Source organism: Bubalus kerabau, chromosome 6, assembly GCF_029407905.1.
Source record: "Bubalus kerabau isolate K-KA32 ecotype Philippines breed swamp buffalo chromosome 6, PCC_UOA_SB_1v2, whole genome shotgun sequence".
NCBI lineage: Eukaryota > Metazoa > Chordata > Mammalia > Artiodactyla > Bovidae > Bubalus > Bubalus kerabau.
The window spans coordinates 12,165,705-12,237,793 of NC_073629.1; the positions used below are offsets into that span (position 1 = coordinate 12,165,705).

The window sequence follows — 72,089 nt, forward strand, 5'->3', positions numbered from 1 at the left end:
GCTGCTTTTAATATTTGTTCTTTGTGTTTGATCTTTGTTAATTTGATTAATATGTGTCTTGGGGTGTTTTGCCTTGGGTTTATCCTGTCTGGGACTCTCTGGGTTTCTTGGACTTGAGTGATTATTTCCTTCCCTATTTTAGGGAGGTTTTCAACTATTATCTCCTCAAGTATTTTCTCATGGTCTTTCTTTTTGTCTTCTTCTTCTGGGCCCCCTATGATTCGAATGTTGTAGCATTTAATATTGTCCTGGAGGTCTCTGAGATTGTTTTCATTTCTTTTAATTTGTTTTTCTTTTTTCCTCTCTGATTCATTTATTTATAATATTCTATCTTCTAATTCACTAATCCTATCTTCTGCCTTGTTATTCTACTATTTGTTGCCTCCAGAGTGTTTTTAATTTCATTGCATTATTCATTATATATTGACTCTTTTTTATTTCTTCTAGGTCCTTGTTAAACCTTTCTTGCATCTTCTCAATCCTTGTCTCCAGGCTATTTATCTGTGATTCCATTTTGATTTCGAGATTTTGGATCAATTTCATTATCATTATTCGGAATTCTTTATCAGGTAGATTCCCTATCTCTTCCTCTTTTGTTTGGTTTGGTGGGCCTTTATCCTGTTCCTTTATCTGCTGGGCATTCCTTTGTCTCTTCATCTTGTTTAAATTGCTGAGTTTGGGGTGTCCTTTCTGTATTCTGGCAGTTTGTGGAGTTCTCTTTATTGTGGCGTTTCCTCACTGTGTGTGGGTTTGTACAGGTGGCTTGTCAAGGTTTCTTGTTTAGGGAAGCTTGTGTTGGTGTTCTGGTGGGTGGAGCTGTATTTCTTCTCTCTGGAGTGCAATGAAGTGTCCAATAATGAGTTATGAGATGTCTATGGTTTTAGGGTGACTTTGGGCAGCCTGTATCTTGGAGCTCAGGGCTGTGTTTCTTTGTTGCTGGAGAATTTGCTTGATATGTCTTGCCCTAGGACTTGTTGGCTCTTGTGTAGTGCTTGGTTTCAGTGTAGGTATGGAGGCATTTGATGAGCTCCTGTCAATGTTTCCTGGAGTCAGGGCTTGGACTTAAGCCTCCTACTTCCAGTTATCGGTCTTATTTTACAGTCATTTCAAAACTTCTCCTTGTATACAGCACCATTGATAAAACATCTACGTTGAAGATGAAAAGTTTCTCCACCATAAGGGTCACCCAGAGAGGTTCACAGCGTTACATGGAGAAGAGAAGAGGGAGGAGGGATTTAGAGGTGACCCGAATGAGATGAGGTGGAATCAATAGAGGAGAGAGTGGGCTAGCCAGTAATCACTTCCTTATGTGCACTCCACAACTGGACTGCTCAGAGAGGTTCATGGAGTTATACAGAGAAGAGAAGAAGGAGGAAGGAGACAGAGGTGGCCAGGAGGATAAAAGGGGGGAATGAAAAGGAGGGAGACAGATCCAGCCAGTAATCAGTTCCCTAAGTGTTCTCCACCGTCTGGAACACACAGAAATTCACAGAGTTGGGTAGAGTAGAGAGGGGTTAGGGAGGAGACACAGGCGACCTGGTGGAGAAAAAGGAGAGTCCAAAGGGAGAGAGAGCAGTCAAGCCAGTAATCTCGCTCCCTAGTGAAAAGTGGGTCCTGAAGATTGGGTTCTTAAAGGTACAAAATTGGTAACAAATACATAAAAGCAAATATTAAAAATCTAGAGTAGAGTTTGGAATTTCAAAAATACAATGTTAAAAAAAATAAGAAGGAAAAGAAAGAGAGAAAAAAACAAACAAACAAAGTCACAAAAATTATAAAGAAAATATAGGTACAAAATTGATAACAAATACCAAAAACCATAAATTAAAAATCTAGAGTAGAGTTTGGAATTTCAGATATACAATGTTATATAAAAAAGAGAAAGAAAGAGAGAACAAAAAATTCACAAAAATTACAAAAAAAAAAAAAAAATAGGTGCAAAATTGATAACAAATACCAAAAAGCTAAAATTAAAAATCTAGAGTAGAGTTTGGAATTTCAAAAATACAGTGTTAAAGAAAAGAATAAAAAAAAAAGTAAGATTATAAAATATATATATATATGAAGTTTGCTTTAAAAAATATAGGTTTTTTTTTTTTTTTTTTTTGCTAAGTAATAGTAGGTTATAAAAGTGAAAATTAAAGGAATAATAGAGGACTTTAAATTCTTTAAAAAATTTAAAAAAGAAAGAAAGAAAGAATGATCATAAAAATAGTAAAAATATATCTAGGACTTTCTCTAGTTTTGTTGTGGGTATTGTGGGTTCAGTTCATTTTCGGCTAGTTCCTTGGTCCGACTTATATTTCTCAAGATCTATAGGCCCCTTCTTATGAAGTCGGTACTAACCACAGGGTTTTAATCTATTGCCTGTAGCTTCCAAGGTGGTTCCCTCTATTATAGCTTCTTCTGTTTGCTGGTCTCTTCAGTGTCTGGTTTCCACCCTGACACAAAGGGGACGGTGGAGAACACTTTTTTTTTTTTTTTTTTTTTAAGGCTCACTTGTTCAGTCCCGCTGTGGGGAAGGAGGGATGCTGCAAACAAATAACACTGGTGTGTGCTTGCAGTGCCTCAGCCACACTGGGTCTGCCCCCACTCACGGTGCGTGTAGCCTCCCTGCCCACACTACTCAGGCTCTAGGTTGCTCCACCGGGAACCATCCGTGTCCGGCCCTGGGCTGCTTGCACCTCCCAGGTCTAAGCCACTCAGGTTCAGGCACTCAGGTAGTCCTCAGAGGCACAGACTCGGTTGGGCCTGCATTTTGTGCCCTTCCCGGGTCCCAGCAGCTCAGGTGATGAGGTGTTTGGCGAGCGCGATTGCTGCGACTTATTGCCTCCCTGCTGCTCGGTTATCTATGTGTACAACCGGCGCACCTTCTCAGGCGGATGTTGACCGTCCAGACCCCCAAGAAGTTTTAGTTAGCAAAGAAGCCTGCTTACAGTTTTATAGATAATGTCTCTCTGGGGCTGCGAATGGCCCCTTCCGGCTCTGGCTGCCTGTCACCGGAGGGGGATGGTCTGCAGCCAGTTATCTCCATTCAGTCCTTTGTTCCGTGCGCGGGCCTGGCGGTGTCTTAGGTTAGGGCTGGCTTTTCACGTGGTAGATATCCCACAGTCTGGTTTGCTAGCCCAAATTATTTCGCTCAGATAGCGCTTGGCTTATTCAGGTCAGATCCTTACTCTAAGCGATGCAGCCTGCGCTGCGCCTCCCCGCCCAGCCCCTGCTTGCTAGTGGCCTGTGCAGGCGTCTGTGCTGCTTCTCCGCTGGGAGAGTTACCGTAGGGCTCCTAATCTGCAGGTTTTAATTGTTTATTTATTTTTCCTCCCTGTTATGTTGCCCTCTGTGCTTCCAGGCTCGGCACAGATTTGGCAGTGAGGAGGTTTCCTGGTGTTTGGAAACTTCTCTCTTTTTAAGACTCCCTTCCCGGGACGGAGCTCCATCCCTCCCTCTTTTGTCTCTTTTTTTGTCTTTTATATTTTTTCCTACCTCCTTTTGAAGAGTTGGGTTGCTTTTCTGGGTGCCTGATGTCCTCTGCTGGCATTCAGAAGTTGTTTTGTGGAATTTACTCAGTGTTTAAATGTTCTTTTGATGAATTTGTGGGGGAGAAAGTGTTCTCCCCGTCCTACTCCTCTGCCATCTTAGCTCCTCCCCCAGGGTTTTTTATTTTTAACTAAAAAATTTTACTAGCTTTTTACTTTGATTGCCTTCGATTTTCTATTTAAATAACCACATTTTTTGGTGAATGGTTTTACTAATTTTCTAACATGATTGCCTTTTATTTGTTTTCCTTACTCTATTGCATTGGCTAGTACTCTCAGTAAAACACTGAACTGAAGGTACAAAAGTAGACATCCTTGATTTATTCTGAGTTGAGAAATCACTTAAATTATGTGTTTAATGGCCCAGGAAGTGTTCTGCCTATGCAAATAGGCTTTGAAAGAAAAATAATGTTTTGTTGTCTGCGATGTTTTATAAATATGAATTATATGATGTTTGGTATTATTGTTTAGGCCATATAACTGTTATTAACATATTTTCTACTTTTTTATATCAATTACAGAAAAAACACATTTGAAATCTTTATCTGCAATTTTGGAATTGTCTGCTTTTTTTTTTTTTTTTTTTTTCTGTCATCACTTTTTCCTTCCTGGAATTTGAATCTTTCTTATAAGTATGCATATTCATTTTAACCATTAGAATTTTTACTCACTTTTTCATCACTAAAAAGTGGTCAACCTTTACTTCTGTAGTATTCTTAATGCTGAAATACACTTTGTCTGATGTTAAAATATCCCCTTGGCTTTCTAATTATTAGAATTTTTATGCTTTTTCTCTGAACTATTACAATTATATGAACATTTATATTTCAAATGGTTTTCTTGAAGAAAACATATAATTGAAACCTTACTTTTTTAATCAAAGTCTGCTCATCTCTTTTTTAATTGATGTGTTTAGATAATTAATAATTGACACATTTTATTTAGTTTTTGAGTTTAAGTGTATCATCCTGCATTCTGATATCTAGTTGTTCCATTAGATCTTTGTTCCATGTGTTCTCTTTTTCTTGACTTTCATTTGGTTAACAGAATGTTTTTAGTATTCTATTTCATCTTTTAAATTTTTTCCTTAGCAATATCTTTGTTTAATTTTTTTCCCCTAAAATATGTAGTTTATCATAGCAAATCTTCAAAACATAATGTAAAGTCAGTACACTTTACATATATAAGATTCCTTTTACAACACTCTACATTCATTTCTCCTTTTGAGTTGTATGCTATTTTTTGTATATTGTAAACATTATAACTCTCATATTATATTGCCATTTTGTATTTCATTTTATTCTTTACATATTTGGCTGGCATTAAAAAACTTTATATTAAAAAATAGCTTTTATATTTACTGAAATGTTTGCCATTTCCAGAACTTTGCATTACTTCAAGTAGAACCCAGGTTTTTGGTTGCCAACCATTTTATTTCAATTTTAAGAAAGCCCTTTAGAATCCTCATTGATAAATTCTGATGACTAAAAATTATCTTATCTTTTGCTTTCTTTTTTTTTAATATATTATTTTTTTATTGAAGTATAGCTGATCTACAAAGTTGTGTTAGTTTCAGGTGTACAGCAAATTGATTCAGGTGTACAGCAAATACACACATTTATTCTTTTTCAGATTCTTTTCCATATAGTTTATTACAGAATATTTAGTAGAGCTCCCTGTACCATACAGTAGGTCCTTATTGATTATCTGTTTTATATACAGCAGTGTATGTATATTAATGCCAAGCTCCTCCACTGCCCCACCTACCCCCTGCATTTCCCTTTGGTAACCATAAGTTTGTTTTTGAAATCTGTGAGTCTGTTTTGTAAATAAGTTCATTTGTATCATTTTTTTTTCAGTTAGATTCCACACATGAGTGATATCATATGATAATTGTCTTTCTCTTTCTGATTTACTTTACTTAGTATGATAATCTCTAGGCCCATCCATGTTGCTGCAAATGTCATTATTTCATTATTTTTTTATGGCCAAGATGTATTCCATTGTAGGGCTTTCCAGGTGGCTCAGTGGTAAAGAATCCACCTACAAGCAGGAGACGTAAGTTTGATCCCTGGGCCGGAAAGATCTCCTGAAGAAGCAAATGGCAACCCACTCCAGTATTCTTGCCTAGGAAATCCCATGGACAGAGGAACCTGGTGGGCTATAGTCCACGGGATAGCAAAGAGTCAGATACAAACTAGCAACTAAACAACAACAGTATTCCACTGTGTATATGCATACCACATTTTTGATATGCACTCATCTGTTGATGGACATTTAGGTTGCTTCCATGTTTTGGCTATTGTAAATAGGTCATATTGCTATGAACTTTGGGGTTCATGCATCTTTTTGAATTAGTTTTTGTCTTTTCTAAATATATGCCCAAGAGTGGGATTGCTAGAACATATGGTAACTCTTTATTCAGTTTGTTTTTTTTTTCTTTTTTTTAAGGAATCTCCATAATGCCTGCACCTATTTACATTACCACCAATGTAGGAGAGTTCCCTTTTCTCCACACGCTCTCTTACATTTATTATTTGTAGACTTTTTGATGATGGTCATTCTGACTGCTATGAGTTGATACCTTATCGTAGTTTTAATTTACATGTCTCTAATAAATAGAAATGTTGGGGATTTTTTCATGTGCCTATTGGCCATTTTGGAGAAGGCAATGGTACCGCACTCCAGTACTCTTGCCTGGAAAATCCCATGGACGGAGGAGCCTGGTAGGCTGCAGTCCATGGGGTCACTAGGAGTCAGACACGACTGAGCGACTTCACTTTCACTTTTCACTTTCATGCATTGGAGAAGGGAATGGCAACCCACTCCAGTGTTCTTGCCTGGAGAATCCCAGGGACGAGGGAGCCTGTTGGGCTGCCGTCTATGGGGTTGCACAGAGTCGGGCATGACTGAAGTGACTTAGCATTGCATAGCATTGGCCATTTGCAGGTCTCCTTTGGAGAAATGTCTGTTTAGGTCTTCATTTATTTTTTGATTGGGTTGCTTTTTATTTGTTTGTTTGTTTTGTATTTGATATTGAGCTATGTGAACTGTTTGTATTTTTTAGAAATTAAGCCCTTGTTAGTTGCATCATTTGCAAATATTTTCTCACAGTTTATAGTTTGTCTTTTCACTTGCTTATAGTTCTTTGCTCTGTGTAGCTTTTAAGCTTAATTAGGTCCCATTTGTTTATTTTTCTTTTTATTATTTTCATTACTGTAAGGAAGTCAATCAAAAAAGATATTGCTGCAGTTTATATCAAAGAGTGTTCTGTTTATATTTTCCTCTAGGAGCTTTACTGTATTTAGTTTATAGCTAAATCTTTAATCCATTTTGAGTTTATTTTGTATATGGTATTAGATAATGTTCTAATTTTATTTCTTTAAATGTAGTTATCCAGTTTTCCCAGCACCACCTATTGAAGAGACTGTCTTCTTTTCATTGTATATTCTTGCCTTCTTTATCAAAGATTAATTGACCTTAGATGTGTATGCTTATCCCTGGACTCTCCATTCTGTTACATTGATCCATATTTGTTTTTGTGATATTGACCAGTATTATTTGGTCATTGTTCTTCTTACTGACCTGCTGATGTTGTTGCTCAGTCACTAAGTCATGTCTGACTCTTTGTGATCTTATGAACTATAGCACACCATGTTTCTCTGTCCATAACTATCTCCCTGAGTTTGCACAAACTCATGTGCATTGAATCAGTGATGCCATCCAACCATCTCACCCTCTGTCACCCACTTCTCTTGTCATCAACTTTTCCCCAACATCACGGTCTTTTCCAATGTGTCAGCTCTTTCCATCAGGTGGCCAAAGTACTGGAGCTTCAGCTTCAGCATCATTCCTTCCAATGGATATTCAGGGTGGATTTCCTTTAGGATTGACTGGTTTGATCTCCTTGCTATCCAAGAGAATGTCGAGTCTTCTCTAGCATCACAGTTTGAAAGAGTCAATTCTTTGGCATTTAGCCTTCTTAATGGTCCAACCCTCACATCCATAGATGAATACTGGAAAAATAAAATCTTTGACTGTAAAGACCTTTGTCAGCAAAGTGATGTCTCTGCTTTTTTAAATTCTGTCTTAAAATAGAGAGCACAGAGATCCACACACCTATGGGTACCTTATTTTTAACAGAGGAAGCAAGAACATACATTGGGACAATTGTAGCCTCTTCAATAATTGGTGCTAGGGAAACTAGACAGCTACATGTAAAAGAATGAAATTAGAAAACTTTCTAACACCATACACAAAGATAAATTCAAAATGGATTAAATACCTAAGTGACTTTAAGACCAGAAACTACAAAACTCTTAAAGGAAAACATAGTCATAGTACTCAGTGACAAAAAAAAATCAAAGGAAGATCCTCTATGTCCCATCTCCTAGAGCAGTGGAAATAAAAACAAAAATAAAAAAGTGGGACCTAATTAAACTTAAACACTTTTGCATAGCAAAGGAAACTATAAACGAGATGAAAAGACAACCCTAAGAATGGGAGAAAATAATAGCAAATGAAACAACTAACACAGGAATAGTTTCCAAAATAAATAAGCAGCTCATAAAACTCAATACCAGAAAAGCAAACAGCCCAATCAAAAAGTGGGAAAAAGACTCAAACAGACATTTCTCCAAAGAAGACATACAGATGGCTAACAAACAAAAGAAAAAAGGCTCATCATCGCTCCTGATTCAGTTCAGTTCAGTTAGTTGCTCAGTCGTGTCCGACTCTTTGCAGCCCCATGAATCGCAGCACGCCAGGCCTCCCTGTCCATCACCATCTCCCGGAGTTCACTCAAACTCATGTCTATCGAGTCAGTGATGCCATCCAGCCATCTCATCCTCTGTCGTCCCCTTCTCCTCCTGCCCCCAATCCCTCCCAGCATCTGAGTCCTTTCCAATGAGTCAACTCTTCACATGAGGTGGTCAAGTATTGGTATTTCATCTTTAGCATCATTGCTTCCAAAGAAATCCCAGGGCTGATCTCCTTCAGAATGGACTGGTTGGATCGCCTTGCAGTCCAAGGGACTCTCAAGAGTCTTCTCCAACACTACAGTTCAAAGGCATCAATTCTTCAGTGCTCAACTTTCTTCACAGTCCAACTCTCACATCCATACATGATTACTGGAAAAACCATAGCCTTCACTAGACGGACCTTTGTTGGTAAAGTAATGTCTCTGCTTTTGAATATGCTATCTAGGTTGGTCATAACTTTCCTTCAATGAGCAAGTGTCTTAATTTCATGGGGGCAGTCACCATCTGCAGTGATTTTGGAGCCCAGAAAAATAAAGTCTGACACTGTTTCCACTGTTTCCCCATCTATTTCCCATGAACTGATGGGACAAGATGCCATGATCTTCGTTTTCTGAATGTTGAGCTTTAAACCAACTTTTTCACTCTCCTCTTTCACTTTCATCAAGAGGTTTTTGAGTTCCTCTTCACTTTCTGCCATAAGGGTGGTGTCATCTGCATATCTGAGGTTATTGAGAGTTCTCCCAGCAATCTTGATTGCAGCTTGTGCTTCTTCCAGCCCAGCGTTTCTCATGATGTACTCTGCATAGAAGTTAAATAAGCAGGTTGACAATATACAGCCTTGACGTTCTCCTTTTCCTATTTGGAACTAGTCTGTTGTTCCATGTCCAGTTCTAACTGTTGCTTCCTGACCTGCATACAGATTTCGCGAGAGGCAGGTCAAGTGGTCTGGTATTCCCATCTCTTTCAAAATTTTCCACAGTTTATTGTGATCCACACAGTCAAAGGCTTTGGCATAGTCAATAAAGCAGAAATAGATGTTTTTCTGGAACTCTCTTGCTTTTTCCATGATCCAGCGGATGTTGGCAATTTGATCTCTGGTTCCTCTGTCTTTTCTAAAACCAGCTTGAACATCAGGAAGTTCACGGTTCACATATTGCTGAAGCCTGGCTTGGAGAATTTTGAGCATTACTTTACTAGCGTGTGAGATGAGTGTAATTGTGCAGTAGTTTGAGCATTCTTTGGCATTGCCTTTCTTTGGGATTGGAAAGAAAACTGACCTTTTTCCAGTCCTGTGGCCACTGCTGAGTTTCCCAATTTGCTGGCATATTGAGTACAGCACTTCCACAGCATCATCTTTCAGGATTTGAAATAGCTCAACTGAAATTCCCTCAGCTCCACTAGCTTTGTTCACAATGATGATTTCTAAGGCCCACTTGACTTCACATTCCAGGATATCTAGCTCTAGGTGAGTGATCACACTATCGTGATTATCTTGGTCGTGAAGATCTTTTTTGTACAGTTCTTCTGTGTATTCTTGCCACCTCTTCTTGATATCTTCTGCTTCTGTTAGGTCCATACCATTTCTGTCCTTTATCACCCATCTTTGCATGAAATGTTCCCTTGGTATCTCTAATTTTCTTGACGAGATCTCTACTCTTTCCCATTCTGTTGTTTTCCTCTATTTCTTTGCATTGATCGCTGAGGAAGGCTTTCTTATCTCTTCCTGCTATTCTTTGGAACTCTGCATTCAGATGCTTGTATCTTTCCTTTTCTCCTTTGCTTTTCACTTCTCTTCTTTTCACAGCTATTTTTAAGCTCATGATTAGAGAAATATAAATCAATACTACAATGAGATATCACCTCACACCATCAAAAAGTCTACATACAATAAATCCTGGAAAGGATGTGGAGAAAAGGGAACCATCTTCCCACTATTGGTAGGGATATAAATTGATACAGTCACTATGGCAGATGACATGGAGATTCCTTAAATAAAGTTAGGAATAAGGCCACCATATGGTACATCATGAGAATACTGGGCTGGAAGAAGCACAAGCTGGAATCAAGATTGTCGGGAGAACTCTCAATAACCTCAGATGTGCAGATGACACCAACCCTTATGGCAGAAAGTGATGAGGAACTAAAGAGCTTCTTGATGAAAGTGAAAGAGGAGAGTGAAAAAGTTGGCTTAAAGCTCAATATTCAGAAAACGAAGATCATGGCATCTTGTCCCATCACTTCATGGGAAATAGATGGGGAAACAGTGGAAACAGTGTCAGACTTTATTTTTCTGGGCTCCAAAATCACTGCAGATGGTGATTGCAGCCATGAAATTAAAAGACGCTTACTCCTTAGAAGGAAAGTTATGACCAACTTAGATGGCATATTGCAAAGCAGAGACATTACTTTGCCAACAAAGGTCCGTCTAATCAAGGCTATGGTTTTTCCAGTCTTCATGTATGGATGTGAGAGTTGGACTATGAAGAAAGCTAAGAACTGAAGAAGTGATGCTTTTGAACTGTGGTGTTGTAGAAGACTCTTGAGAGTCCCTTGAACTGCAAGGAGATCCAATCAGTCCATTCTGAAGGAGATCAGTCCTGAATGTTCATTGGAAGGACTAATGTTGAAGCTCAAACTCCAATACTATGGCTACTTGATACCAAGAGCTGACTCATTTGAAAAGACCCTGATTTGGGGAAAGATTGAGGGCAGGAGGAAAAGGGGACGACAGAGGATGAGATGGCTGGATGGCATCACCGGCTCAATGGACATGAGTTTGGGTAAACTCTGGGAGTTGTTGATGGACAGGGAGGCCTGGCATGCTACGGTTCATGGGGTCACAAAGAGTTGGACACAACTGAGCGACTGAACTGAACTGATGACCCAGCAATCCCACTCCTAGGCACATACCCTGAGGAATCCAAAAATGAAAAAAAAAAAAAAAAACACACATGTACCCCAATGCTCACTGCAGCACAATTTACAATAGCTAGAACATGGAAGCAACCTAGATGTCCATCGACAGATGGATGGATAAAGAAGTTGAGGTTCATATATACAATGGAATATTAGTCAAATGCATTTGAATCAGGTCTAATAAGGTAGATGAACCTACAGCCTATTATACAGAGTAAAGTAAATCAGAAAGAGAAAATCATACACTAATGCATATATATGGAATCTAGAAAGATGGTACTGATGAATACATTGGCAGGGCAGCAATGGAGAAACAGACATAGAGAACAGACATGGACACGGAGGGGGGGGGGGAGGAAGGAGAGGGTGAAATGAAAGGAGAGAATAACATGGAAACTTACATTACCATATGTAAAATATAAAGCCAATAGGAATTTGCTGTATGACTCAGGGAACTCAAACAGGGGCTCAATAACAACCTAAAGGGGTGGCATAGGGTGGGAGATGGCAGGGAGGTTCAAGAGGGAAGGGACATATGTATACCTATGACAGATTCAACTTGATATTTTGCAGAAAACAGCAAAATTTTGTGAAGCAATTTTCCTTCAATCAAAAAATAAATTACTTAAACAAACAAACACTTTCTAAGTGTGGCATAGCTATTTTCCCAAGGAGCAAGCATCTGTTAATTTTGTGGATGCAGTCACCATCCACATTTATTTTGGAGCCCAAGAAAATGAAATCTGACACTGTTTCCAAATTTTCCCCATTTATTTGCCATAAAGTGATAAGACCTTTTATTGTTTTTTATATATTCTGAATACAAGAAATCCTCGGTCTGATGTGTGTTGCTAATATTCTCTCCAAATATGTAATTGGTCATTTCATATTCTCTCTTTTTTTTTTTTTTGGATTCATTTTATTTATTTATTTATTTATTGGTCTGTTCATCAAGCTTTTTATATTTTTTATAAAATGTGGGATATCCAAAAAAATAAAAATAAAAAAATAAGGAACAAAAAATAAGTTTAGACCCAATCATTTCATATTCTTAATCAGTTCAGTTCAGTTCAGCCACTCAGTCGTGTCCAGCTCTTTGCGACCCCATGAATCGCAGCACACCAGGCCTCCCTGTCCATCATCAACTCCCTGAGTTCATTCAGACGCACGTCCATCGAGTCAGTGATGCCATCCAGCCATCTCATTCACTGTCGTCCCCTTCTCTTCCTGCCCCCAATTCCTCCCAGCATCTGAGTCTTTTCCAATGAGTCAACTCTTCACATGAGGTGGCCAAAGTACTGGAGTTTCAGCTTTAGCATCAGTCCTTACAAAGAACACCCAGGACTGATCTTTTTTAAGATGGACTTGTTGGATCTCCTAGCAGTCCAAGGGACTCTCAAGAGTATTCTCCAACACCACAGTTCAAAAACATCAATTCTTCGGTACTCAGCTTTCTTTGCAGTCCAACTCTCACATCCATACATGACTACTGGAAACACCATAGCCTTGACTAGATGGAACTTTGTCAGCAAACTAACGTCTCTGCTTGTGACTATTCTATCTAGGCTGGTATAACTTTCCTTCAAGGAATAAGAGTCTTTTAATTTCATAGCTGCAATTACCATCTTCAGTGATTTAGGATCCCAAAAGAATAAAGCCTGACACTGTTTTCCCATCTATTTCCCATGAAGTGATGGGACCAGATGCCATGATCTTCGTTTTCTGAATGTTGAGCTTTAAACCAACTTTTTCACTCTCCTCTTTCACTTTCATCAAGAGGCTTTTTAGTTCCTCTTCACTTTCTGCCATAAGGGTGGTGTCATCTGCATATCTGAGGTTATTGAGAGTTCTCCCAGCAATCTCGATTCCAGCTTGTGCTTCTTCCAGCCCAGCGTTTCTCATGATGTACTCTGCAAAGAAGTTAAATAAGCAGGGTGACAATATACAGCCTTGACATACACCTTTTCCTATTTGGAACCAATCTGTTGTCCATATCCAGTTCTAGCTGTTGCTTCCTGATCTGCATACAGGTTTCTCAAGAGGCAGGTCAAGTGGTCTGGTATTCCCATCTCTTTCAAAATTTTCCACAGTTTATTGTGATCCACACAGTCAAAGGCTTTGGCATAGTCAATAAAGCAGAAATAGATGTTTTTCTGGAACTCTCTTGCTTTTTCCATGATCCAGCGGATGTTGGCAATTTGATCTCTGGTTCCTCTGTCTTTTCTATAACCAACTTGAACATCTGGACGTTCACAGTTCACGTATTGCTGAAGCCTGGCTTGGAGAATTTTGAGCATTACTTTACTAGCGTGTGAGATGAGTGCAAATTGTGCAGTAGTTTGAGCATTCTTTGGCATTGCCTTTCTTTGGGATTGGAAAGAAAACTGACCTTTTTCCAGTCCTGTGGTCACTGCTGAGTTTCCCAATTTGCTGGCATATTGAGTGCAGCACTTTCACAGCATCATCTTTCAGGATATGGAATAGCTCAACTGGAATGCCATCACCTCCACTAGCTTTGTTCGTAGTGATGCTTTCTAAGGCCCTCTTGACTTCACATTCCAGGATGTCTGGCTCTAGGTGAGTGATCACACCATCGTGATTATCTGGGTCATGAAGATCTTTTTTGTACAGTTCTTCTGTGTATTCTTGCCACCTCTTCTTAATATCTTCTGCTCCTGTTAGGTCCATACCATTTCTGTCCTTTATCCAGCCTATCTTTGCATGAAATGTTCCCTTGGTATCTCTAATTTTCCTGAAGAGATCTCTAGTCTTTCCCATTCTCTTGTTTTCCTCTATCTCTTTGCATTGATCGCTGAGGAAGGCTTTCTTATCTCTCCTTGCTATTCTTTGGAACTCTGCATTCAGATGCTTATATCTTTCCTTTTCTCCTTTGCTTTTTGCTTCTCTTCTTTTCACAGCTATTTGTAAGGCCTCCTCAGACATCTGTTTTGCTTCTTTGCATTTCTTTTCCACGGGGATGGTCTTGATCCCTGTCTCCTGTACAATGTCATGAACCTCCGTCCATAGTTCATCAGGAACTCTGTCTATCAGGTCTAGTCCCTTAAATCTATTTCTCACTTCCACTGTATAATCATAAGGGATTTGATCAAACATATCTGAATGTTCTAGTGGTTTTCCCTACTTTCTTCGATTTAAGTCTGAATTTGGCAATAAGGAGCTCATGATCTGAGCCACAGTCAGCTCCCAGTCTTGTTTTTGCCGACTGTATAGAGCTTCTCTATCTTTGGCTGCAAAGAATATAATCAATCTGATTTTGGAGTTGACCATCTATCTGGTGATGTCCATGTGTAGAGTCTTCTCTTATGTTGTTGGAAGAGGGTATTTGCTACTACCAGTGTGTTCTCTTGACAAAACACTATTAGCTTTTGCCCTGCTTCATTCCATATTCCAAGGCCAAATTTGCCTGTTACTCCAGGTGTTTCTTGACTTCCTACTTTTGCATTCCAGTCCCCTTAATGAAAAGGACATCTTTTGGGGGTATTAGTTCTAAAAGGTCTTGTAGGTCTTCATAGAACTGTTCAACTTCAGCTTCTTTAGAATTACTGGTTGGGGTGGCGGCCAAGAGCGGGGAGGCCCCCCAAGGGGGGGGGGCAAGCTACCCCATGTCTGAGGCCAGGGGCAGCAGCTGCGGGGAGCTACCCCACGTCCAAGGAGCGGTGGCCACACTGGCACGGGAGGGCTGAGAGGAGCTCTCCACGTTCAAGGTCAGGAGGGGCAGCGGTGAAGAGATACCCCTCCTCCAAGGTAAGAAGCAGCGTCTGTGCTTTGCTGGAGCAGCCGTGAAGAGATAGCCCACGTCCAGGGTAAGAGAAACCCAAGTAAGATGGAAGGTGTTGCAAGAGGGCCTCAAAGGGCAGACACACTGAAACCATAATCACAGAAAACTAGTCAATCTAATCACATGGGCCACAGCCTTGTCTAAATTAATGAAACTAAGCCATGCCATGTGGGGCCACCCAAGACAGACGGGTCATGGTGGAGAGGTCTGACAGAATGTGATCCTCTGGCGAAGGGAATGGCAAACCACTTCAGTATTCTTGCCTTGAGAACCCCATGAACAGTATGAAAAGGCAAAATGATAGGATACTGAAAGAGGAACTCCCCAGGTCAGTAGGTGCCCCATATACTACTGGAGATCAATGGAGAAATAACTCCAGAAATAATGAAGGGATGGAGCCAAAGCAAAAACAATACCCAGTTGTGGATGTGACTGGTGATAGAAGCAAGGTCCGATGCTATAAAGAGCAATATTGCATAGGAACCTAGAATGTTAGGTCCATGAATCAAGGCAAATTGGAAGTGGTCAAACAGGAGATGGCAAGAGTGAACGTCTACATTCTAGGAATCAGCGAACTAAAATGGACTGGAATGGGTGAATTTAACTCAGATGACCATTATATCTACTACTGTGGGCAGGAATCCCTTAGAAGAAATGGAGTAGACATCATGGTCAACAAAAGAGTCCGAAATGCAGTACTTGGATGCAATCTTACAAACAACAGAATGATCTCTGTTTGTTTCCAAGGCAAACCATTATCAATACCAATATCACAGTAATCCAAGTCTATGCCCCGTATTCTTAATGGTGTCCTTCAAAAAGTAAAATATGTTACTGTTAATATTTTGATAAAATCTTATCTATTTTTATTTTTCTGTTTTGGTTTGCACTTCTGTGTTCTTTCTAAGAAAACTTGGCTACATTAGCATCACAAACAATTTCTCTTAGAAGTTTCATTATTTTAATGTTTATACTTAGGTATATAATCCCTTCTGAGTTAATTTCCTATATGAAAAGTTCTACATTTATTTCTTTACATGAGTATATCTATTTTCTGGCACTACTCAATGAAAAGATTTTTCTTTCTTCTTTGAATTGTCTCACACCTTTGTTGAAAATCAGTTGACTACATCTATGTATATTGAGACTTACTTTTAAGTTTTGTTAAAACAGTTAGATAGTGGCATTTACTGATATCTAGCTTATCCTTATGACTAAGACATGTTTTTTGCTTCTTTTTTTGACCATCCCAAGTTTTCTCTGATGTTTTCTGAATCTTGCTAGTTGGATCTCAAACATCTCCCAACTGCAAGTGAGTTATAGGAACTGTGTAACTTAGACTCCTCATAGGTCATTGTTTAATCTTGTAGAGTTTCATATTATGCCTAAGCATTTCAGTATGCAGCTCATTATGAAAAGGTACCCGTATGGATATTTCTGAAATTCTTCCTCTAAATTGACCCAACTTCTTGGTATTTTGTGCCACAAAGTACATCTGCTTTAGCCTCCCAAAACTCATTTCACTCTCCTTGGCTCAGCAGTACTACCGTGCTTTCCTTGCATTCTTTCTGTAAAATGGAAACCATATTACCTTGGGTTTCCCAGGTGGTGCAGTGTCAAAGATCTGCCTGCCAATGCACAAGACACAAGAGACATGGTTTCAATCTCTGGATCGGGACGATTCCCCGGAATAGGAAATGGCAACCCACTCCAGTATTCTTGCCTGAAAAATTCCATGGATAGAGGAGCCTGGTGGGCTACAGTCCATGGAGTTGCAAAGAGTTGGACATGACTGACTGAGCACACATTGTCTTACCTGATGAGGTTTTTATAGACAAGCTAATGAATAGATAATGATAGCTGCTTAATGAATGTTCAAAAAACTGCTCTTAGTATTAGATTTGCAGTATGAAAAATGAGTAGAAAGGAAGGCTTAGTGTTATAGCCCTGCAGCCCTGTAGAGCTCAATTTAAATAGTTCTTGCTCCTTAATATCTATCTCTTTCTCCACAGAAGTCAGATAAACACTGGAACAACAAGACTTCTTCTTTTTGTTAACCCATATCACATATACATCAGTTGAGAACCTTATATTTCTCATAATTAGAAATTTAAACAAGAAATCCATGATTTCTTCTCTCTTTACATAGAACAAAACTCTTGAATTCTTCAGGAAGAGATATATTCCTGGAAGGAATAGATGTCTAAGGGCAGTTTGACAAGTCTGAGACACACTGTTTTTGCTACTGGATGTGAAAATCATGTTACCCCTTATTAATGTTACAGCACCTTGCAATTACCCTCTCTTAGCCTTCTTTGTCTTCTGGAATTCTCTCTCTCTCTCTCTCTCTCTCTCTCTCTCCATCGTCCTCTCTAAATACTAAGTTATTTTCAGACAGAAGACAGTATAGTGTTTTAAACTTTCTAAGAATAAGGAAATCACCTGAAACAATTGCAAAATATTCACAGGCTCCATGTCAAATATTTCTAATTCAGAGTATCCTGAACAGAACCCAGCAATAGGCATCTTCGCATGCATTTCAGAAGTCTCAAGTCTATGTGGTTCAAAAACTACAATTATCATATTCTATGCCATCCTCATCTTTGTGAAGTCTTCCTTGTCAAAACAATTATCAAGTACCTGGGACATCATCAATATTTAAAACATACTGATTTAATAAATGAATTAGTGGTTGTATAGATGAATGTCACATTGAAAATTTAAGAGATGAATCTAGCAGATAGAGAAGTGTAGAAAAATAATTTGTGCTGTCTTAGAAAGCAGACACATAACTAAGACACATAAAGCAGGAGAGATAGAGAAAATATTATCTGGCTTATTCTATTAGAAAACTTGAAGGAGAAAGAGGAGACTACATGAAATTATTTTTTTAATGGCATTTACTTTATTCTTCAAAAGAGTCCATCTATATCCAGATTCTATAAAGCTAATTAATGATTAAGGGCTTATTAGCAAGTGAAAACTTGAGTCAAAATAAATTATATATGAAAAAAACATAGTATTCAAACTATATATCTCCTATATGCATCAAGTAAAGTAAATAATTTATTTGATTTATTTTTACAAGTTATATTAATGCCGAGAATCCAAAGGAGTAACTCCCTCAAAGGCATTTATCCCCTGGAGTACCCTAACTCTATAAGACCCAAGGATTTTCTGGAGCTTCTGCCATCAGGAACACAGAGCAGCTAAGACTGCATCTGTCCACTTAGCTCTAGCTCAGCTAGAGAGCAGAGCTTTCTTTCATCTTTAAAGGCTAATCTTAGTGCCTAGATTTTCCTCCAGTCAGTTCTGGAAAAATATACTGCATGATGTTCTCACAAATTTCTCCATTTCTCTCCTTGCTTATACTTTGATGGGATATACAGGATAAAGAAAACTGAGATTGTGCCAGAACTCTGTAAGTGCTTCATTTGTATTATAGCTGTAGGACAACTCTTTTCTTTTAGCAATATCATCTTTCCATCAAACTGTACAAATATACTGGGAATCAAAGAAAGATTCAAAGGCAGAAGGGCTGTTGAGAACCATGCAAGTGCAGTGGGTCATAAGATCAGGATCCAGAGAGAAACACAGGGACAGAGACCATATGTGGAAGGCAGAGATCCAGCTGAAGAAAGTACAATCTGAATATGGAGAAAGACTAAAGTTAGAAAAATATTTTAAAATATAAAACAAAAATGGGCTTCCCTGGTAACTCAGCTGGCAAATAATTTCCCTGCAATGGAGGAGACTCCAGTTTAATTCCTGGGACAGGAAGATCCCCTGTAGAAGGGATAAGCTACACACTCCAATATTCTTGAGCTTCCCTGGTGGCTCAGATGGTAAAGAATCTGCCTGCAGTATGGGAGACCTGGGTTCAATCCTTGGGTTGGGAAGATCCCCTGGAGGAGGGTGTGGCAACCCATTCTTGTATTCTTGTCTGGAGAACCCCACGGACAGAAGAGCCCGGCAGGTTGCAGTCCATGGGGTTGCAAAGAGTTGGACATGACTGAACAACTAAGCACATATGCACACAAAACAAAAATATTCCTAAAATGACTTAAGGTAGGAAAAATAATAAGGAAATGCCTGAAGAGCAGGACAGATATATACTTTAGCAAAAAGGGGAAAAAATGTATCTGCTGTATTTAAGGTGGAAGAATAAAAGTTAGGAATAAATGGAAGCGTGGAAAATGCTGCCTGTGTGAAGATCACAGGGAGTAAAGAAGATATTGATCAATTTCCTACTCTAGTGGTGCATAAGCACACAGTACAAAAGAAATATTGAAAATATTAAAAACAGGATTCTGGTTAATTAGAAGATACAGTCTTATAGTGGGTAGTTTAGGATATTTGGGATACAATTTCACCTGTGCTGTTAAGTAGCTGTGCAACCTAGATCTTCACATTTTACTTTTTTGGGACTCCATTTCTTTATAACATGAAGGAGTTGAACTAGATACTAAGAGCTAGCACATCGAATACTAATGTCATTTAGAAACATAGCTGTGAACATTTGGTACTCACAAAAATGTTTTGTTTCTGCTATTATTATTTCTGTCATTTCAGATGAGAACCTGAGGCACATAAAAGCAATTTCTAAAGGTCATAAATCTAGTAGGTGACAGAGCCATGTTCCCAGTCTAGGCAGTCTAGCTCCATAGCCTACACACTCTGGCCTTACTACACACTTCTGGCCTCATTCCAGCAAATGATCCCAGAATAAACTGACAGAGAAGTAACTGCACACAGTAATAAGAACTACTCAACAAAGCCTTTTAGAAGATAAATATGAACATGGGGTTTTGAAGGATTGATGAACATTAATTGTGATGGTTAAAGAATTGTGAGAAAAGAAAAGCAATCTTTTATTGTCAAAGATAGAAATTTATAATGTGTGATGACTGTAGACTAGCTAAAGAGTGAAAAAATGATAAAATCTGATAAAATGACCTGAGATAGTGATTAGAACAGAGAATTCGAGATAATCGTGGGGAAATAAGAGAACTAAGAACTTAAGAAGAAAATAAGACCCATAAAGGGATATGATAATTTTATTCCAATAACAAGAAGGCTGTCACTTTTTTCTTTTTTAAAGAATGAGTTTTCTTGTATCTTTAAAGAACAAATCAAGACCAAAGAGTGGAAGTTTTAAGGAGCCATAGTTCATCTCAGGGTAAGGAGACTCTGGCCAGTTAAGCCATCTACAAGAGAACAGTCTGCTTTGTGAGATAATAGATTCCTTATGACTGGAACTTGACTACTGTGATTGAACAACACATATTTATGTTAAATGGTTTATAGACTTAGGTGCAGATTAGGAAAGAAGACTCCTGTTCAGTTCGGTTCAGTTGCTCAGTCGTCTCCAACTCTGTGACCCCATGAACCGCAGCACACCAGGCCTCCCTGTCCATTACCAATTGCCTGAGTCCACCCAAACCCATGTCCATTGAGTCGGTGATGCCATCCAACCATCTCATCCTCTGTTGCCCCTTTCTCCTCCTGCCCTCAATCTTTCCCAGCATCAGGGTCTTTTCAAGTGAGTCATTAGTGTAAAGGTTTTAGAATTATGTTATTTCTGAATCAAATCACAGGTCTCCCACAGAAAATGGTGAGGCTTTTTCTGAGAACATTATGGAGGCATCAGATCTTGAGGCAGTGGTCAAGAGAGTGAAAGTGTCAGCCCAAGAATGGGCATGCTCTGAGCATGACTTGAGCTTTAGCTAGGTTCTTAATCCCAAATTACCATGCACTCATGACAAGAGAAACCCCAATATATGAGATCATTCTAAGCCCATCTCAAAGGTTTCACAACTAATCATGAGCAAATAAATCTCAACACTTTGGTATATGTAAGCAAGCGGTATTTGTCTCAAGTATATGAGGGACTAGAGAGATGACTTTTCAATTGTTTTTTCTAGTTCATACTTTCATAAAATTACTTTGAAGATAAGTGATTTCCAGGACTGTCACTCTCATGTGGGTTAAGCAAATGGTTTAATCTTTTTGAAATTCAGTTTCCATAAACTCACAGGTTTAGATGAGATGACTTTAAGATCACCTCTTGATTTAACACATCATGTATGAAGCTTCTATGCTGATAAGAAGACAGAGAAATGGAAACAACTTACAAAAATGAAAATAATGTCTTCAGATATTATTGAATTGGGGGTTTTCTTATCCCACTACTCCTCAAGCCTACTGCTTTCCCCTCACCCCTTGATCAATGTGCTTAAGTTGTTTATTACTCATTTTATTAGATTAGTATTGTCAACTTTGTACAGAAACACAGACATGGTCTATTCCGGGACATTCACTTTTGTCAAATTCATTCTGTTGCCAGTTGCAGAATGTCTGAGTCTGATTTGCAGTGACCAATGAAAAGGCAGAACCAGAGCATGATCACCGAGTTCATCCTTATAGGCTTCTCAAACCTAGGGGATCTGCAGATCCTTCTCTTCTTTATCTTCCTCCTGGTCTACCTGACCACTATGATGGCCAATGCCACCATCATGACAGTCATTCGTCTGGATCGGGCTTTGCACACCCCTATGTACTTCTTTCTCTTTGTCCTCTCCTGTTCTGAAACTTGCTACACCTTGGTCATTGTACCAAAAATGCTGACCAACCTGCTTTCCACAGCTCCAACTATTTCATTATCTGGCTGTGTGGCCCAGCTCTATTTCTTTGTGGGCTTGGCTTGTACCAACTGTTTCCTAATTGCTGTAATGGGCTATGATCGCTATGTTGCCATCTGCAACCCTCTCAACTACACACTCATTGTCAGCAGAGCCACCTGCACACAGCTGGTTTTAGCCTCAAGTTTCTGTGGTTTCCTGATCTCTGTGGTTGTCAACGTCCTGGTGTTTAGTGTACCCTTCTGTGCCTCCAATCGGATCAACCACTTCTTCTGTGACATTTCCCCTGTCATAAAACTGGGCTGCACAGACACCAACCTGAAGGAGATGATTATCTTCTTCCTCAGCATTCTGGTGTTGCTGGTTCCTTTAGTGCTTATCTTCATCTCCTATGTCTTCATTGTTTCCACCATCCTCAAGATTTCCTCAGTAGAGGGGCAGCGTAAGACCTTCGCCACCTGCGCCTCCCACCTTACAGTGGTCATTGTCCACTATGGTTGTGCTTCCTTTATCTACTTAAGGCCCACATCCCTGTACTCCTCGGATAAGGATCGGCTTGTGGCAGTGACCTATACAGTGATTACCCCACTACTTAACCCTCTTGTCTATACACTGAGAAATAAAGAAGTAAAGACAGCTCTGAAAAAGGTTCTCAGTAGGTACTTGCTTTCCAAAACTGTATGAGTTGCTAGGTAAGGAAAATTATATCCATGAAAGTATCCAGGATAAGATGCCAATAAACATAGTTTTTATTTAAAAAAGAAAACAAGGAATAAGGTAGTGTTATTTTTATTGGAAAGACTTTTCTGTTTGCCCTCTATTCACTGTAGAGGTTGTACCATTTGGTCTCCAGAAAGTTATGTGAATGTGGCAACTTTCAAAGACTCAATCTATGTTATTATTGAACATTTAAAATGTCAGTTTTCTCATAAATACTATAAATACTGCATTATTTTTCTGAGAATGCCCAGTCTGTTAATATTCTTCCTACACGGAAGGAAATAGTAGAGAACGTTGTTAAAGTGTCTGAATGCTTCAGTATATTTTTTGAGGTAAAAGCAATTTTACAATAAAAAATTATAGACAAAAAGAATAATTCATTTATGGATAGATGAGGAGAGATCAAAGTTCCATGAGGCTGATGGTAAAGCAGAAAATATGGATTTGGGAATCATAAAGACCTAGGTTTGAATATTGATTTGAATCATTGTCCAGCCAAATGCCATGGGTCAGACTTAACTTCTCTCATGGTCAGTTATTCCCTATGTAACGTGACATCTTTAATGCCTTCTCATTTGGACATGGTAAGAACTAAAGGACTTAATAGATCCAAAACAATTTGGTGCTCTTCTGACAGAAAGCATTAAAAATTGCTAGTTTATTCCCATATCCCTTCATTTTCCTTTCTTTATTCCATAAACTAGGATTGCAATAATGTCAGTTGCAGTGTGAAATTGAGTTGACCATCCAAGAGTTCTGTGAATCTGCAAATATGAGCAAAATATTAAACTAGGTATTGTAGGAAAAGAGTAATGAACTACGGTTCCCTCTTTCTTTCATGCTTCGTTATAAGAAATAACCAAATGGTAATCACCTATATAGGTGGATTACATTTATTTGCATGACTATTTTTTGTGGGTTTTGTTAAAGATGTGTCTCATAAAGCAACATAATTTTATATTAACCTAATTTCTTAAGTGTGCATTTCTCAGCCTTCCAATTGATCAACATGTAATAGGAGATCTTACTTGGTTATGTGGAGGGGGATAAAAGTTGAAGGGTCACATAACATAGATCTAAAAATAAGTTTCCTGTGTGAGCATGTACCTATAACTTAAATTCTATAAAATTTAAATAAATAAAACATTGTTTACATAAGAATTAAATCAGGAAATGCCTTATGGTATATACAACTTGTCTTTTTATGACTGGCGTATTTCACTTAGGGAAGGGAGAGTTGTTATTTAATGGTTACCGTTTCAGATTTGAAAAATGGAAGTGTCCTGAAGATCTGTTTCATAACAGTGTGATTATAGTTCATACTACTGAACTACACACATAAAAGTGGATAAGAGAAAATTTTATGTTATGTCTTTCTTACAATAAAAATAGGTCTTGTTATGTGTCAGCAGGTTATGTTATGGTTTGCTGTTCTGAGCTGGGTTCAACATGGTAACTCTGCTTCAAGTTTCACATTTGTTGGATTTGACCATTTTGGATAGGTTGGAATTAGATTTGCATCAGTTATTTTCATTCCAGATACCATGTCTAAAGGGCCTGGGAGAGTTCATCTAATGCTGGTAGCAGAAAACCTGAAATGCATTTTTAAAATTAATTTATTTATTTTAATTGGAGGCCATACCTTACAATATTGTAGTGGTTTTTGCCATACATTGACATGAATCAGCCATGGGTATACATGTGTTCCCCATCTTGAGCCCCCCTCCCACCTACTTCCCAATCCCATCCCTCAGGGTCATCCCAGTGCACCAGCCCTGAGCACCCTGTCTCATGCATCCAACCTGGCCTGGTGATCTGTTTCACATATGGTAATATACATGTTTCAATGCTATTCTCTCAAATCATCCCACCCTCACTTTCTCCCACAGAGTCCAGAAGTCTGTTTTTTACTTCTGTGTCTCTTTTGCTGTCTCACATATAGGGACATTGTTACCATCATTCTATGTTCCATATATATGCATTAATATACTGTATTGGTGTTTTTCTTTCTGACTCACTTCACTCTGTATAATAAGCTCCAGTTTCATCTACCTCATTAGAACTGACTCAAATGCATTCTTTTTAATAGCTGAGTAATATTCCATTGTGTATGTGTACCACTGCTTTCTTTTTTTTTTTTAATTTTATTTTATTTTTAAACTTTACATAACTGTATTAGTTTTGCCAAATATCAAAATGAATCCGCCACAGGTATACACGTGTTCCCCATCCTGAACCCCCTCCCACCTCCCTCCCCATACCATCCCTTTGGGTCGTCCCAGTGCACCAGCCCCAAGCATCCAGTATCATGCATCGAACCTGGACTGGCGACTCGTTTCATACATGATATTTCACATGTTTCAATGCCATTCTCCGAAATCTTCCCACCCTCTCCCTCTCTCACAGAGTCCATAAGACTGTTCTATACTTCAGTGTCTCTTTTGCTGTCTCGTACACAGGGTTACTGTTACCATCTTTCTAAATTCCATATATATGCGTTAGTATACTGTATTGGTGTTTTTCTTTCTGGCTTACTTCACTCTGTATAATAGGCTTCAGTTTCATCCACCTCATTAGAACTGATTCAAATTTATTCTTTTTAATGGCTGAGTAATAATCCATTGTGTATATGTACCATAGCTTTCTTATCCATTCATCTGCTGATGGACATCTAGGTTGCTTTCATGTCCTAGCTACTGTAAACAGTGCTGCAATGAACATTGGGGTACACGTGTCTCTTTCAATTCTGCTTTTCTCAGTGTGTATGCCCAGCAGTGGGATTGCTAGGTCGTATGGCAGTTCTACTGTCAATTTTTTAAGGACTCTCCACACTATTCCATAGTGGCTGTACTATTTTGCATTCCCACCAACAGTGTGAGAGGATTCCCTTTTCTCTGCATCCTCTCCAGCGTTTATTGAAAAAATCTGCAATTCATTTTTTGACCAAGTGGCTCAGATGGTAAAGAATCTCTCTGCAGGAGACCTGGGTTCAATCCTTGGGTCTGGAAGACCCCCTGGAAAAGGGAAAGGCTACCACTTCAGTATTCTCACCTGGGTAATTCCATGGACAGAGGGGCCTGGTAGGCTACAGTCCATGGTGTCTCAAAGAGTCAGACACAACTGAAGGGCTAACAATACTTTGAAACTGGCAAACTATCCCTCTGCCTGTATTTCATTGGCTAACATAAATCCCAGACAGTTCAGTTCAGTTGCTCAGTCATTTCTGACTCTGTGCAACCCCATGGACTGCAGCATGCCAGACTTCCCTGTCCGTCATCAATTCCTGGAGCTTCCTCAAACTCATGTCCATCAGGTCAGTGATGCCATCCAACCATCTCATCCTCTGTCATCCCCTTCTTCTCCCGCCTTCAATCTTTCCCAGCATCAGGGTCTTTTCTAATGAGTCAGTTCTTCACATCAGATGGCCAAAGTATTGGAGCTTCAGCTTCAACATCAGTCCTTCCAATGAACATTCAGGACTGATCTCCTTTAGGATGGACTGGTTGGATCTCCTTGCAGTCCAAGGAACTCTCAAGAGTCTTCTCCAACACCACAGATCAAAAGCATCAATTCTTCAGCTCTCAGCTATTTTTATGATCCAAATCTCACATACATACTTGACTACTGAAAAAAAACCACAGCTTTGACTAGATGGACCTTTGACGGCAAAGTAAAGTCTCTGCTTTTTGATATGCTGTCTAGGTTGGTCATAGCTTTTCTTCCAAGGAGGAAGCGTCTTTTAATTTCATGGCTTCAGTCACCATCTGCAACGATTTTGGAGCCTAAGAAAAGAAAGTCTGTTACTGTTTTCATTGTTTCCCCATTTATTTGCCATGAAGTGATGGGACCAGATGCCATGGTCTTCGTTTTCTGAATGTTGAGTTTTAAGCCAACTTTTTCACTCTCCTCTTTCACTTTCATCAAGAGGCTCTTTAGTTCCTCTTCACTTTCTACCATAAGCGTGGTGTCATCTGCCTATCTGATGTTATTAATATTTCTCGAGGCAGTCTTGATTCCAACTACGCTTCATCCAGCCTCTCATTTTGCATGATGTACTCTGCATATAAGTTAAATAAGCAGGGCAACAATATACAACCTTGATATACTCCTTTCAAAATTTGGAACCAAGCCATTGTTCCATGTCTGGTTCTAACTGTTGCTTCTTGACCTGCATACAGATTTCTCAGGAGGCAGATAAGGTGGTCTGGTATTCCCATCTGTTTAAGAATTTTCTACAGTTTTTTGTGATCCACACAGTCAAAGGCTTTGGTGTAGTCAATAAAACAGTTGATGTTTCTCCAGAACGCTCTTGCTTTTTTGATGATCCAGTGGATGTCGGCAATTTGATCTCTGGTTCCTCTGCCTTTTCTAAATTCAGCTTGAACATGTGGAAGTACTTGTTTCACATACTGTTGGAGCCTCACTTGAAGGATTTTGAGCATTACTTTGCTAGCATGTGAGATGAGTGCAATTGTGTTGTAGTTTGAACATTGTTTGGAACTACCTTCCTTTGGGATTGGAATGAAAACTGACCTTTTCCAGTCCTGTGGCCACAGCTGAGTTTTGCAAATTTGCTGGCATATTCAGTGCAACACTTTCACAGCATCAATTTTTAGGGTTTGAAGTAGCTCAACTGGAATTTCATCACCTCCACTAGCTTTGTTCATAATGATGCTTCCTAAAGGCCCACTTGACTGTGCATTCTAGGATGTCTGGCTCTAGGTGAATGATCACACCACCATCGTTATCTGGGTCATTAAGATCTTTTTTTGTGTGTAGTTTTTCTGTGTATTCTTGCCACCTCTTCTTAATCTCTTCTGCTTCTTTTAGGTCCATACCATTTCTGTCCTTTAGGTAGTTCCATCTTTGCATGAAATGTTCCCTTGATATCTCTAATTTTCTTGAAGAGATCTCTGGTCTTTCCCATTCTATTGTTTTCCTCATTGCTCTGCATTTATCACTGAGGAAGTCTTCTTTATCTCTCCTTGTTATTCTTTGGAACTCTGCATTCAGGTGGATATATCTTTCCTTTTCTTCTTTGCCTCAAGCTTCTCTTCTTTTCTCAGGTAGTGTCTCCTCAGACAACCATTTTGCCTTTTTGTACTTCTTTTTCTTGGCATTAAATCCCAAAACGAAGCCCAAAATTCTGTGGTTGAGAATTATACTCTGCATCTAAAAGCAGCAACTGCAAAGTCACAGAGCAGAAGACTTAGAAAGGGAAAAAGAGCTCTTGCTGAAAATTTAATCTACAACAATGAACTGCTACTGCTGCTGCTGCTAAGTCGCTTCAGTTGTGTCTGACTCTTAGTGACCCCATGGACTGCAGCCTACCAGGCTTCTCCATCCATGGGATTCTCCAGGCAAGAACACTGGAGTGGGTTGCCATTTCCTTCTCCAATGCATGAAAGTGGAAAGTGGAAAGTGAAAGTGAAGTCACTCAGTCATGTCTGACTCTTAACGACCCCATGGACTGCAGCCTACCAGGCTCCTCCATCCATGGGATTTTCTGGGCAACAGTACCGGAGTGGGGTGCCATTGCCTTCTCCCACAACAATGAACTATGACTCGGCAATTACACTGCTTGTGTAGACTAGATTAAAAAGAGTCATATGTTGCTAAACCTGCTGGGATTGGGTAGTATTAGTTTTCTAACTTTACTCCTATCTCAATATGTTTTTAAATAAAGATTTAACTTTCCTTCAAATGTAGTGAGGACGACATATCAAGAAGCAATTGCCATTGGAAAGATAGTTAATTGCACACAATTTCCAAGAGAAGATGGGATATGCCAAGCTTAGGACAAGAGAACAGTGTAAGAGCCTGAAAAAGCAGACAAGTAAGCTTCCCAGATGGCTCAGTGGGTAAAGAATCCAGCTGCAATGCAGGAGTGACAGGTTCTATCCCTGGTTCAGGTAGATCCTTAGAGAAGGAAATGGCAACCCACTCTAGTATTCTAGCCTGGAAAATCCCATGGACAGAGGAGCCTGAGAGACTACAGTCAGAGATTCAAAGAGCACATTAACTCATTAGGGGCTATGGGCTCTGGATTGATTAGTTTGCCTGTGAAAGACTTGCTCTAAAGAAAGTCCTTTGTTATCTCCAGGAATTGGATAATTCTAACCCTAGTTAGGAAGAGCAGTCCCTCGTTGATAATTGAGGCTCCAAAAGGCGATCAAGGCTGATCAAAGGAGTCAAAACATCTGACACAGAACCTAGAAAATATAGTTAATATGCAGTATTATGTTAGTATTCTAAATCTTTTGCCTTTGCATATAAACTTTACAGTCAGTCTTGATATCCCACAAAATAACTTGCTGGAATTTTGACTGGGATTGCATTAAATCTACAGATCAGTCTGAGAAGAACTGACGTCTTAACAAAATTCAGTCTTCCTATCCACATAGACTATTTCTCCATGTACTGAGATTGTCGACTACAAATTGGCATTTGTCAAGAGCATTGCCAGCACCTGAACAACAAGGGCATTTGCCATCTGCCTCTGTGGAGACTGAATCCTGTGTTGCTGTAGCTGTTGACCTTAACACCCCTGAGGGAATTCCGGGTGAAGTGAGGCACTCTGTTCTTCAGGGAATCTTGTGGAACATGTCTTTAGATATTTTTAGGAACTGATTTCATGATCTCAATCTTTACATCTCTTGATATCTACTGCTACTGCTAAGTCACTTCAGTCGTGCCCGACTCTGTGTGACCCCATAGACGACAGCCCATCAGGCTCCCCCGTCCCTGGGATTCTCCAGGCAAGAACACTCGAGTGGGTTGCCATTTCCTTCTCCAATGCATGAAAGTGAAAAGTGAAAGGGAAGTTGCTCAGTCGTGTCTGACCCTCAGCGACCCAATGGACTGCAGCCTTCCAGGCTCCTCTGTCCACGGGATTTTCCAGGCAAGAGTACTCGAGTGGGGTGCCATTGCCTTCTCTTGGTATCTAGAAAAGCACTAAATCCCTTCATCGGCTCCTCATGACTAACAGAAAATCTTTTGTAAAATGAGTGCTTAATTGCATTGAACTGCCCTAAACTACCCCTTCCCCAAAATCATATATTGATCTTCTCCCACTGTATTTTTGGAGCAATCTCTTAGAACAAACTGAGGTGCTGTCTCCAGGGCTGCAATCCTCATTTTGCACCAAATAAAATTTAACTCACAACTCTCAAGCTGTGCATCATTTTTTAGTTGACAAGATCTTTAATATCTTTCACTAGTATTTTATAATTTTCCTCATAAAGGTCTTGTACATATTTTGTAGTTTATCCTTAAGCATCTCTCTTTTTTGCTGCTAATATAAATGATTTGCATTTTTAATTTCAAATTCCAATTGCCTATTGCTGATATATAGAGGAAAGTGAACTTTTGTATAGCAATGTTGCTATAATCTTGCCTTTTTAGTTTCAGGAGGGTTTTATGTTTTTGTTTTTAGTTTGTTGTGGTGTTTTTTGACTGTTTGTTTTTGCCTATTCTTGAGAATTTCTTTGTAGACCATCATGTCATCTAAGTACTCTTGTACATCTAAGTACTCTTGCCTGGGAAATCTCATGGACGGAGGAGCCTGGTGGGCTGCAATCCATGGAGTTGCTAAGAGTTGGACACGACTGAGCGACTGCACTTTTACTTTTCACTTTCATGCATTGGAGAAGGAAATGGCAACCCACTCCAGTGTTCTTGCCTTGAGAATCCCAGGGATGGGGGAGCCTGGGGGGCTGCCATCTATGGGGTCGCACAGGGTCGGACATAACTGAAGTGACTTAGCAGCAGCATGTCATCTATGAAGAGAGACACTTTCATTTCTTCTTTCTTTTGATGTTTTCCTTCTGTTTTTTTTTTTTTTTTTTTTTTTATAATTTCTATATTGCTGCTTTCCAGAAGCTGAATCTGGGTTTGTATCTGACAGATTCTTAGAGGCACTACCAATTTAGATGCTCTATATGTTAGATCCAGAGCTGAGGTTTCTTGAGTTAAGTGATGATGTGATTTTGAGATGCAAATCAGAATGAGGGCCTACCAATTACAACCTCTCATAAGTGAATCTATTTTCACCACCCCAACCATATCTCCTGTCAGCCTTGAGACAACTCCCATCAGAACCTCCCACAGTGAGCTAAAAGATGGGCTTAATTCTGTTTTATGTTTATCTTGTGTCCTCTCTTAGAGTCCCAGTTTAAAGTAGATCTACTGTTTGACTCCCTATTTTGGTGGGTCTTGAACCTTAATTTCTGTCTGCCTTATCCTGTGATTCCCTCATATCACTAGCTGGATTTGTAATTCCATCCAGATAAATAAATATCCTCCGTGTAAAAGGCATTTTTAGTACTTCATTTCTCTCAGGATTCTTCCTTTCTCTCAGATTATGACCTGGAAGTTCCTACAATGCTTTCAGCTGATAAATATGCATTAAGGAAAATTTTTAAATATTCCCCAGCAATTTCAGTTGTTTCAGAAAGAGCATTTGTTTAAACAACCAGAGTAGTCAATAGAAGAAACAGAAATTCTCAGCAATTCTCTTTAGTCTTTTTTCTTTGAATATCCTAGGTTTAGTGATTCAGTAGTTTCTACTTAGCTTTCTTATTCTCAGTATTTTTATTCATAACTCATTAGTCAAATCTTAGCCCTGGTTATGTTTAAGAAGATCTTCACTGTGAGGTGCTCATCTTTCTAGCTATGCTGTCTCTTCACTGACACATGCTTCAGTTCAGTTCAGTTCAGTCGCTCAGCCATGTCCAACTCTTTGCAACCTCATGAACTGCAGTATGCCAGGTCTCCATGTCCATCATCAACTCCCGGAGTTCACTCAAACTCACATCCATCTAGTCAGTGATGCCATCCAGCCATCTCATCCTCTGTCGTCCCCTTCTCCTCCTGCCCCCAATCCCTCCCAGCATCAGAGTCTTTTCCAATGAGTCAACTCTTTGCATGAGGTGGCCAAAGTACTGGAGTTTCAGTTTTAGCATCATTTCTTCCAAAGAACACCCAGGGCTGATCTCCTTTAGAATGGACTGGTTGAATCTCCTTGCAGTCCAAGGGACTCTCAAGAGTCTTCTCCAACACCACAGTTCAAAAGCATCAATTCTTTGGCGCTCAGCTTTCTTCACAGTCCAAATTGAAGAAAGTAGGGAAAACCACTAGACCATTCGGGTATGACCTAAATCAAATCCCTTATGATTATATAGTGGAAGTGAGAAATAGATTTAAGGGCCTAGATCTGATAGATAGAGTGCCTGATGAACTATGGACAGAGGTTCGTGACATTGTACAGGAGATAGGGATCAAGACCATCCCCATGGAAAAGAAATGCAAAAAAGCAAAATGGCTATCTGGGGAGGCCTTACAAATAGCTGTGAAAAGAAGAGAAGCAAAAAGCAAAGGAGAAAAGGAAAGATATAAGCATCTGAATGCAGAGTTCCAAAGAATAGCAAGGAGAGATAAGAAAGCCTTCCTCAGCGATCAATGCAAAGAAGTAGAGGAAAACAACAGAATGGGAAAGACTAGAGATCTCTTCAAGAAAATTAGAGATGCCAAGGGAACATTTCATGCAAAGATGGTCTCGATAAAGGACAGAAATAGTATGGACACATGCTTCAGTATGCCTCTTATTACACACAGTTTTGCTACCCTGCTACATCAGATGGATTCATGTAATTTATTTATCTTTGTATCACTTGGTCACTGAATAAAAGTCATTCCCTTATAATAATTCTTTTAAGGGAACTAAAAATCCAGTTGTTTGACTTTTTATTTAGTATATGCCTTTTCCAGTAGTCATGTGCAATCTGACATTTGGACCATAAATAAGAATTGATGCTTTTGAATTGTAGTGCTGGAGAACACTCTTGAGAGTTCCTTAGACAGCAAGGAGATCAAACCAGTGAATCCTAAATAAATCAATACTGAATATTCATTGGAAATACTGATGCCGAAGCTGAAGCTCCAATACTTTGGTCACATGATGCAAAGAGCCAACTCATTGGAAAAGCCCTTGGTGTTGGGAAAGATTGAGGGCAGGAGGAGAAGGGGATGACAGAGGATAAGATGGTTGAATGGCATAACTGATTCAATGGACATGCATTTGAGCAAACTCCAGAATATAGTGAAGGACAGGGAAGCTTGGCATCCTGCACTCTGTGGGGTTGCAAAGAATCAGACATGATTTAGTGACTGAATAACAAATTGGGTATAGAAGCAAGACACAGCCTACCAGTGTAATCCCCTAAAGTGTCAAACATAGCTACATTCACCAATCCCTGCCTCCATGTCTTATGCTTTATCAAATCAACCTTCAAGTAAATCTGCAGGTTGGTGAACTTGATTTCTCTTGGCATATCAGTGTTTTATAAATTTTCTTTTTTTTTTATTTAAGAAATAACTTTGTTAAAACACAAAGTGAAATACTGTTGATAGGTATTATTATTTTCAGAAATATTTTGAAAACATGTTCAGAACTAGTTTAAGTTTATTATTATTTTTTAATGCATTTATTCATTTGATATAAATTTATTTATTTTAATTGGAGGTTAATTACCCTTATGCCAAAAGAATTCTTATTTACAGTTTTCATGCTTTGCCCACATAGAGTTTTTTTCAATCTATATTATTCTCTTCTGATATTAGATAAGATGTTCTTGTCCAAGTTTAGTCATTTATCTTTTGCTTTAGCTCTCCTTGTCTCAGAGGACCCCAGTTCTTAGAATCCCAGAAGGCTAGAAATACTCTCCAACCTAATTACAGACTCTGAATTGACATATGAATAGAGACTGGGCTAATTTCAGCTTCTTATTTAAGACTTAAAAAGGTTAAAACATCTACGTGTCCAAATAAACCCATTATTAAATATTTCAGCACATTTTTTCCCAACCATTTACTCCTTTAGGACAGATGACATTACTTTTGCAAGTAAACTTCTACTGCTGCCTCTTTCCACGTTCAAAAGACCTACAGGACTGTGAGTCCTCAAAACTAAAGTCATATGTCAACTTCCTTGATCATTTGAATATAAGTGGGTAAGTGTAATCTCTCTATCAGTTACTACCTGAAGAAGAAACTGTTTTCCACCAAGGATTTCAGATTGAATGCATTTGCATCATAGTTTTTAGTATTATGAAAAAGATTCTATACCAGAGTCAGTTTTTCTAACAAAAATATATTCTATTTTTCTTAAAACAAGATTTTTACTCCTATTAAGTCTGCATATACACATAAATGGAAACATATATACACATATACCATACCATATATGAAATTAAAAAACTGAGAAATCAAACAATAGAAGTAACTAGGGGGCAAGAAAGCTCATCATCATAGGTTTATTTAAAAAAATAATTTGGGGAATAATAAAAATATTATGAATAATATGGATTATAGTAAAAGAGTAAAGAACACATTCTAGATAAAAATCATAGTAGATGAGAAAACTAAAGAAGAATTAAAGGAGAAGCTAGGGAGAATTTAAGAATGCCATTATTTGTTATTATGTTTTGTTTAGAGTCTGTTATGTGTTCCAAACTGTGGTGGAGGCAGCAGATCATTTGGGATATATTGTTATGGGTCCCTTTCCCCAAAGAAACAATCTACAGAGGGATATGATATAGATAAATGGACGATAGTTAGATAGGTAGAAAATAAGAGGTATAAATTAATTCTAAAAATACAAAAGATGGTATCTAACCCATACTCCATACCAGTATGATTTTAAGATCTCCAAGTGTTATGAAGAGAAAGAGCATTTATATGGATGCTAGTTGCCAGAGAAGGTATACTGAAAAACAGGGATTTGGATATAGAAAACAACAATCTATATAAGTATGTGAAACAGCATGAGAGAAAATATAAAAGCAGTACTATGATTGGGGCCAAGAGTGAAGCCTTCCTTAAATATAACTAAATTCTTATTTGAATCACTGAAAGAGAAGCTCATGATTTAGCAGGAAATTGAAAGAAGTTTGATTCACAAAACTGTGATAAAATTAAGCAACGTCTTCTTGTTTTTTCCCATCTTTGAATCTTTGAATGTATTTACCATATCTTTGGAGAAGGCAATGGCACCCCACTCCAGTAAGTACTTTTACCTGGAAAATCCCATGGACAGAGGAGCCTGGTAGGCTTCAGTCTATGGGGTCGCTAAGAGTCAGACACGACTGAGCGACTTCACTTTCACTTTTCACTTTCACGCATTGGAGGAGGAAATGGCAACCCACTCCAGTGTTCTTGCCTGGAGAATCCCAGGGACGGCAGGGCCTGGTGGGCTGCCGTCTATGGGGTTGCACAGAGTCAGACACGACTGAAGCGATGCAGCAGCAGCAGCAGCACCATATCTTTGACTTACCAATTTTCTTATTCCCTTTGTTCTTTTTTTTTTAATGCTCCTAATCTAAGGCATAGAAATAATAAATTTCAAGTATAAAATTTTATAATTTAAGAACATTAGGTAATTAAAATTGGACTATTCTTGAAAATTCAGAAATGGTAAAATGAGTTTTACTTGAACAAGCAGATTGAGATCATGTTTTAGTCTTTTGGAAAAAGTGTGGGGCAGATACTCTTCCAGCAAGGTAAAGAATAAATGACATAAAATGTGATAGGAAGGAAGTGGTTTAAATGTTAGAAGACATACAGTGATATCTGTCAATTATATCTTAATAAAACTGGGAAAAATAATTTTGAAAATACATAAAAAGTAAATGTAAGGAAATAAAACTACCCATGATTGTCCTACTTCTGGAAATAACAGGCAATATTTTATTTCCTTCCAAAATTAATCTCAATATGCCTATGTGTATTTTATATATATATATGGGAGATGGTATAGAAATAAAATGTGATTCTACCTTAAAATACAAGTTAGAAAACTTGGATTCTGGTACTGACTCTATTCCTTCAGCATATTATTTATTATTTTTATATTCTATTGAGGTCAAAAAAATTTTAACCCATGATAAACTAGAAACTATACTACATTCTAAGAATTCAGCTATTAATAAAAAATATTGCCCCTGCCTATAAAAAATCTATAATCTAGAGAGAGCCAAACATACAAGGAGATGAGCTCAGCTCCTTACATTGAATGCAGAGATAAAAATGTTCACAGGTCACTGCTCAGGAGAGGGTATTTAGTGCCCCTGCATTAACTGCAGAAGGGAGACAAAACACTTGTGCTATCAACTGGGTTGTGAAGGACAAACTGATGTAGCTTACATAAAACCTATTGTTTTCTGCCATGTCTGATGCAAAGGAAAAGGATTACGTTAGCAGGACTGTGGAGATTCCTTCTAACTGAAGGAACCATGGCAGGATGAATAGTGAATGTACCCAGTGTGTCACATCAAACAACTCTCTGTATTTTATAGCCATTAAAGTAGCTAACAAGTTTGATGATGTTGAGTGCTGCAGGTAGTAAGTCTGATTTCTCCTGAATTTTTGAACCAGACTCTCAAAATTGAAAATGACTAGGGCTCTGGATGACTTAGACTACAAGATAATGTGAAATCCCTGAGATGGTCTCTTTTCTTTTCCTTCACCCTAACACTTTTTGGCTATTAAAGATTCAAGGTGCATTCCTGTTGCTCCCTTCCTTCCCTCCATTAACCTGGCCTCAGTCTTCCTACTGACTCTATACATTGTCTATGCTAGTTTGATTATGATGGATACTGAGCATTAAAGTAGCTGCATTGGTAGAAAAATTAAAACAAATATTGATAGAGAATAAAAAATAGATTAAGATTTTTGAATACAGAAAGTTCAGGACAGAAATATTTTCAAAATTGTAACAGGGATAGTGCAGTTCAGGCTCTACTACAAAGCCACAGTTATCAAGACAGTATGGTACTGGCACAAAGACAGGAATATAGATCAATGGAACAAAATAGAAAGCCCAGAGATAAATCCACGCACATATGGACACCTTATCTTTGACAAAGGAGGCAAGAATATACAATGGATTAAAAATAATCTCTTTAACAAGTGGTGCTGGGAAAACTGGACAACCACTTGTACAAGAATGAAACTAGAACACTTTCTAACACCATACACAAAAATAAACTCAAAATGGATTAAAGATCTAAACATAAGACCAGAAACTATAAAACTCCTAGAGGAGAACATAGGCAAAACACTCTATGACATACATCACTGCAGGATCCTCTATGACCCACCTCCCAGAATATTGGAAATAAAAACAAAAATAAACAAATGGGACCTAATTAACCTTAAAAGCTTCTGCACATCAAAGGAAACTATTAGCAAGGTGAAAAGACAGCCTTCAGAATGGGAGAAAATAATAGCAAATGAAGCAACTGACAAACAACTAATCTCAAAAATATACAAGCAACTCCTACAGCTCAACTCCAGAAAAATAAATGACCCAATCAAAAAATGGGCCAAAGAACTAAATAGACATTTCTCCAAAGAAGACATACAGATGGCTAACAAACACATGAAAAGATGATCAACATCACTCATTAGCAGAGAAATGCAAATCAAAACCACTATGAGGTACCATTTCACTCCAGTCAGAATGGCTGCGATCCAAAAATCTACAAGCAATAAATGCTGGAGAGGGTGTGGAGAAAAGGGAACCCTCTTGCACTGTTGGTGGGAATGCAAACTAGTACAGCCACTATGGAGAACAGTGTGGAGATTCCTTAAAAAACTGGAAATAGAACTGCCTTATGATCCAGCAATCCCACTGCTGGGCATACACACCGAGGAAACCAGAAGGGAAAGAGACACGTGTACCCCAATGTTCACCGCAGCACTGTTTATAATAGCCAGGACATGGAAGCAACCTAGATGTCCATCAGCAGATGAATGGATAAGAAAGCTATGGTACATATACACAATGGATTATTACTCAGCCATTAAAAAGAATAAATTTGAATCAGTTCTAATGAGGTGGATGAAACTGAAGCCTATTATACAGAGTGAAGTAAGCCAGAAAGAAAAACACCAATACAGTATACTAACGCATATATATGGAATTTAGAAAGATGGTAACAGCAACCCTGTGTACGAGACAGCAAAAGAGACACTGATGTATAAAACAGTCTTATGGATTCTGTGGGAGAGGGAGAGGGTGGGAAGATGTGGGAGAATGGCATTGAAACATGTGTAATATCATGTATGAAACAAGTTGCCAGTCCAGGTTCAATGCACGATACTGGATGCTTGGGGCTGGTGCACTGGGACGACCCAGAGGGATGGAATGGGGAGGGAGGAGGGAGGAGGGTTCAGGATGGGGAACACATGTATACCTGTGGCAGATTCATTTTGATATTTGGCAAAAGTAATACAATTTTGTAAAGTTTAAAAATAAAATAAAATTTAAAAAAAAAGAATAGGAGATATGGAAACCAAAGGATACATGTAAACAATGCAAATGACATAAGCCCATGGATGAGGGTATCCACCAAAGTTGTCTTTGTCATCTCAAAAGCCCAGAGTACCGTAGTGCCTAACAAGCTAGAAATAAAGATGAAATTAAAATGGATTTTTGTTATTTTATTACAAAATAGATATTGATCATATTTTGCAATAAAATTGTTTACACATGATAACAACATCTCCCTAAATGAAAGCACTTACTATTAAATTACACTATATAAAATTAAGTGAAGGAAATGTTAGTAAGTCCTGAATTTTTTTTTTTTTTTTTTTTTTTTTTTTTTTTGCTTTCAACAGGCAATTACAACTGCTTTCCGAGTTGCTTTCTTTCATGTTTTAACTGAACTATGAACTGGTAGAAAATTTTCAAGGGTGTGATACGGAGAAAGAGTTGAAGAGATGGTACATTTCCAGAGGCAAATCTGCCACCACGAAGTGACTGATCAGTCTCTAAAAACAGAAGTGCCATAAATAGCCTTATTCATAAGGGAATATTAGAAATGAGTTTACTAATCACAGAATGAGAAATCCCCCTTTTTCTTCAATCACCACTCCTATCCCAACTCCTCTAACATGCCTTCTGAGATATCAAATGATGACTTGGATTGTCTGACTGTTCTCAAACAAGAATTGTTGCTGAACTTTAAAAAAATATTAATCCTTAAGCTTTCTTTTATTATTGTAGCTGCTCACTGGTTGTATTTGGTCACTGACTTGTGTTTTCCCTACCTGCCCCCACCCCAGCAGGCCATCTACTGTGACTGCCAGTTATCAGAGGACAGGCATATCAAGCTACCAATAATCTTCTGAGCAAACAGATGTTATAATTGGCATGCTGAATTCAGAAATGTGAATGCTTCTAAAGCAATTGTTTTAAAATAATAGCATTATTTTTGGAAGTAGCAAGTTTTTCTTGTGTTTGGATAGTAGCTAAAAAGAGATGGAAATATTCTAGCCTACATAAAAGTGAAGTATATTTAGGATCATCAAATTTTAAAAGCTTATTGTTAAATATTTAGAAAATATATCAGAAAGCAAACACAATCAGTTCTAATCTTATTATAAATATGGTTTTGTGTCTTGCTTTTCCTCTTATTATACTAGGAGAATTTTTTAATGTTCTTATATACTCTTTGGTAATATCACATGGTTGCCTTTTACAATCTTTGTATATTTCTATAATATAGCTAATCATTCTCCTATTTTGGAGGATAATATTTTTAAATTATCAAAAAGAATATGTATGTTTAGACAGGTTGAGAGAGAGATCTTTCAATACTCTAGGTCTGAAAATATAATTCTTAAAGGGAAGGCATTGGGGGAATATTCTTTGTACAAAGATACTTACCATTTTCTCTCTCCAAACTCATTCACAAAAGGAAGTTATTCAGATGGAAGATTTCAATAAAACCGCTGTGGTTACACAGTTCATCCTGGTGGGGTTTTCTAACCTGGAGGAGCTCCAAGTGCTGCTTTTTGTCATCTTCCTCCTTCTGTACTTGACCATCCTAATGGCCAATGCTATCATCATGACTGTTATCTGCTTCAGCAGGACTTTACACACTCCCATGTATGGTTTCCTATTCATCCTTTCCTTTTCTGAGTCCTGCTACACTTTTGTCATCATCCCTCAGCTGCTGGTCCACCTGCTTTCAGCCACCAAGACTATCTCTTTCATAGCCTGTGCCACCCAGCTCTTCTTCTTCCTTGGCTTTGCATGTACCAACTGCTTTCTCATTGCTGTGATGGGATATGATCGCTATGTGGCAATTTGCCACCCTCTGAGGTACACACTCATCATGAGCAAAAGGCTAGGTTTGGGGTTGGTATCTCTGTCAACAGTCACAGGTTTCTTTATTGCTTTGGTGGCCACCAATCTCATATGTGGCATGCATTTTTGTGGCCCAAACAGGGTCAACCACTATTTCTGTGACATGGCACCAGTTATTAAGTTAGCCTGCACAGACACTCATGTAAAAGAACTGGCTCTGTTCAGCCTCAGCATCCTGGTAATCATGATGCCTTTTCTGCTAATTCTCATATCCTATGGCTTCATTGTTAACACCATCCTGAAGATCCCCTCGGCTGAGGGCAAGAGGAAAGCATTTGCCACCTGTGCCTCACACCTTACTGTGGTCTTTGTCCACTATGGCTGTGCCTCCATCATATACCTTCGGCCCAAATCCAAGTCTGCTTCAGACAAAGACCAGCTGGTGGCAGTGACCTACACAGTGGTTACTCCGCTACTTAATCCTCTTGTCTACAGTCTCAGGAACAAGGAGGTAAAGACTGCACTGAAAAGAGTTCTGGGAATGCCTGTGGCAACCAAGTAATCTAATGAAAAATTGAAAAATTAACTAGGAAAGTCATAGAAGAAGTCAAAGGCATGAAAATTTTTTTGTTTTTTCATCAGTTCAATCATGATATGGATAGTATTTCCAACGACTAAGACCACTGTTGCCTTTTTCTTTTCTATTTCAGAAGAACTGCAAATCAATCTACATGCTAAATTATCTAATACCTGTTCCTTTTTTAAAGATGCATGTGGCAAAAAGAGAAAAGCATAATATTTTTTTCAAGGGAAAACACAATACTCAAAATGAAATTTGGCTAAAGATTGCTTTTCTAGTTGGATAGAGAGAATGGGATGTGAAGTTATTAGAAGCATCCTATCTAGAACCCCAGTACTCACCATATAGCACCATGTACCAGGTTCTATGAAAAGTAGAAAAATCAAGATGAATAAATTGATAATTTATGGAAGTGTAAAAGTGAGTAGGTAGAAAGATAAAAATGAAAATAAAATGATGAATCAGATCTATTAAAAGAATTTGAATAAAGAATCATGTATACCAAAAGGACAAATATTTATTTCTTCTGGAAAAAAAATGGAATAAACAATTTGAGAAGAAAGAAAAGGAAACTTGAACTAGATTTTAAATGAGGACCAAGATTTCAATCCAAAGAAAATGGATTTTTCAGTGAAAATAACATTGGTTGACGCTATCAAAGTTGTAGATTTTCTTCAAAATTTAGTACTAGAATTTTATTCTGTTAGTTAGAAATTAAATATATTACACTTTTCATTTGTAGTTTTCCTTTGTTTTTATAGTGATTTGTTGTTTCAGTGGATTAATTTTTTTAATAATGAACTTAAGCAATAATAACATCTTTTCATTTGCTAATACAGAGGAACATAATGGTATGGAGAGGCAGAAGTGGCCCTAATATTTCAGTTAACCAACTCTACAATGGTCATAATGCAAAACTTACATGTATCTAATATTTTATTATAACATTTGAGCAACAAATACTAAACAATTAATTTTAAATTTCAACTCTATTGATTTCAAGCCATATGATTTGAAACAAGACATTTCAAACTATTGAAACTGATGTGCCCTAAATTTTTTTATCTGGACAACTGAGATTTTTTTTGAGTGAATATGTGGATTATCTAATGAGAACAGTGTTTCTTGTTTGGAGAATCAATTGCTATGAATTAAACCCTATATCTAGCCCATACTAGAATAAAAATATCCTAATTTATTAAAATTATAGTGCATCACACAAAGGAAAAACTATGCTATTGTTAATTATGTGACTGTGAAAATTATATACAAATAAGGAAAATGTTCTTATAATGCAAGTTGACCAGCATCCTCTGTTCCCTCTATAAGGCATACTGGCTGATTCCCATGGCACAATAAACACTCATGGCTATTAGTTTCTAGTGTACCTGCTACATATTTCAGCTCTCACAAGTTAAATCACGTATGTTTGTTCTCAATACTGTCTATGATGGTTGTATTCATTATAGTCTTTACTCAACTTGAGAAATATAATTTTGTACCATGTAGTCCGGGGAAAAATGATGCAAAAAAGGATTGTCTATTTCTAATACAAGGTTGAATGTTTTGGAAAGATTAAATATGAGGAAAAAAATCACAGAATAAAACAAAATCATAAAAATCTAGAAACATTATTTAGATTTTAGATTATTTTACAAGTGTCTCTAAGTTGCTGTTCATCTTTAAATTCATCAGAATTTTTCTAATAAACTATGGGCCGTCTTCTACTAGATGTGCTCTGAAGAATTCCAATCGTTTAGTCTATTAATTAAATACCTTAACCCTAAATTAAAATATTTTAAAATATTTATATAAGAATTTTGAATTAAAATTTTTCTTTTTCTTTTTTTTTTTTAATTTTATTTTATTTTTAAACTTTACATAATTGTATTAGTTTTGCCAAATATCAAAATGAATCCGCCACAGGTATACATGTGTGCCCCACCCTGAACCCTCCTCCCTTCTCCCTCCCCATTTTTGTATCTATATTAATAGATGAGATCTACTTGTAGTTTTCCTTTGTATTATCTGTGTTGGGCTTTGGTGAGATGATTCTGAGAATAATTATTTGGGAATTGTTCCATGTTTGAGGGTTCTTTAGAACAAACTATGTATGGGAATTGTCTTTTCCTTTAATGTCTAATTTAATTTACCATGTAGAACATCTTCTAGAAGGTTTTTTGGGGGGAAACTAATTATTTGTAATATTTTCAGTTTTATCCATGACTTATTATCTACTCAGATTCTGTTTTTCTCCTTCTTGAGAAAATTTTAGTAATCTAGATTTTTGGGGGGATAAACATTTCAAACATTCAACTATATTAACATAGTGTTGTACCTAAAATTATTATACAAGTTTATTCAGAATCTGTGTATTTTTATCACCTTTGTCATTTTAAATTTTTTGTATTTGTACTCATTTTCTTTTTTATTCTTTTTCTTTGTTGATTAGTTTCTTGATTAGGATTACAGATCAATTTTATTTTTCTCTTTAGGTGCACTGGGACGACCCAGAGGGATGGAATGGGGAGGGAGGAGGGAGGAGGGTTCAGGATGGGGAACACATGTATACCTGTGGCAGATTCATTTTGATATTTGGCAAAACTAATACAGTTATGTAAAGTTTAAAAATAAAATAAAATTAAAAAAAAAAAAGATATAATGCAATGTGACCTTACTATTAGAATTTTCCCCTTACCACTCGAGGACACAGAATGACTAAAATATTTCAAGAAATGAAAATGTTACAATCATGCAAATGAGACATTTAAAAATTAAATTTTCTTACCCACTTGATAAACAGCACTGAAACTAGCTCTGACAACAGAAGCATCCATTTTAAGCCTGATCCAGATACTGCTAGTAATGGATTTAATGTGAGAGAGGGTTTCATTGTCACAGACTTTTCCAAGTAAGGTTTGATCATCTCGAACCTAAAGAGAAAAATAAAATTTTAAAATATTTAAAATTAAATTCAACAGTTGAGGTGGCAGACACGTACATAAAAACTACCAAACATTGTTGGAAAATTAAATAAGATTTTAATAAATGAAGAGGTATATATGTTATGGGTTGGAACACTCAATACCATTAGCTCAGAGGTAACTCTGAGCAAATAGACCTATAGATTCAGGATAATTCCTATCAACTCCCAGAAGATTTTTCTATAAAAATTGACAAACTAATCATGAAAAGTATATAGAAAAGAATCGAGATAGCCAAAATAATTGTGGGGAATAAAGTAAAATGTATAATGTATGCTTTCTGACTTCAAAGCTTAATCTAAATATTCAGTGATCTAGAAAGTATCACACTTGTCCATAGTTAGACATATAGACAATGGGTATAACTGAGAGTCAGAAGATATACACTTCAAAAGGCATCATTATGAAAACATAAAAGAACATCACACATAGAGAAAAATATATTTGCAAAACATATCAGATGGGCTTTGTATCCAAAATAAACAAATAATACTTACAATTAAGTAATAAGAGAAACATGGCATTTAAAAAATGGGTGAAGACTTTCAGTAGCACACCTGAGTACTTCCATCATGTCTGACTCTTTGCAGCTCTATGGACTGCAGCCCTCCAGGCTCCTCTCCATGGGATTCTCCAAGCAAGAACACTGGAGTGGTTTGCCATGCCCTACTCCAGGAGATCTTCCCAACCCAGGGATCGAACACATTCCCTTATGTCTCCTATATTGGCAGGTGGATTCTTTACCTCTAGCACCACTTCGAAAGCCCAACTTTTGGTAGATATTTCATCAAACTCTATTAGTGCATAATAGATATATGAAAATGCATTTAAGATCATTAGTAACTCAGTTGTGTCCAGCTCTTTGTAAACCCATGGACTGTAGCCTACCAGGCTCCTCTATCCATGGAATTTCCCAGCAAGGACACTGGAATGTGTTGCCGTTTACTTCTCCAAGGGATCTTCCCAACACAGGGATCAAACCTGAGTCTCCTGCATTGGCAGGTGTATTCTTTACCACTGAGCTACCAGACAGACACTAAAAGGTGCTGGTAGGGATGTAGAGAGACTGAAACCTTCACATATTGGTGTGGGAGTGTAAAATTATGCATATTTTTGTAAACAGTTTGACAGCTTCATCTACAGGTAAGAATAAACTTCAGTTCAGTTCAGTTCAGTCGCTCAATCATGTCCGACTTTTGTGACCCCATGAATCGCAGCACACTAGGCCTCCCTGTCCATCACCAACTCCCGGAGTTCACTCAGACTCAAGTCCATCGAGTCAGTGATGCCATCTAGCCATCTCATCCTCTGTCGTCCCCTTTTCTTCCTGCTCCCAATCCCTCCCAGCATCAGAGTCTTTTCCAATGAGTCAACTCTTCACATGAGGTGGCCAAAGTACTAGAGAATAAACTTACCAAATGGCATTTCTAGGAATACACCAAAGATAAGTGAATACTATCTACACAAACACTTATATGTGAAGGTTTATAATAGCATTACTCATAATGGCTAAGATAAGGAAATGGTCTATCAATTTATAAATAAATTTATGGATAAGCAAAATCAGGTATGGCCATAAAAAACTGTATCAGATCAGATCAGGTCAGATCAGCCACTAAGTCGTATCCAACTCTTTGCGACCCCATGAATCGCAGCATGCCAGGCCTCCCTGTCCATCACCAACTCCCTGAGTTCACGCAGACTCATATCCATCGAGTCAGTGATGCCATCCAGCCATCTCATCCTCTGTCGTCCCCTTCTCCTCCTGTCCCCAATCCCTCCCAGCATCAGAGTCTTTTCCAATGAGTCAACCCTTCGCATGAGGTGGCCAAAGTACTGGAGTTTCAGCTTTAGCATCATTCCTTCCAAAGAAATCCCAAGGCTGATCTCCTTCAGAATGGACTGGTTGGATCTCCTTGCAGTCCAAGGGACTCTCAAGAGTCTTTTCCAACAACACAGTTCAAAAGCATCAATTCTTCGGTGCTCAGCCTTTTTCACAGTCCAACTCTCACATCCATACATGACCACAGGAAAAACCATAGGCTTGACTAGACGGACCTTTGTTGGCAAAGTAATGTCTCTGCTTTTGAATATGCTATCTAGGTTGGTCATAACTTTCCTTCCAAGGAGTAAGCGTCTTTTAATTTCATGGCTGCAGTCACCATCTGCAGTGATTTTGGAGCCCAGAAAAATAAAGTCTGACACTGTTTCCCCATCTATTTCCCATGAAGTGATGGGACCAGATGCCATGATCTTCGTTTTCTGAATGTTGAGCTTTAAGCCAACTTTTTCACTCTCCACTTTCACTTTCATCAAGAGGCTTTTGAGTTCCTCTTCACTTTCTGCCATAAGGGTGGTGTCATCTGCATATCTGAGGTTATTGAGATTTCTCCCGGCAATCTTGATTCCAGCTTGTGTTTCTTCCAGTCCAGCGTTTCTCATGATGTACTCTGCATATAAGTTAAATAAACAGGGTGACAATATACAGCCTTGATGTACTCCTTTTCCTATTTGGAACCAGTCTGTTGTTCCATGTCCAGTTCTAACTGTTGCTTCCTGACCTGCATACAAATTTCTCACGAGGCAGATCAGGTGGTCTGGTATTCCCATCTCTTTCAGAATTTTCCACAGTTGATTGTGATCCACACAGTCAAAGGCTTTGGCATAGTCAATAAAGCAGAAATAGATGTTTTTCTGAAACTCACTTGCTTTTTCCATGATCCAGCGGATGTTGGCAATTTGATCTCTGGTTCCTCTGCCTTTTCTAAAACCAGCTTAAAACTGTATGCTATTCAGCAATAAAAAGAAATGAAATATGGTAACTACTACAACAGAAATTGCCTCCAAAAACATTATGCTAAGTAAAAGACTACCATATCTGTACAAAATGCCCAGGAAAGAGAATTCTGTATCAACAGAAAGTGGATTAGCGGGATGGGATGGGAATAAGAGGGGATTTGACTGCAATTATGCTAATAAGTGGATAACCACAATGGTGTGGTCATTCACCTGGTTTAGAATCAAACATCCTGGAGTGTGAAGTCAAGTGGGCCCTAGGAAGCATTACTATGCACAAAGCTAGTGGAGGTGATGGAATTGCAGTTGAGCTATTTAAAAACATAAAGGAAGATGCTGTTAAAGTGCTGCAATCAATATGCCAGCAGTGGCCACAGGACTGGGAAAGGTCAGTTTTCATTCCAATCCCAAAGAAAGGAAATGCCAAGAATGTTCAAATTACCATGCAATTGTAGTCATTTCACATGCTCAAAAGATTATGCTCAAATCCTTCACGGTAGGGTTCAGGAGTATGTGAACTGAGAACTTCCAGACATACAAGCTGCCTTTAGGAAAGGTAAAGGTAACAGAGATCAAATTGCCAACATCCACTGGATCACAGAAAAAGCAAGGTAATTCCAAAAAGACTTCTGCTTCATGCTTCATTGACTATGCTAAAGCCGTTGACTGTGTGGATCACAACAAACTGGAAAATTCTTAGAGATGGAAATACCTGACCACCTTACCTGCCTCCTGAGAAACCTCTCAGGAGAAGAAACAACAGTTAGAACTGGACCTGGAACAATGGACTGGTTCAAAATTGGGAAAGGAGTACATCAAGGCTGTATATTGTCACCCTGTTTATTTAACTTATATGCAGAGTACATCATGCAAAATGCAGGGCTGGATGAAGCACAAGCTGGAATCAAGATTGCCAAGAGAAATATCAACAACCTCAGATAGATCCCCTGGAGAAGGAAATGACAACCCACTCCAGTACTCTTGCCTAGAAAATCCCATGGATGGAGGAGTCTGGTGGGCTACAGTCCATGGGGTCACAAAGAGTTGGATATGACTGAGCAACTTCACAACTTCACAGATATGCAGATGACACCATCCTTATGGCAGAAAGTGAAAAGGAACTAAAGAGCCTCTTGGTGAAGGTGAAAGAGGAGAGGGGAAAAGCTCACTTAAAACTCAACATTCACATTTGGTCTCATCACTTCATGGCAAATGTGTGTCTGTTAGCCACTTAGTTGTGTCCGATCCTTTGTGACCACATGGACTGTAGCCCACCAGGCTCCTCTCTCCATGGGATTCTCCAGGCAAGAATAGTGGATTGGATTGCCATTCCTTCTCCAGGGGATCTTCTTGACCCAGGGATCAAACCCAGTTCTTCATTGCAGGCAGATTCTTTACCATCTAAGCTATAGGAAAGTCCCTTTCATGGCAAATAGATGGGGGAAAAGTGGTAACCATGACAGGTTTTATTTTCTTGGGCTCCAAAGTTACTGTGGATGGTGACTGTAGCCAAAAAAATTAAAAGAGACTTGCTTCTTGGAATTTCTTCCAAGCTATGACAAACCTAGACAACATATTAAAAATACAGAGACATCACTTGGCTGACAAAGGTTCATATAGTCAAAGCTATGGTTTTTCCAGTAACCTCCAATAATTTGGCCACCTGATGTGAAGACTTGAGTTGACTCATTAGAAAAGACCTTGTTGCTGGGAAAAATTGAAGGCAGGAGGAGAAGGGGATGACAGAGGATGAGATTGTTGGATGGCATCATCGCCAACTCAATGGACAGGAGTTTGAGCAATCTCCAGGAGATGGTGAAGGACAGGGAAGCCTGGAGTGCTGAAGTCCATAAGGTCACAACAAGTCAAGAGTCACACGCAAATGAAAACTGAGCAACAACAACAAATACACAAGAAAACTATTTTCTTAAGTGACCAGAATCATCCCTTCTACCTTTTATTTTCTCTTCATTTACTCACCTTCATCTGTATTTATAGATACATGTACAGTTCCTGTGCTTAATTTAAAACATGGCCTGTTGAAAGAGTAGTTGAATTCTTACACATAAACTGCCTTTAGAAAAAACATTTCATATAAATTATGGACATGAAAAGCAAGACAAATTGGAGATGGGATTGCAATAGCATTTTCTGTTGTAAGAAAGAAAGAAAAAAAATATATAGGCTACCTTTGATTTTCTAGTCTAGCAAGAGTAAATAAACATAAATACTTGATAATCGGGGAAAACAAGAATTTTTATGATTTACTTATTTTTTAATTGCCGGATAATTGCTTTACAGAATTTTTCTGTTGTCTGTCAGACATCAACATGAGTCGGCCATAGGTGTATATATGTCCCCTCCCTCTTGAACCTCCCTCCCATCTCTCTCCCCATCCTACTCTTCTAGGTTGATACAGAGCCCCTGTTTGAGTTTCCTGAGGCATAGAGCAAATTTCCATTGGCTATCTATTTTACATATGGTAATGTAAGTTTCCATGTTACTCTCTCCATACAGCTCATCCTCTTCTCCCATCTCCCTGTGTCCATAAGTCTGTTCTTTATATCTGTTTCTCTATTGCTGCCCTGCAAAATAAATTCATCAGTACCATCTTTCTAGATTCCATATATATATTCATTACTATACAATATTTATCTTTCTTTCTCTTACTTACCTCACTCTGCATAATAGGCTCTAGGTTCATCCACCTCATTAGACCCAAATGCATTCCTTTCTGTGGCTGAGTAATATTCCATTGTGTATATGTACCACTACTTCTTTATCTATTCATCTGTTGATGAACATCTAGATTGTTTCCAGTTCTGCCTATTGCAGATAGTGTTGCAATGAATATTGGGGTAGATGTGTCTTTATCAATTTTGGTTTCCTTAGGGTATATACCTAGGAATGGGATTGCTGGGTCATATGGTGGTTTTATTCCTAGTTTTTTAAGGAATCTCCATACTATCTTCTATAGTAGCTGTATCAATTTACTTTCCCAACAACAGTGCCAAAGGGCTCCCTTTTCTCCACACCCACTCCAGCATTTATTGCTTGTAGACTTTTTCAGGGTGGCCACTCTGACCAGTGTGAGGTGATATCTCATTGTAGTTTTGATTTGCATTTCTCTAATAATGAGCGATGTTGAGCATCTTTTCATGTATTTGTTAGCCATCTGTATGTCTTCTCTGGAGAAATGTGTGTTTAGGTCTTTTTCCCACTTTTTGATTGGGTTGTTTGTTTTTCTGGTATTGAGTTGTTTGGGCTGCTTATATATTGTAGAAATAAATCCTTTGTCAATTGTTTGATTTACCATTATTTTCTCCCATTCTGAGGATTGCCTTTTCACCTTATTCATAATTTCCTTTGCAGGGAAAAAGATTTAAAGTTTAATCAGGTCCCAGTTGTTTACTTTTGCTTTTATTTCCATTACTCTAGGAGGTGGGTCATAGAGGATCTTGCTTTGATTTAATGTCATTGAGTGTTCTGCCTATGTTTTCCTCTAAGAGTTTCATAGTTCTGGTCTTACATTTAGGCCTTTAATCCATTTTGAGTTTATCTTTGTGTATGGTGTTAGAAAATGTTCTAATTTTATTATTTTACAGGTAGCTGTCCAGTTTTCCCAGCTCCAATTATTGAAACTGGGAACTATCTTTGGCACACTGTATATTCCTGCTTCCTTTGTCAAAAATAAGGTACCCATAGGTGTGTGAGTTTATTTCTGGGTTTTCTATCTTGTTTGATTGGTCTATATTTCTGTTTTTATGCCAGTACCATATTGTATTGATGACTGTAACTTTGTAGTAATCTGAAGTCAGGAAGTTTGATTCCACCAGCTCCATTCTTCTTTCTCAAGACTGCTTTGACTATTCAGGGTCTTTTGTGTTTCCATATGTATTGTGAAATTTTTGTTCTAGTTCTGTGAAAAATGCCATTGGTAATTTGATAGGGATTACATTGAATCTGTAGATTGCATTTGGTAGTATATCATTTTAACAATATTGATTCTTCCTACCCAGGAACATGGACTATCTCTCCATCTGTTTATGTCATCTTTGATTTCTTTCATCAGTGTCTTATAATTTTCTGTATACAGTTCTTTTGTCTTCTTGGGTAGGTTTATTCTTAGATATTTCATTCTTTTTGGTGCAATTGTGAATGGAACTGGTTCCTTAATTTCTCTTTCTGACTTTTCATTGTTGTTAGTATATAGATATGTAAGTGATTTCTGTGTATTGATTTGTATCCTGCAACTTTGCTAAATTCACTGATTATGTCTAGTAGTTTTCTAATAGTATCTTTCTAATAGTATCACAGGTGAAGCTATCTGGTCCTAGGCTTTTGTGTTTTGGGAGATTTGTTTATCACAATTTCAACTTCAGTGTTTGTAATTGGGTTGTTCATAAGTTCTGTTTCTTCCTGGTTCAGTCTTGGAAGATTGAACTTTTCTGAAAATCTGTCCATTTCTTCTAGATTGTCCATTTTATTGCCATATAATTGCTCATAATAGTCTCTTATAATCCTTTGTATTTCTGCATTGTCTGTTGCAACCTTTCCTTTTTGATTTCTAGTTTTGTTGATTTGATTCCTCTCTTTTTCTTGATGAGTCTGGCTAAAGGTTTGTCGATTTTGTTTATCTTCTCAAAGAACCAGCTTTTTGTTTTATTAATCTTTACTATTGTTTCGTTCATTTACTTTTCATGTATTTCTGCTCTGATCACTATGATTTATTTCTTTCTGTTAATTTCAGGGGTTTTTTTGTTCTTTTTCCAGTTTTGTTTTTTGGGTTTGTTTATTTATTTTTTTGTTTTTTTGGTGTAAAATTAGATTACCTATTCAATGTTTTTCTAAAACAAGAATATTTTCAGTCATACAGAGTCCCATTAAGTAATATTATCTTAAATTGCAATTATTTTACTTAATCTATATCAACCTCTTCCCAAGTTCTAAAATATAGAAACAAAAATCATTTAGAGTCTTTTTTTTTTTTTAATTTAACATGCTAACATTCATCTGGAAGAAATCTATCTTTGATCAAGGATTAGGAAAAAAGGGAAAAAGTGATATAAAATGCATTGGAACATAGCAGAGTAAACTTAAAGACTTGAAAAAAATCAAATCTTGAATGTATTTCATAAATTTCAGCAAATGACATCTCTAAAATAAAACATGACAAAAGAAAATAACAAAAACAGCCTCAAACAGATGAAAATTCTAACAACACTAACCAACATTAATTAAGTATAATAAAACAAAATGGAGAAATACTTTAAAAGAATTATACAGAAAGTGATATACATAGAAGAATGATAGTGCAGATCCAGTATTTATAGTAGTGGAGTCTCTATAAAACAAATTCAATTATTTAAAACTGCTAAGAAATTTTCCCTGAAATAAAATATCTGCAGCTATACACTGAAATAATGTCATACTTTCACTCTACTCATAGTCATGACAAAAATACTGATCATTAACAATAAAAAGAAAATCATGTGGAAATCATATTTCTTGGCAGCAATACAAAATGATGATGAAAACATGGAGATAATGAAGAAATTGAAGGAAGGAAGGTTTCAAGGAGGGACTTCTTATACAGTCATACTAAATTCTTATACTAGAGATTTGGGAAAATAGTTGTAAACATGATAAACTAACAAACACTGTAGAAATCTAAAAACCAGTAACTTTTTTTGATGAAGCCATTAATTGAAGAGATCCATTCACCATGATATGTCTAGTAGGTCTATTGGCCAAAAGACTAGTGGTGGACATAGAATACATATACCTAACCATAGATCCAAGCAGTGTGCAAACGATATGTACCTGAAAAAGAAAAAGTAACATATTAAAAATTAAGAAAATGAAGAGAGAAATTGTGAATAAGGTAAAGTTTACTTATTGCTGCATAAATAACATGATATTCAATAATTATCACTTAAAACTGATGAAACAAATAGTGAATGCCTAAGAAAAAGAGACTAAGATTTAAAAAACTATATATAGGACTGGAAGAAATACAAGCTGGAATCAAGATTGCCAGGAGAAATATCAATAACCTCAGATATGCATATGACACCACCCTTATGGCAGAAAGTGAAGAGGAACTAAAAAGCCTCTTGATGAAGGTGAAAGTGGAGAGTGAAAAATTGGCTTAAAGCTCAACATTCAGAAAATGAAGATCATGGCATCCGGTTCCATCACTTCATGGGAAATAGATGGGGAAACAGTGGAAACAGTGTCAGACTTTATTTTTCTGGGCTCCAAAATCACTGCAGATGGTGACTGCAGCCATGAAATTAAAAGACGCTTACTCCTTGGAAAGAAAGTTATGACCAACCTAGATAGCATATTCAAAAGCAGAGACATTACTTTGCCAACAAAGGTTCATCTAGTCAAGGCTATGGTTTTTCCTGTGGTCATGTATGGATGTGAGAGTTGGACTGTGAAGAAGGCTGAGCACCGAAGAATTGATGCTTTAGAACTGTGGTGTTGAAGAAGACTCTTGAGAGTCCCTTGGACTGCAAGGAGATCCAACCAGTCCATTCTGAAGGAGATCAGCCTTGGGATTTCTTTGGAAGGAATGATGCTAAAGCTGAAACTCCAGTACTTTGGCCACCTCATGCGAAAGGTTGACTCATTGGAAAAGATTCTGATGCTGGGAGGGATTGGGGGCAAAAGGAGAAGGGGACGACAGAGGATGAGATGGCTGGATGGCATCACTGACTCAATGGACGTGAGTCTCAGTGAACTCCGGGAGTTGGTGATGGACAGGGAGGCCTGGCATGCTGTGATTCATGGGGTCACAAAGAGTCGGACACGACTGAGCGACTGATCTGATATGATCTGATATATATATATATATACTCTCTCAAAGCAGAATTTAATTCTATGCATTATATGACACATCTGTAACAAAATGATGCAAAAAGTCAAAAAAGTGAAGAGTAGGGAAATTATACCCAGCACAAGCAAATCAAAAAAAGTAAAGATTATGTTCTTGATGTTTGACAACTTAAAATTAGGGCCAAGAACATTAAGTTAACAACAACAAAAACAATGACAAAGATATTTCCAATGCTAAAAGTTGCAATTCACAATGAAATCATGATAGATATGAATTTATGTGCCCCAAACAGGTGCAAGTTTCATAAGGAAGAAATAAGAGATTAACAAGGAGAAACAGATACACTAATAATGGGTAACTTTAATAAACCATTATGATGAAAACATCAAGAAATACATAACTAATGATTTAGGAAATATAAACAGAAAATGTAGTAAAGTATATCTTATAGTTACATATTGAACTTTGTATTATAATAAAAGAATATGTTCTTTTCAAGGCACACAACATACTTATAAAAATTGGCTATCTATATTGGCTATATATATCTAAAATTGGCTATATTAAGTCAAAAAGAAAATAAAGTGCCAAACAATGTCATAGTATGAACTTACTTCCTAATACTACATTATAAACTATTAATGGATGACAAAGAGTCAGACATGACTGAGCAACTGAACAACAACAAAAATTGATGATAGCAAAATGCCTCCTCCCTCTGACAATTTTATAATACTGTTAAATAATTGTTGAATCAAGGGAGAAATACAAAATAAAATAAGTTTTATAAAGTAATATCAATTATATTCTATATATTATAAATTTAAAGCACTGATTAGAGAAAAATCCACACTTATATAAAGTAAATTTTGAAAATAAAAGTTCTAACAAAATGTCAGAAATATTGTAAAGCAAAATATTTTCAAAATATTGATAAAAAACTTTATGCTTATTCATCACTAAGGCTATAGATTCAAGTTAGTGTTCAACATCAGCAGTATTAAAATCCAGAGAGAATAGAGATGAGAGAAATGAAGACCTTGTGAAGAAAGCACTAGATATGGAGTAAAAATAGCACAAATCCACATTCTTATCTCAGCAGCATTTCTTTAAGTAAATAATTAAATCTTCTTATATCTTAATTTTCTTTTCTGAAATTGGGGATATTATGAGGATTAATTGACAGCAATGGTAACCCCCTCCCATGACCCTCCCTTGTAGTTCTTTGCTTTTTGTCTTTTGGTTGGAGACAAGAATGACCTGTGCTTATCCATCCTGCACCCTAACTTTGGCTTCAATGAAAAGGAGTATGTTTTGAGAAATGACAGAGCAATGGACTGGTATATGTACAGCACTTTCTTTACTTGGACACTTGAAAAACTTTCTCTAGATATCCCAATAGTGTGAAAACAGCTTTGGCAAGAAAAGGCTTAAACTGACTGTTTATCAATCAATGCATTCAGAAAAAGACATGAAAGCAATGTTCAGTGTGTTTCTACTATAAACTCTGCACCTGAAGAAATTCTCTAGAGAACAAAGCAGTAACTATGGGAATAAATTGAAAAAAAGTTAAAACAAGGAAACAACACGAGATCCATCTTTACATTCAGTGAACAGCAAAACAAGGACGTGACTGTAGGTAACAAAAAAAAGTCAGCTGTGTTTCCTTCTCAAGTACATTTGGGGCAAATAGAGATGCAGTGGTCAGACACGATGGGAAGTTCTACAGAGATGGAAACTCTGAACTTGAAAACAGCTGCAAACAGAGAAAGAAATAAAGGTACAGAAACAATGACTGGTGATTAACAAAGTTGAAATTTTTGATGGGCATTGATTTCTCACTGAAAACTTGTGCCAAAGAAAGATTAGTCCAGAGACTCAAGAGAGTTTCAGAAATAAACTTCTCAAAATCATTTGCCAGGATTAGAGTTCTATATTTGATATTGAAAAACCTGATATTGGAAACAAGAATATAGGTTATATGTAATCTTTTCTTCTCTAGATTACTCCATTCTATTACACAAAGGCAACCTTGCCTCCAGCATAGCCCTATCTTCACCCTCCATCTTCTCTAATGTGGGCAGTAGCTACTAACCACTACTCTCCACGTCTGAGTCTTAGGATTTTTATCTACTATTCAATTAATTATGTGATCCACCAATAATCTCAGTAGACTAGATCAGCAAAGCTATTTTGATCTCTTTTATCCATTAATATTAAGAACAAAAATATGATTTAGCATCCCCAGGGTCTTCTGTCTCCTTTTTCAAAGCTAAAAAGTTTTACTTTGATCTTCATCTCATGCAAACTACACAAAGCTCTAGTTTTTTATGTCATAGCTTTATATGATAGCTATAAAGTTCTAGGCAATTTGAACATAAGACCACCAAATTTTCCTGCCACTTGCTGTACACAAAGATATTTTTCTTCTTTAATTTTATGGAAACATAGATTTATTTACAGATAAAAGGAGACTGTTTAAATTTTGAAAGCACAAATATTCAAGACTGTGTTCTAAAATCTCCAAGTAAAACCTGGTAGTTCTTAAAGAAGCACTAAAAAATTATCATTTCCTTATGTGAATTTTCCTGAAACCTCTAGAGTTGTATACACTGAACATTGAGAAGACTGTGGAAAAGAGGCAAATAATTACTTTCATGTTTTATTCTAATATTTAGATAATTAATGTTATTAATATGATATATTTCTAAAATTTGCAATTATTAAATTACTGAAGTAATCAGTAAAATACAATAAATATATCTACTAAGAAAAAATAATATAGCAGCAGTGATGTCATAGCTTATATAGCATAAAATTAAAAGCAGGATAAGTCATAAGCTCTTACGGTATCATAATAATAGTGTTTCAAATGAACCTAGAATTCAGTTTGTAAAGCCCAGACAATGAACTAGGTAGGAGCCAGAATTCTTCTTTCTTCTAGCAAAACTGACTGCATTTATATCCTAATTCTTGTGGAATTAGTCTGCAGTTGCCAGGTAAATTACAAGATGCCCCAGTAAATTTTAAATTTGAGTAAACATAAATAATGAGTTTAAGAGTTCCTAAAATATCATGTGGGATATACCAAAAAAATTTTTTTGTTGTTTATTGGGAATTCAAATATAATTGCAGAGAAGGCGATGGCACCCCACTCCAGTACTCTTGCCTGGAAAATCCCATGGACAGAGGAGCCTGGTAGGCTGCAGTCCATGGGGTTGCTGAGAGTCAGACACGACTGAATGACTTCACTTTCATTTTTCACTTTCCTGTATTGGAGAAGGACATGGCAACCCACTCCAGTGTTCTTGCCTGGAGAATCCCAGGGACAGGGGAGCCTGATGGGCTGTCGTCTATGGGGTCACACAGAGTCGGGCACAACTGAAGTGACTTAGCAGTAGCAAATGTACTTGTGAATCCAGACATGAATGGTGTTTTCATGCCTGCTGAATCTTCCAATTCTCAACCAAAACTCTTGGTTTACTGCTGTGCTTAGTTACTCAGTAGCATCCAACTCTTTGCGATCCCATGGACTGTAGCCCACCACGCTTCTCTGTCCATGGGGATTCTCCAGGCAAGAATACTAGAGTGGGTTGCCATTCCCTTCTCCAGAGGATCTTCCCAACCCAGGTATCAAACCCAGGTCTCCCACATTGCAGGAGGATTCTTTACAGTCTGAGCCACCAGAGAAGCCCATGCATCATGGAGTACAGGTTTAATTCCCTCATCCTATGTGTAAGTCCCAGTGGCCTAAGTTTGCCAGAGTTTATTTGGTTTTGTTTTTGTGACCAAATCGATTTTAGAAAGAAATAACTCTTCCATGCTGTTTTAAGGCCACCTCATCCTCTCAATCACAGGTTCCTTTTCTAAAACTTATTTTCAGCACTCAAAAAATCCCTAGCTATTCCTATTAGTTGTCCTCTTGGATGGTCATCCTCCCCTACTTTTAAATATATATATATATATATATATATATATATATATATACATGTATACACACATACACACACACAGAGTCATCTTACTTAGTGTTAAAACAGGTGTCTCTAACATTCAGACTACGAATGCCATACAGGTCCATAGCCTCTTAAGAACCAGGCCACACAGCAGGAGGTGAGCTTCATCTATATTTATAGCTGCTTCCTGAAGCTCTGATCACCACCTGAGCTTGACTCCCTGTCAGATCAGTGGTGATGTTAGATTCTCATAGGAGCTTGAACCCTACTGTGAAGTGTGCATGTGAGGGATCTAGGTGCAGGAAAACAAACTCAGGGTTCCCATTGATTCCACGTCATGGTGAGTTTTGTAATTATTTCATTATGTATTACAAAGTAATAATAAAAATATTATGCACAATAAGTGCAATGTGCTTTTGAGTCATCCCAAAACCATCCCCGCCTCCCTCCCCCAGGTCTGCAGAAAAATTGTCTTCCACAAAACCATTCTGGTGTGAAAAAGGTTGTGAACTGCTGTGTTAAAATACTAAGTAAGTATTATAGATCAGTTGGGCTTCCCATGTGGCTCAGTGGGTAAAAAATTCAACTGAAATTCAGGAGACACAGGAGACCTGGGTCAGGAGGAGCCCCTGGAGGAAGGCACAGCAACCCACTCCAGTATTCTTACCTGGAGAATCCCGAGAGCAGAGGAGCCTGGAAGGCTATAGGTTGCAAAGAGTCAGGCACAAATGAAGTGACCGAGCAGCAGTTACCACACACACAAAATTAAAAACTAAAGAAAAATAATGTTTTCTCCTTTATGTACACACTCCCCTCATGAACTAGTCTACTCATCTGATCATTTGTGATTAATAGCAGAAAAAAAAACCCATAAGATAAAATATTAAGCATATTTGTGAATAGTAATAAAATATTTTGCAAATTCAGTTGGTTGTCACTAAAAATTAGTCTGCAGTCAAGTTTCACACATTGGTATCAAATAAATCTTTATACTCAAAACCCATTTAGGATCAAATTTACTCAAAAAAAGAAAGAAAAATACATCAACTCCTGATCCATAGCCACTGGTGTCCTTTTTTTAAAAAAATATGTCTTCACATGGTTTATTACATACATCACAATATAATGAACACATCTGTCACTGAAATAGCACAGTCCTGATTCATATGCACAGCCATGACTCTTAGAAGCATCTTTTACACTTGTGTCTCTACATAGTGTATTATATGCACCGCAGTGAGGTGAACACATGCATTCACCACTGTAATACTACTCTGAAGCAACAGGCAATATGTACTTTTAGAGACATCTTTTATGCCTGTGTCTTTTTTAAAAATGTTGATAAGAAATACGTACCATGAAGTCTAACCCTGTGACAGATTTTCAAGTGTATTAAGAGTTAAGGGTACAACAGATCCCTAGAAATTTTTATCTTGTATAACTGAAACTTTGTGCCCATTGAACAGAAACTTTTCACTTCAAGTCAGAAGCTCCAATCCCTGACTGCTTTCCTACTTTCTGTTCCTCTGAGTTACATTTCCCCATAGGTCTTTTCCAACACAGTAATTTCAGGCAGATTAAGAGAGGTAGCTATTATGTTTTCAGCTTAAGTTGACAGGAAACATCACATGAACTAAAAATTCATTTGGAAGAATGCTCCATATAATTGAAAGATTAATTCAAACACTAAGAATCCATAGAAATAACTCTTCTTTGTCTAGACACAGACTGATTTTTTCCCCCAATTATGTGTCGTTTAACTTCTCACTTAGGTTAAATTGTGCAGCCAGGATGAATCTTCTGTCCTTATTTTAATTCAGTCCTTTCTCAATTTACATAATAATCACTGAAAATGTCTCTTTATTGACCTCTTAAATTCACTGCCTATATTAGACCCGTTATGCCTCTCTAATATGACAGTATTATAGCCCATTCCTACCAAAAACTCCTCTCAGTGTCAAAAATAAAACACCCCTAAAGTACGAAATGAGTGAACTGGGTCATCAGCTTCGTTTACAGATTAACAAGGGGAAATTCCCTGGCAATGTTGAAAATTAGAGCGTGTGTTCTTTCAGATCTCTGTTTGACATAGTTTTGTTCTTTCATGTTAGTTGTTGAGTGAAAACATGCTGTTTCAACTTGAGGCAAAGTTGTACCTCATTTGTTTCATTTATTATTTTTTTTTCTTTTGACCTAATGTCTGCACCTGGCATCACACAGTTTGAATATGAACCTACTGTTATATACTTTTATGGTTCAGTGAGCCTACTGTGTCAGTGGGAAACTCTCTAGAATTTTTACTGGCTTAAAGTCATTTCAATAATGACATGAATATATTCAAACATTAAGCCCTCACAATCCTTCTATACAATAGGCATTAAATAGACAACTAATTATAAAGCCTTAAATATATGAAACTGGTAAAAAATCAAATACTAGGAAAGAAAATCCTCGAAGAAAACTTAATGGGAGTTTATATGAATAAGGATATGGATTAAAGTAATAAAGATTCAGCTGAGTATATCTGAAAATGTAAACAGATAAGGTAGGAGGACTCAGAAAAAGAGAACCAGGCATGGCTTTCTTGATATTAGAGAAGACATTTTTAACCTAAGCTATTTTATGATCTACATTCAGTTCAGCTCAGTCACTCAGTCGTGTCCGACTCTTTGTGACCCCATGAACTGCAGCATGCCAGGCCTCCCTGTCCATCACCAACTCCCGGAGTTCACTCAAACTCACGTCCATCATGTCGGTGATGCCATCCAGCCACCTCATCCTCTGTCGTCCCCTTTTCTTCCTGCCCCCAATCTCTCCCAATATCAGAGTCTTTTCCAGTGAGTCAACTCTTCGCATGAGGTGGCCAAAGTACTAGAGTTTCAGCTTTAGCATCATTCCTTCCAAAGAACACCCAGGGTTGATCTCCTTTAGAATGGACTGATTGGATATCCTTACAGTCCATGGGATTCTCAAGAGTCTTCTCCAACACCACAGTTCAAAAGCATCAATTCTTCATCACTCAGCTTTCTTCACAGTCCAACTCTCACATCCATACATGACTTCTGGAAAAACCATATCCTTGGCTAGATGGACCTTTGTTGGCAAAGTAATGTCTCTGCTTTTGAATATGCTATCTAGGTTGGTCAGAACTTTTCTTCCAAGGAGTAAGCCTCTTTTAATTTCATGGCTGCAGTCACCATCGGCAGTGACTTGAGCCGAAAAAAAAATAACGTCTGACACTGTTTCCACTGTTTCCCCATCTATTTCCCATGAAGTGAGGGGACCGGATGCCATGATCTTCGTTTTCTGAATGTTGAGCTTTAAGCCAACTTTTTCACTCTCCTCCTTCACTTTCATCAAGAGGCTCTTCAGTTCCTCTTCACTTTCTGCCATAAGGGTGGTGTCATATGCATAGCTGAGGTTATTGAGATTTCTCCTGGCAATCTTGATTCCAGCTTGTTCTTCTTCCAGCCCAGCATTTCGCATGATGTAGTCTGCATAGAAGTTAAATAAACAGGGTGACTATATAAGCCTGGCCACAATTCTTGCCCTTGAACAGGTGTCCATAATAATGATCTTAAGGGAACTAAAGAACAAAGTGTAAATGGGCAAGAGAATAACAATAGCAAGGATAACACATCAGTTGTAAAGATTCCCAGTTTGTTTCTGTTTTGCAGAGTTTAAACCCCATTGGACACTCATCCATCAGATCAACTGAAACCTCAGGGATGATAATACTGAACTTTTCTGATTCTTATGACTTCAATCAACTAAAACTTGAGCTCTGTCAACCACCCAAGTCCATTTATGAATGTACATGTACCCTTAGCTTAAAACTCCCCTGATTTTGCTGTTCAGGGAGATACTGCTTTGGAAAGATCCCTAGTGTTCTCCTTACTTCCTGAAAGTAACGAATACTTCCTCCTCCCAATCTTCATTTTGTTTGTGTCTTTTGGCTCAACACCCACAAAGAGGCAAACCCAGTGTTTCAAGTGACAAGCAGAAAATTCTAATTATTGTACCATGAAATTTTTAAATCTTTATCTTTTGTATCTTTTTCTAAATTTCTTAAGCACCATGTCTTTCTAGAAATCATCACTTTTTAACTTTTGAGAAGCTGACATTGCTTGAGCAATTATACTATCATTATGATGTATTTATTTTGTTACTGTTAGTAAAAGTTTATATTATGGAATTCATTACATTTATTATACAAAAATCCTTAGTATTTAATATAATTAGTAGAGATATCAGAATATATGTCTCAATATTAAATTTGCATAGTTAATTCTTCTTTCTAAAATATTTGGCTAATTCATTTAGTATGCCACTGTCTAGGTGGCATATTAAAAAACAGAAACATTACTTTGCTGACAAGGATTCATCTAGTTAAAGTTATAGTTTTTCCGGTAGTCATATATAGATGTAAGAGTTGGACTATAAAGAAAGACTATGAGCGCTGAAAAATTGATGCTTTTGAACTGTGGTGTTGGAGAAGACTCTTGAGAGTCCCTTGGACAGCAATAAGATCCAACCAGTCCACTCTAAAGCAAATAAGTCCTGAATATTCACTGGAAGGACTGATACTGAAGCTGAAGCTCCAATACTTTGGCCACCTGATGCAAAGAACTGACTCATTCGGAAAGACCCTGATGCTGGGAAAGATTAAAGGTGGGAGAAGAAGAAGACAGAGGATGAGATGGTTGGATGGCATCACTCATGCGATAGACATGATTTTGAATAAGCTTCAGCGGTTGGTGATGGCCAGGGAGGCCTTACGTACTACAGTCCATGGGGTCAAAAAGAGTCAGACACAACTGAGTGACTGAACTGAACTGAGGTTTGCCTTAGCTTTTCTTCCAAGGACCAATCATCTTTTAATTTCATGGCTGCCATCACCATCTTCACTGATTTTGGAGCCCAAGAAAATAGTCTGTCACTGATTCCATTGTCTCCCCATCTATTTGCCATGAAGTGATAAGACCAGATGCCATTATCTTAATATTTTGAATGTTGAGTTTTAAGCCAGCTTTTTTACTGTACCGTATAACTACCATATGAACCAGCAATTCCACTCCTCAGTATATCCAAAAAAGAAAAAAAAAAAACTAATTTGAAAAGATACATGTACCCCAGTGTTCACAGCAGCACCATTTACAATTGTCAAGGTATAAAAACAACCTAACTGTCAAACAACAGATAAATGGAGAAAGGTGTGGTACATACACACAATGGAATACTACTCAATCATAAAAAAGAATGAAATTTTGCCATTTGCAGCAACATGGACTTAGAGGGCATTATGCTAAGTGAAATGCTGGACAGAGAAAGACAAATACTGTGAGACACCACTATCTGTAGAATCTAAAAAGCACAACAAACTAGTGAATATAACAAGAAAGGAGCAGTTTCACAGATATTGAGAACTACCAGCTAGTGGCTAGTGAGAACTACAAGCTGGTGTCTGGCTACCAGTAGGGGGTGGGTGGGGAGGTGGGCAACATGAGGGTGGGGAAGTGGGAGGTACAAACCCTGAGTGTAAGACAGATTCAAGGATGTGTCATACAACAAGAGGAATATAGCCAATATTTTGTGATAATTGTAAATGGAAAATAACCTTAAAAATTATATAAAGAAATCAAATTAAGGCATCATCAGCACTGCACTCCCTCTGGAAAAAGAAAAAAGAAGAACAGAGTAGTAAGTACATCATGCCTCTGTATGGAGCATCCCTGTAAAACGTACCTGAGATTGTGCAAATGTTTATGGAAGCTATGACACTCCTGAAAGCAACCTTGTGGGTAGCACACTGTTGACAAGTGGAAGCATAAACTAGAGAGGAAAAAACAAGATGCTACTTGGTAATTGATGCTGAAAGACTGCTCTGTGAGCATAGGTGAGGTGCACTTTTAGTAAGATTAAGTCTGCACCCAGTAAGCAGATAAGGATCACTGCAATTTGGGTCTAGATAAAATGGTGCCCCATTTTATAGTCATCTAATTGTGAGACCAGGCTTCCCTGGTGGCTCAGTGGTAAAGAGTCTGCCTATAATGCAGGAAACATGGGTTCCATCCCTGTGTCGGGAAGAGCACCTGGAGAAGCAAATGGAAACTCACTCCAGTATTCTTGCCTAGGAAATCCAAAGGACTGAGGAGCCTAGTGGGCTACAGTCCATGGGATCACAAAAGAGTCGACATGACAGCAACTAAACAGCAAGAATGGTGAAACCAGACAGTATTTGTGTTTAAGGACTTGTGTCCTTTTGCCTAAAAAGTGCTACACATTGATTCAAAGCTCTCCAATGACTTTCAATCACAATGTTGTGACTCATAGGCCACCATTATGATGTGACTTCAATTCAGTGCCCTTATCTCCTACTATGTTCCTCATCACTTACTCCAGTACAGTTGTGCTGGATTTAGAACATTTCAATGTGCAATACTGTTCTTATTTGTGCTCCCTTGCCTTGGGATGTTCTTCCCATAAATATTGCATGGCCTGTTTCTTGCTTTAGGTGTCTCTTCAAAAGCCATCTTCTTGAGTCCCACATTCTGTCCATCATCTTTAAAATAATAGCCCATTTTTCCCTATGATCCCCTTCCCTCATTTCATTTCTTAATTATAGTATATGTCAGTTCAGTTCAGTTCAGTCACTCAGTTGTGTCCGACTCTTTGTGACCCCATGAACCGCAGCACGTCAGGCCTCCCTGTCCATCACCAACTCCCTGAGTTTACCCAAACTCATATGCATTGAGTCGGTGATACCATCCACTCATCTCATCCTCTGTCGCCCCTTCTCATCCTGCCCTCAATCTTTCCCAGCATCAAGGACTTTTCAAATGAGTCAGCTCTTCACATCAAGTAGCCAAAGTATAGGAATTTCAGCTTCAACATCAGTCCTTCCAATGAACATCCAGGACTGATCTCCTTTAGAATGATTGGATCTCCTTGCAGCCCAAGGAACTCTCAAGAGTCTTCTCCAACACCACAGTTCAAAAGCATCAATTCTTCAGTGCTCAGCTTTCTTCACAGTCCAAATCTCTCATCCATACATGACCACTGTAAAAACCATTGCCTTATCTAGACGGACCTTTGCTTGCAAAGTAATGTCTCTGCTTTTGAATATGCTATCTAGGTTGGTCATAACTTTCCTTCCAAGGAATAAGTGTCTTTTAATTTGATGGCTGCAGTCACCATCTGCAATGATTTTGGAGCCCCCAAAAAATAAAGTCAGACACTGTTTCCACTGTTTCCCCATCTATTTGCCATAAAGTGATAGGACTGGATGCTATGATCTTAGTTTTCTGAATGTTGAGTTTGAAGCCAACTTTTTCACTCTCCTCTTTCACTTTCATCAAAAGGCTCTTTAGTTCTCCTTCACTTTCTGCCATAAGGGTAGTGTCATCTGCATATCTGAGGTTATTGATATTTCTCCCAGCAATCTTGATTCTAGCTTGTGCTTCTTCCAGCCCAGCATTTCTCATGATGTACTCTGCATATAAGTTAAATAAGCAAGGTGACAATATACAGCCTTGACATACTCCTTTTCTTATTTGGAACCAGTCTGTTGTTCCATGTCCAGTTCTAACCGTTGCTTCCTGACCTGCATACAGATTTCTCAAGATGCAGGTCAGGTGGTCTGGTATTCCCATCTCTTGAAGAATCTTCCACAGTTTATTGTGATCCACACAAGGGATTTTGCATAGTCAACAAAGCAGAAATAGATACTTTTCTGGAACTCTTTTGCTTTTTCGATGATCCAATGGATGTTGGCAATTTGATCTCTGGTTCCTCTGCCTTTTCTAAAAGTTTAGACACCTTAAACATCTGAAAGTTCACAGTTCACGTATTGCTAAAGCTTGGTGGAGAATTTTGAGCATTACTTTACTAGTGTGTGAGATGAGTGCAATTGTGCGGTAGTTTGAACATTCTTTGGCATTGCCTTTCTTTGGGATTGGAATGAAAACTAATGTTTTCCAATCCTGTAGCCACTGCTGAGTTTTCCAAATTTGCGGGCATATTGAGTGCAGCACTTTCACAGCATCATCTTTTAGGATTTGAAATAGCTTAACTGGAATTCCATCACCTCCACTAGCTTTGTTCATAGTGATGCTTCCTAAGGCCCACTTGACTTCGCATTCCAAGACGTCTGGCTCTAGGTGAGTGATCACACCATCCTAATTATCTGGGTCATGAAGATCTTTTTCGTATAGTTCTTCTGTCTATTCTTGCCATCTCTTCTTAGTCTCTTCTGCTTCTGTGAGGTCCATACCATTTCTGTCCTTTATTGTGCCCATCTTTGCATGAAATGTTCCCTTGGTATCTCAGATTTTCTTGAAGAGATCTCTAGTTTTTCCCATTCTATTATTTTCCTCTATTTATTTGCATTGATCACTGAGGAATACTTTAACTCTCCTTGCTATTCTTTGGAACTCTGCATTCAAATGGTTATGTCTTTCCTTTTCTCCTTTGCCTTTTGCTTCTCTTCTTTTCATAGCTGTTTTGAAGCCCTCCTCAGACAGCCATTTTGCCTTTTTGCATTTCTTTTTCTTGGGGTGGTCTTGATCACTGCCTACTGTACAATGGACCTCAGTCCATAGTTTTTCAGGCACTCTGTCTATCTAATCTAGTACCTTGAATCTATTTGTCACTTTCACTGTATATTTGTTAGGGATTTGATTTAGGTCATACCTGAATAGTCTAGTAGTTTTCCCTATGTTTTTCAATTTAAGTCTGAATTTGGCAATAAGGAATTCATGATCTTAGTCACAGTCAGCTCAGTCTTGTTTTCACTGACTGTATAGAGCTTCTCCATCTTTGGCTGCAAAGAATATAATCAATAGCATATATCATGACTTTATACATAATTCTTTATTTGTTGTCTGTCTCTCCTGCCCTCTACCATTTAAGTTCTTTTTTTTAAATTTTATTTTATTTTTAAACTTTACATAATTGTATTAGTTTTTCCAAATATCAAAATGAATCCGCCATAGGTATACATGTGTTCCGTGTGAGGATATTTTACTCTTGGATCTCTGTTGTACATAACTACATATCATAGCATCTATCACATGGTAGATGTCCCATAATTATTTGTTGAGTCTGCAGTGTAGTGCTTAAAGCATAGATTTTGAAGCAAAACTACCTGTAATACTTATTATTTATGTGGCCTATGTATCCTATGGGCCTATGTATCCCTATGGGGCTTCCCTATGGCTCAGCTGGTAAAGAATCAGCCTGCAGTGCGGGAGACCTAGGTTTGATCCCTTGATTGGGATGATCCCCTGGAGAAGGGAAAGGCTACCCACACCAGTATTCTGGCCTGGAGAGTTCCATGGACTGTATAGTCCATGGGGTCACAAAGAGTCAGACGTGACCAAGCGACTTTCACTGTCACTTATGTATCCTCATCTATAAAATGTCAATAATAGTACGTAGCTCAGGATTGTTCTGAGAACTCCATGAGTTAATATGTATAAAGTGTGTAGAAAAGTGTTTAACCTACTACAGGTTCCACTTAAGTGTATTCTATCATCCAGTCAACTTTGACCATAAAACGGGTACTTTTCTCATTGACTGTAGTAATTGAGTTAATGCTCAAGTTGTGGTCATCCCATTATAGATAATGGGATGATTAACCTGTATTACATTTTTGGCAGTGGTGTTCACATCTAGCTCAGGATTATGGAAAAGGGAATAGGACATAGGTGAACTTATAAAGTAGGCTTTGGAGACTGGCTATCCAGGAAGAATGATGAACCAAAGAGAATAAACTTGTGATCTTGGAAACTTAGTAAAATGATGAAATTACAAAAGAAAATAAGAAAAGAGGAATGATTGGTGAAGAAAATTTGTAAGCTAGTTTTAATTTCCTAAGAGTAAATCCCATGTCCCTAAGATCTATAGTAGATACTGTCTGTAGGTTGCATGAAGAGACTTTTAACAATACCTCTCCCCTTGAGCACAGGCTCCCAAGCAGGTGCTGTGTGAATATCTTTTTTCATCTGCAAGTGATAAAACTGAAGGCTTGGATCCCTGTTTCAGTTTATGTTGCTCCACTAACTCAAATCTTTCCCATCCTCAGGTTACTTCATTCATTAGGCAGAAGATCTCAGATAAACATTCTCCAAGCCCATGATTTGTCAAGGACATATGGTCACAGTGTTTTTCTGGCTTTGGACCCCAGCATATTCTGATTCATTCAGTCCTACTGCTGCCTGCCTCCAACAATTAATGTTATTCCTAGAGAAATTCACCAACAACCAAGAACAATGCCTCCATCTCTTTTTCCAAACCCATCTCCTATTGCTTCTACTTCATTTGTGTACACAACAGAATACAGTAAGGCCCAGGTTTGCACTGTTAGCAAAACAGGTTACCTTTTTGGTTTTCTAGCTTGCAGGAATGGAAAGTATTATCCTTAATTGTGGAAAAACCCACCCCAGAGTCTAGAATATTAAGTCCCATCTTCCAGGGTTCCATCTAGAATGATATGGTAACAGAAAGAACTAGATGACATCTCTGAGTGATTAAGTGACATATTTTGCTTTTAAATACTAGATCCTCACCCAGGAGCTCAGATTAAATTACCCAGCCCAAAAGTTTATACTACAGTGATGACACAGAGCTTTTCTGGCCATCTCATGAACCAATATTTTAAACTTTCCCAAATCCTGTTGAGCTGGTATTTCTGGCAATGTGATCATATGTTCACCTGTCAGGGCTCTTTTTAAACCCATCTATGCCTGTTTTATTGATGGGTGTATATATGCAGGCATCCTAGATCCATCTTCTTCTGGAGGTATATCTTGTGCCTCACCCAAATTTATGCCCACTTCTCAACTATAGTACTTTGTTGAAAGTAGAATTAGAATGCATTAAGGTATTGTGTTCAAGAACCCAGAGTTTCCTGAAAGTCACTAATTACAACGTTCATCCTTCCCTAAGAGATTCCCTCAGTTCAGTTCAGTTGCTCAGTCTTGTCCAACTCTTTGTGTCCCCGTGAATTGCAGCATGCCAGGCCTCCCTGTCCATCACCAACTCCCGGAGTTCACTCAAACTCAGGTCCATCGAGTCGGTGATGCCATCCAGCCATCTCATCCTCTGTCGTCCCCTTTTCCTCCTGCCCCCAATCCCTCCCATCATCAGAGTCTTTTCCAATGAGTCAACTCTTCCCATGAGGTGGCCAAAGTACTGGAGTTTCAGCTTTAGCATCATTCCTTTCAAAGAACACCCAGGGCTGATCTCCTTTAGAATGAACTGGTTGGATCGTCTTGCAGCCCAAGGAACTCTTGAGAGTCTTCTCCAACACCACAGTTCAAAAGCATCGGCACTCAGCTTTCTTCACAGTCCAACTCTCACATCCATACACAACTACTGGAAAAACTATAGCTTTGGCTAGACAGACCTTTGTTGGCAAAGTAATGTCTCTGTTTTTCAATATGCTATCTATGTTGGTCATAACTTTTCTTCCAAGGAGTAAGCATCTTTTAATTTCATGGCTGCAATCACCATCTGCAGTGATTTTGGAAGTCTAACACTGTTTCCACTGTTTCTCCATCTATTTCCCATGGGATTCATTAAAATGCAATAGCAGAGAAATCTAGAGTAGCACGTTATGGTAAACTGGACTTGTCACTCACAGTATGAAGGACCAAAAAATCCATGTAAGATCTGAGTGAAGAATGGTCCAGATGGAGGGGAAAATATGCATAATATTGCCTTAAGTCAAAAGAATTTTGGTGTTAATAAAAGACAGAAAGAAGTCCAGTTACAAAGAAGCATAATATCCAGTAGGGGAAAGATTAGATGTGGGACCAGAGAAGTTAGCCTGATCCATATAAGAAGTTCAAGAACTATGGTGACCAAAAAATTAGGGTAGTGGGGAAAAATTATATTCAAACAGGAGATATGAGAACTATACTTAAATTGCACACCTGAGTTAGATACTGAAAGTTTCCTCCTTGCACATTTTCATTTTGATAGAGAAGGACCTTCTACCATGTGATGGAACCTCATTATTTATTGCCCCAAAAGCCCTTTAAAATTCTGCCTTCCTCTCTGAAATCTGGTGCCTGCTTCTAGATAGGCTGTTTGTATACCTTCTGCATTCAGAAGGTGATGAACTCTCAATAGGGAAAGGACTGACTTCAGTTGTTCATGTGTAAGAGGACAGCTTGGATAAGTGATCATGGGACACTTGGGAATGCCCCATATAGAGTATTAAGTTCCCACTAAAAAATCTATACAATCTTCTCAATTACTCCATCTGAGGGAAGATGTCAAATGAACATCAGTATGAACTCTACACCTTACTAGCTTTCTGATCTCCAACAGACTCATCAAATGAATCTCAATTAAAGCAATTAGATAATTTTAATATCCATATTAAAAATTAAGGGGACAATAAAGTATATGTAATAATAATAATAATAAGTCAAAATGCTAAAGAAAATAAATGTAACTTGGCTGGCATCTGATCAATGTATCCTTTCCTTGCTTGGCTTTGTCCATAAAAATAATCCTCAGTCTCCATGTTCTGTTCCTAACTTTCCAAAATATGAATGTATCCCCTGAATATGTGTATCCACAAAGACATATATAGTAATACACAATCTCAGAGAAGTAGGAATGTCAGTCCAACCCTACCCTCTCTTTGACAAGAGAAAATCTCATGTGTTATTATTTTCTTTAAATATCTCTGAAGATGCATGAACACCGTGACAGCAATGAAGTCTGAAACACTTAGCTGCCTCCTTCACCTTTGGTGGGAGACAGACAAAGAGTTTTAATAAGAACATAGCCAAATGATGTAGAGATGACAAAAAAGAAAGGGATTAAGACAATGTATTTGACGATACATTTATTTCAGTCAGTATTTATTGAGAAAGATCTCTTTCAGGACAAACCAGCTACATAATTTGTGAGGCCAGTATAAAATGAAAATGAAATATCTCCTTCAAAAATGAACAGGATTTTGAGATGGCAACAACTGCACAGGTTACCTGCCAACAATCTGCCAAGAACCAGGTGAGGTTTTCGATGATGGACACAAATACAAACACGTAAATCTTGCTTTCAAGCAAATGAGAGAAAAACACAAAAAATTTAAAATGACTGTTTGGAGTAGGAAGAGATGAGTGTATTTAGGAAGAACAGTCCAATTTGGGATATAAAGAAGAGCTTTCCCCTGGACAATCCAGGGAAGTTCTTAAGAAAGAGGCATCTGAATTAAAATTTTAAGGATCAATAGTGATGAACATGTGGCTGAAGTAGAAAAGATATTCTGGAAGATGGGAGGGAAAAAAAAAACAGATTTTCAAAAGGGTGCAGGTCTGGTCTCTGACAGAACAAATCACTTTAGCAAAATCAAGCTTTGTTTAGAGCTATGAATCATGTTTAAACAGAAGCGGAAAATGATTTTATGTGGAAGGTAAAACTAATGACACTAGAGTTGATTTAGCCTGGCTTTCCATTTCTTTAAGAGTTTGTTTTTGATCCATGATTCCAGTGCCAAGCAGAGCTGATGTCCTGAATTCCTGGGGTCTTGGGTTTTGGCTCCTATGGGAAAGGTAGAGTGGGAGATAGAGAAGACATCCTGATTTGAGCTGTGGGAAGAAAAGAAGATCTCGGTCAAATAAGGGAAATCAGAGAAAGGAGAAAGGGAGAAAAAAAGAATAAACTGATAAGAAGCTGAAGAGACAAAACAAGACTCACCTCTGCTTTTTAAACGATGAATCAACTATAACCAACATGACCAAGGTAACTATTACAATTAAGCAGATCAATATCCAGAATACAGAGTATCCACCTAAGTGGAGATAAAATAAGAAAATCAATCTATAAAGTGCTCTCTTTTCTACTATAGTTAATGCTTCTCATTTCACAGTGGTGGGACCTCCCCAGAGTTTTAATCTGTCTTTTCTAGAGTCCTCATTTCAATTCATCCCGAGTCTGTGTCTCTGGTCTGTCCACTTTTTCTCTCTTTCATCAAATCACCAGCTCCTTCTTTTTTTTCTCTCTAGTACCTCTTATCCTCTTCTTGCATTTTCTTAAAATTTAACTGGTGTCATGCTCCACCTTTCTTTCCATGGATTCCCCCACCTGTAACCTCTTGCGCATAGCATTTCTGGCCATTTTTTCTAAGTTCCTCACTCATTAGCTGTTTTTACTATGAAAAGACTATCACCTCCCAGCAGACCCCAGTTCTCTCTCACCCCAGTGGATGATGATGTCCTGGCCTCCTAGGCTGCTGTGCTTCACTTCGCAACTCAGGCCAGCTGCCTCCCCAGCTGCCACATCCAGGGTTACTCGGAGATACCAGGTCCCATCAGCATTGGGCAAGACATCACCTCGCCGAGTCCCTGGGTGCTTCTGCTTACCCCTCATCCACATCACCCATATGGGCTTTGGATGAAATCCAGAGACATGGCACACCAACAACAGACGGCCAGGCCCAGGACTGGGGCCTTTGGACACCCAAGCCTCTGGCTTCACTAGAGAGTAAAGAGGAGGATAAATAGAATTTAGGAGGGCACCCTAGACTACAGTTTAGTGACTTAGGGTTCCTTAAGTAGTTTGAGTAATCACTTCTTTCTCTTTTCTAGGAAACAGTTCTAAACCCAAACATCTCACCCTCTAGCTTCTTATTATGTGTTTCAAAAGGTTGATAAAGAGTAGAAAACTCAAATACAGGTGTTGAAACACCAGAAATAGGAGGGGAGAAAGAGTTGGGCTCACCTTGTTTTTCCAGGTCTGCCTTCCCTGCTTCAAGGACTCCTGCCAGAAACCGAGGACAGGTGTCACTGAGAAGCCTCTGCACAATTTCTTTAATAACTTGGTAGTGGTTGAGCACCCTACAGACATTCTCAGCTCGACTTCCTGCTTCTGGAGATGGCTTCCAGGAATTTTCTTGGAAATTCAGGAAATCTAATCCCTGATATGCTCCATTTAAGAAGGTTTCCAAAGCCTTCCCAGTATGAATTAAACATCCAAATGATACCTGGAGCTCAAAGGGGTCTGCAGGTAGATAAGGAAGAGAGAATCAATATGGAAAGAATTACAGGGAAGGAAAGTAAACAACCTAGAGATTTAAAGGAAGGAAAACTTGCTGGGGGATCACATGGAAGGCCAGAGGTGGGATAGGAAAAGGGGAGGAAGTTTGTGGGAAGAAAATTTTGAGATAATAAAGGTATTTTGAAATAATTAAGGGGAAGGGCTAAATGGAACTCTGTTAGAGAAATAAAGGACATTAACTGGAAGAGCAGACAGGGAAGTGGTTAGGTACAAGCAGAACCTTGTAAACATGGAAGAAAGGAGGGCAGAATCTTGGTTGGGAAAGGCTGATTCTGAGGCCAGGGTGCTGGGCAGAAGATCAAGAACAGACAGTTATTCAAGGTCTAG

The 72,089-nt window shown here is 38.0% G+C and overlaps 3 protein-coding genes across 3 annotated transcripts in view; 2 read left to right on the forward strand and 1 right to left on the reverse strand.

Annotated features, from left to right (window-relative positions):
* The first annotated feature begins 21,391 nt into the window (after positions 1-21,391).
* Positions 21,392-22,336, forward strand: LOC129655976 (olfactory receptor 10T2-like). Its single transcript, XM_055586776.1, has one exon. The coding sequence runs from the start codon at positions 21,392-21,394 to the stop codon at positions 22,334-22,336; it is 945 nt and encodes a 314-aa protein (XP_055442751.1).
* Positions 22,337-39,147: 16,811 nt separating this feature from the next.
* LOC129655977 (olfactory receptor 10T2) lies at positions 39,148-40,089 on the forward strand. The gene has a single exon (XM_055586778.1). It carries the CDS (start codon positions 39,148-39,150, stop codon positions 40,087-40,089), a length of 942 nt encoding a protein of 313 aa, XP_055442753.1.
* Positions 40,090-70,134: 30,045 nt separating this feature from the next.
* The window catches only part of CD1E (CD1e molecule), a 2,842-nt gene continuing 887 nt past the window's right edge, over positions 70,135-72,089 (reverse strand). The window contains exons 3-6 of the mRNA XM_055586779.1: positions 71,427-71,705; positions 70,904-71,182; positions 70,404-70,497; positions 70,135-70,294 (exon numbers count right to left, since the gene is read on the reverse strand). Coding sequence (XP_055442754.1) covers positions 70,135-70,294; positions 70,404-70,497; positions 70,904-71,182; positions 71,427-71,705 — 812 coding nt within the window. The remainder of the gene's footprint in view (positions 70,295-70,403; positions 70,498-70,903; positions 71,183-71,426; positions 71,706-72,089) is intronic.

Bases quoted from the DNA above. Each gene is read 5' to 3' on its own strand.
- LOC129655976 (XM_055586776.1), top strand. From the start codon at position 21,392: ATGAAAAGGCAGAACCAGAGCATGATCACCGAGTTCATCCTTATAGGC.
- LOC129655977 (XM_055586778.1), top strand. From the start codon at position 39,148: ATGGAAGATTTCAATAAAACCGCTGTGGTTACACAGTTCATCCTGGTG.